The sequence below is a fragment of the Puccinia triticina genome, chromosome 16A, assembly GCF_026914185.1.
Source record: "Puccinia triticina chromosome 16A, complete sequence".
NCBI classification, from domain to species: domain Eukaryota; kingdom Fungi; phylum Basidiomycota; class Pucciniomycetes; order Pucciniales; family Pucciniaceae; genus Puccinia; species Puccinia triticina.
The window spans coordinates 2,690,250-2,761,346 of NC_070573.1; the positions used below are offsets into that span (position 1 = coordinate 2,690,250).

General features: G+C 46.5%; 7 protein-coding genes across 7 annotated transcripts; 4 read left to right on the plus strand and 3 right to left on the minus strand.

The window, feature by feature from the left end:
* Positions 1-1,308: 1,308 nt before the first annotated feature.
* Positions 1,309-5,453, minus strand: PtA15_16A260 (uncharacterized protein; the record flags this gene model as incomplete). Its single annotated transcript, XM_053163934.1, has 5 exons — positions 1,309-1,829; positions 1,909-1,958; positions 2,040-2,708; positions 2,773-5,205; positions 5,275-5,453. The coding sequence occupies 5 exons, from the start codon at positions 5,451-5,453 to the stop codon at positions 1,309-1,311; spliced, it is 3,852 nt and encodes a 1,283-aa protein (XP_053027909.1).
* A 2,227-nt stretch (positions 5,454-7,680) lies between these two features.
* On the plus strand, positions 7,681-8,447 carry PtA15_16A261 (uncharacterized protein; the record flags this gene model as incomplete). Its single annotated transcript, XM_053163935.1, has 5 exons — positions 7,681-7,719; positions 7,779-7,886; positions 7,964-8,030; positions 8,117-8,169; positions 8,250-8,447. The coding sequence occupies 5 exons, from the start codon at positions 7,681-7,683 to the stop codon at positions 8,445-8,447; spliced, it is 465 nt and encodes a 154-aa protein (XP_053027910.1).
* Positions 8,448-8,998: 551 nt separating this feature from the next.
* PtA15_16A262 (uncharacterized protein) lies at positions 8,999-9,513 on the minus strand (the record flags this gene model as incomplete). Its single annotated transcript, XM_053163936.1, has 2 exons — positions 8,999-9,332; positions 9,389-9,513. 2 exons carry the CDS (start codon positions 9,511-9,513, stop codon positions 8,999-9,001), a joined length of 459 nt encoding a protein of 152 aa, XP_053027911.1.
* Positions 9,514-9,896: 383 nt separating this feature from the next.
* Positions 9,897-10,757, plus strand: PtA15_16A263 (uncharacterized protein; the record flags this gene model as incomplete). Its single annotated transcript, XM_053163937.1, has 4 exons — positions 9,897-10,161; positions 10,240-10,373; positions 10,470-10,629; positions 10,726-10,757. The coding sequence occupies 4 exons, from the start codon at positions 9,897-9,899 to the stop codon at positions 10,755-10,757; spliced, it is 591 nt and encodes a 196-aa protein (XP_053027912.1).
* A 1,491-nt stretch (positions 10,758-12,248) lies between these two features.
* Positions 12,249-15,754, plus strand: PtA15_16A264 (uncharacterized protein; the record flags this gene model as incomplete). The annotated part of the gene is made up of 14 exons (XM_053163938.1): positions 12,249-13,064; positions 13,152-13,198; positions 13,329-13,368; positions 13,447-13,567; positions 13,647-13,785; positions 13,911-14,022; positions 14,106-14,229; positions 14,292-14,323; positions 14,386-14,646; positions 14,741-14,855; positions 14,931-15,018; positions 15,103-15,165; positions 15,247-15,363; positions 15,463-15,754. The coding sequence occupies 14 exons, from the start codon at positions 12,249-12,251 to the stop codon at positions 15,752-15,754; spliced, it is 2,367 nt and encodes a 788-aa protein (XP_053027913.1).
* Positions 15,755-17,018: 1,264 nt separating this feature from the next.
* On the plus strand, positions 17,019-20,661 carry PtA15_16A265 (uncharacterized protein; the record flags this gene model as incomplete). Its single annotated transcript, XM_053163939.1, has 15 exons — positions 17,019-17,053; positions 17,116-18,004; positions 18,086-18,132; positions 18,304-18,343; positions 18,415-18,538; positions 18,615-18,753; positions 18,838-18,949; positions 19,030-19,153; positions 19,226-19,257; positions 19,335-19,595; positions 19,673-19,787; positions 19,862-19,949; positions 20,017-20,079; positions 20,164-20,280; positions 20,373-20,661. 15 exons carry the CDS (start codon positions 17,019-17,021, stop codon positions 20,659-20,661), a joined length of 2,475 nt encoding a protein of 824 aa, XP_053027914.1.
* A 44,223-nt stretch (positions 20,662-64,884) lies between these two features.
* On the minus strand, positions 64,885-65,860 carry PtA15_16A267 (uncharacterized protein; the record flags this gene model as incomplete). The annotated part of the gene is made up of 5 exons (XM_053163940.1): positions 64,885-64,916; positions 65,027-65,138; positions 65,221-65,454; positions 65,551-65,683; positions 65,757-65,860. 5 exons carry the CDS (start codon positions 65,858-65,860, stop codon positions 64,885-64,887), a joined length of 615 nt encoding a protein of 204 aa, XP_053027915.1.
* Positions 65,861-71,097: the final 5,237 nt, after the last annotated feature.

Consider the following 71,097-nt stretch of genomic DNA (forward strand, 5'->3'; position numbering starts at 1 on the left):
TTCCTTTTCTTCTGATCTTCCAAATCACCTCCCCAACCAACTCAAATCAATGTGCATTTTTTTTTGCTCAAGGTCTTGCATTCTTGGCAATCACTTCATTTTGTGTTAGAATGATGTCATGAGAAGTGAACCCAGTAATCATCTCTTCCTTGACTGTCTTTCCATTATTTTCTTTCATCAAACTAATCCTTATGTTCTTATCTTCAATCCTGATTGTCTGGCAGAGATAATAAAATTCTGTTTGGGTATGCCTCTGTTTCTCAAAGGTAAATAATCTTTATTGTTGTTTCCTTGTCTCTAATCTTTGTCTCTATAGATCTGGTTTTAGTTCTTTAGCAATCAAAACTCTTGGGTCCTTCAAACTTGAATAAATTTTCAACCAATTCAGTTATAGTGGCATAGAAAACAACAATGGTGTTCATCTTTCCTTTCTCCTCACCAAATTTTGGCGACCATCATTGCACACCTTCCTTCAAAAATGGGCATCCCAACCCCAGCATTTAAGATTTTTTTCTGGCTGGGCAGGGCCACAAAATGCCTGCCTCCGCATGAGGAAAGAACCATCTTGCAGAAGTCTCTCTATAGGAGGGGGGAATCCTCCCCGCAGGGACCCTCCAAAGGAGGGATATGTTATGTCAACCCTGCGGCCTGAGACAATTAGGAAACAACCCTTTTTCAATCCTCCTTAATGGCCCCATTTCTCCTTTGGTGGCTAAGGCTTGGGGGAACAAAATGTGTGCAAGATGTTGGAGAACCCTTGGCCCATAGATTGCTTGTTTTTCTTGGGGCTTGAGCAGCACTCAGCATCCTTTTTTATGACTTGTGTCTGCTTCCTCCCATATTACACAGCTTGCACTGTACAGAAACTAGAACTCACAATGTTGCAAAGATAAATTTTGAGGAAATGATTTGAGGATGCATGAAAATATTGCAGAGATAGACACAGATTGGGCCGTCATGGAATTGAAAACAAGAGGAAAAAATGTTCCAGACCCGATGAATGAGAGTGATTGTGAACAATTGCCCACCAAAATCCTTAGGAGCCCACTTAGCCCACTCCAAGCGTACTAAAAAGAGCTGGTAATTCATCAACACACTTGTTTCTGATTAAATACACTTCACGGCAAAGAGGTGAAGAGAATAGAACGACTCAAAGAGAGTGATGATGGACAACAACGCAGTGTACTACTGACTATATAGCAACAAATAATAAAAAAGGAAGCGTGATATATATATATGTATCTCAACGATGAAAACACCAACAAAAAAAGAGGGAGGTTAAAAAATCTAGTGAGGGGGGAGGGGGGATTAATTAGAGAGATGACGATCACGCGAGGGAGTGCGTTGTTTGGAGAGCTCGAGGATGCTGCCGCTACGCGAGGTAGGAAGCTGCGAAGGGGCAGCAGAGGACGACGAAGAGGCGGCAGCGAAGGGCTTAAAGAGGCCGAGGACGAAGCCGGAGGAGGACCGTCTGGGGACGATCTTGACGCCGAAGAGCCTGATCCTCAACGGCCCGACCGGCGTCTCCGAGGCCGCAGCCATCGACGGCGTCGACCCGGGGTTCGAGGTGGAGGGGCTCGAGAAGAAGTTGCCGGCGAGCGCATTCGAGTCTTTGATGAACACCATCGACCATACTAGCGACCCCATCCAGTTCATCCCGCCCCCCGCCTGTCCATTCGTCAGCTCGAACCGCCGCGCGCGCCGGCCCCGCTTGCTCGCAGGCGGCAACATCCCGAGTAACGTCGCTGACTTTAGTAGGTTCAGGGCCTGGGCACTCGGACCCTTAGGGTCAGATTTGGCCTGCCCACTTTCTCCGCGTTCTCGCATCACTGCAAGAACGGGTTGGGTCGTCCAACCATTAACATTTTGTTTGTAAACAAAAGGGGGGACAGGGTGAAAAACGCTTACCTTTGGGCTTCAGTTCACTCAACATGATCTGGATAGTATCCAACGGTAAACTACAAAAAAAAAAAAAAACACGAAAGGTTAATAACCGAGCGCTGCTTGGGGAGTAGCGATGAGCGAGAGAAAGAGCGGACCTATCTCTCCACGAAGCGACCCAAGCCTCAGACGGCACGAACCCGTTCCTGCCAACGGCGGCGGGCGACAAAGAAGGCTGAGGAGGAGGAGCGTTTGTGGGCTCGTGTTGTCGATCAGAGGGGGGAAGGCGGACATGGGCCCAATTGTCGTCGTTGGGTGCGGAGGAGGCGCGGTCGAAGCTAGCGGTGCTCGAGCCGGCGTGGCCTCCGCCGACGACCGAGCCCACGAGATGGAAGCGGTCGTCGGAGTCGGAGAGGGCGGAGGAGGAGGAGCCGATGGGCGGGGCGAGGAGCGGGTCTTGCATCCTGCCCTTGCCCTTATCCGGCAGCCGTCGTCCTCCTCCACCTACAGCGTCCCTCGTCCCTCCCTCCTCTTCCTCCACATCCTCGTCCACATCGAAGATCTTCGAGCCCGTCACGGACCCCTCGTCCATTCCTTCCCCACTCATCCCGCCCACCGAGCTACCCCCACGAGCAAGCTCCCCCGACATCCGCCGCCCGTCCCGCGTCGGCTTCCGCTGGCTCGCCTGGCGCCGCCGTTGCTTCACCCGCTCGATCTCCTTCATCCCTTCCTTCAACGTAAACGTTGCTAGGCTTTCGAAGCGTTGGTGGACTTTGATGATCGAATAGATCAGATGGGGGTTATCCGGCATCTGGTAATGAATAATACTATAAAAACAAAGTCGATTAGTCTACACAGGTCGGGGAATATGGATGGGGAAAAGCACCCAACTTGTTGAAGATTTCGAGCACGTAATAGAGTAGCTTGACGTTTCCGTCCTCCCTCAGCAGGAATCCGGGGGAGGAGAAGAACAAGAAGAGCTGACCGAGTCGTGACGACGCCGCGGGGCTAAGGTCTTTAAGGAAGGGGCTCAGGTTAGTGATTACCAAGACGAGGGAGGAGTAAGTAGCGTTGAGATGAGCATCTGCGCCGCCGTCGACGTCGAGGGGAGTGCTAGTATTGGAGGAAGCGAGCTGGGCGGTGGAGAAGATGAAGGAGCAGATGGAGACGATGAGGAAGTCGGCGAGGGTGCCGGGGACGGAGTATTGGGCGCGGATTGCAACGGGGAGGTCGACCTTAGAGTTGACGACCAGGCTGAGTTCCTTACGGTCATGGGCGGAAAGGAGCTGGAGGGTGATTGCACAAAGCTTGACGAGCCCGGGCTTGGGCTTAGGGCTGTCCTTCTGCTCGAGACAGATAAACGTGAGCGCGACGAAGAGCTGGGCGATCTTTCCCGAGCTGACGAGGTGGCTGATCAGTCGAGGATTGCAGTCCAGGGCCAGATGGAGAAGTACCATGGCCTCGGTGAGCCCGCAGTCGTAGCTCACGAACGGGCCGCCCAGTAACGCGCTCGAGCCGATCACCGAGTCGGCACTCAGAAGCTGCGAGGTCATCGTCATCGGCTTCATCAGGATGACCATCAGGTTGTCGGCCAGGAAACTCAGGTCGGCTGGCCGATGGATCTTCGAGAGATAGACCCGGAACCCGTTCGTCTCCGCCGATGAGCCCGCCGGCTTCTCTGCGGCTTCCTTGGCCGCCGTCTCTGTCCGACCCGTCGTCGTCGTCGTCGTCGTCGAGTTGTTTGCGGCCGGCTCGGGCAGGAGAAGCACGCTCAATACGGCCGCACACCATCCCGGAAGGTCGTGGGAGATCCCGGCGGAGCTTGCGCCGCCATAGTGGCTCGCAGCACTGCTTCCGCCGCCACTATTCTGAGGGGTCAAGCTGGGTCTGCGGGTGGGGGTTGAAGCGGAGGATTCGGGGGGAGGAGCAGAGTCGGAGCTCCGGTCGGGGCCGATGCCGATCTTGCCCTGTGTGATCCTGCCGAGCCCGGTAGCGAGGGTGTTGAAGGCGCTTGCGGGGCTGCTAAAGTTGTTCTTAGCGGGGGCAAGGGCGGTGTTGAGGAGGCTGCAGAGGAGGGCGAGGAGGAGAGGCTTAGCGGGGCTGGTGCAGAGGTAAGTGAGGGCGGGGTTGGGCGCGTCGAGACAGACGGCCCGGACCCGGTCGAGCGGCGCGTCGGACGGGTGGCCCAGGAGCTCCCGGACCGTCATCCCGCCTCCCGTCGAGTACAGATGGGGCGGCGAGTAGAGCGGCTTGGAGAGCACCGAGAGCAGCAGCCTCAGCACCTCCACCTTCGCCGCGTTGTGCGCCTGCGAATGGTCCAGTGGCATCTGCGACGAGCCGATCCCCCCCGTCCAGATCGGATACCGACTCGCCCCCGCCGCACCCTGGCTCGTGCCCGCTGGCACACAGACTCCCGGGAGGAAGAGTAGGTCGAGGATGGTGTCGATGAGGGTGACGAGCAGGGGAGGGTGAGCTGTTGAGGCACGCTGGTGGTTCGGTGGTGGTGGTGGTGGTGGTGGTTTATTTTCGGGGACCAGCTTCACGGTTTCTGACGAGTCCTGGTCCTCCTCTTCGTCTTCGTCGAGCACAAACTGGGCAGCCTGATTCTGGATGTTGACCAGATCATCCTCCTCCTTTGTGGCTGAGTCTGCTTGGACGGTGCCCCAGAGGAGATTATTGATCCAATAAAGCTTATCACTATGTGATTTTGTTGCCGGGTTGGTTGGAGAGTCGCCGGGAGGAGAGAAGGATGTTGTGGTGGGCGTGGTGGAGTCGATTGTCGAGGCTTCCTCGATCAGCAGGGGCAAGATCCTGGTCAGGACTCTGACGCAGTTGAGGATCTCCCTGAGCGGGCCCTTGGGAAGCTTGTTATTCGAGCCCCCGACGCCGACGATATCTGCGGCGCCGTTGAGGAGCGTGCTGGGTACTTTCTGGCTGAATCCTTTGAGTTGATTAGTGAATGAGTTGTTATTGTTGGATGGATGCTGGTTGTTGTTGTTGTTGTTGTTGTGGGTTTTATGGTCGGCTCGGGTGCGTTCGTCGGGGGCTTCTCGCTCGGCGAGTGTTTTGCGGGTTGCCTCTGAGTGGACAAGAGTGTCGAGCTTGGTGATGAGCAGGCTGGTGAGGGTGACGATGTTCTGGGGCTGCTGTCTGATCGCCTTGCGCAGTTCGCCGAGCGAGATGAGCGTGGGGACGTCTGAGGGGAAGTCGAAGAGGGTGTAGTAGTTTGCCCAGTATGTGCTGTCGCTGGCTGGGATCGGTCTTCCGGCGCCATGCAGCTGGGCCAGGGTGGTGGCACGGAAGTTGAGTTTGGGGTCGGGAGCACTGATGATGGAGTCAGGTTCTCAGTTCTCTTTCTTTCTTTTCTTTCTTCTTCTTCTTCTTCTTACTCACAGTCCGAGGTTTTTCCGAGCAAAGTCCAGGACGGAAGCCATGCTGCTGCTGCTGCTGATGGTCGTGGTTGGTCGTCGTCGTCGTGGTTTTTGGTCGTTTGCCCTCGAGAGCTCTTTGCTGGGGACACTCCCCGGGGGGACACTCCCCGGGGGACACTGCCGAGCCCAAGTCCTGAACATCTATTGCTTATCATAAGACCTTCATACAGCATGCTTGTATTTAAGTGAAGCAATGCCGCACCAAAATTGTCATCATAAGCATCAGTAAGCTTAAACAAAAACCAACAATCAGCAAGTCAAAAGGAGAGAAAATTCCTGTGGTTCCTCTTCAACTGGGGGTTCCTAAATTTAAGGCCTTTGTGAACAAAATTTTGAAATTTTGGTAGAATGCACAGCAGTAAGTTATACTGATCACTCATCCCAAATTATCAATTTTTGAAACAAAATGTTCATAAACGCCTTAAAATGTGTCCTAAGGTTTTGTTAATATCAATTTTGAACCCCCCTGATAAGACACAGAACTTCAATTAGCCCCTACAGTACATTGAGAACTAAATAACCACATTGTGTTTTTGGGCTTTGTAACAATCATAGCTCCTTTTTAACAGGAAAATTATCACAAACATTATCTCCTGTTGTTTCTTATGGCTTTATTTTCTGAAATCAGCAGACAAACTTTGCCAACATCATTAACCTGTGCTGATGTTGCAGCAAGTGTAAGATTTGCCAGCTGGGTATAGTCCAGGGTAGCTGTCTCTCTGTGATGACTGTTGACTGATAATAGTTTCAAAATCATGAATTTAAATGCATGGAGTTAATTAGAGCATTAGGGGGGCTCACTTGGGGAAAATCCACTGCTGATTTTGCCTGATCACGCAGCCTTCAGTAAAGTTTATGTATGGTGAATGGCTTCCAAAGGGGAGCATCCCACCCAAACCTTGTATCTTTTTCAGGATAAGCAAAAGCTTTAAGTGATGGTTTTGATGACCAATTTCAAAATCAGCCTTACATGAACCCCCTTCTTCACATCCATTTGCCCCTAACTTAACACAAGTCCCCCCTGGTGGGAGGCTCGCTGTGGCTGGCCGCGAAGCGGCCCCTCCCGCAGGGAGGGACTTGCGCGTAATGTCAAAATTTTGGCTGGGAAAGAAATCACAAATGGCTGGAGGGAAAATATTAACCCTCAGCCGGCCTTCCCCTCAGGTCCTGTGGACCTGTCCCAGAGCCAAAAGACACTTCCCGGTCTCATCTCCTCAATCCAAACCATTTGCACTGTACTAATGTTTTAAAAATAAACAAACATGAAGAAATGTAAACTAAGGATGCACAACCATCATGCCTAGTGGATCCTGGATCGACAAACCCGCAGATCCTACACATGTAGTGTTGCATTTTGTGGCAGATAGGAAATTCAATTGTGCATATTATCAGAAAATCCAAAAATGGATCTTCAGAGCAATGTAATATCCTTCAGGATTCCTTTGACCTTCAAAACGGATTCCTTCAATCAGTTTTGGAAATTTTTGCTCAAAATTTTGGGTGAGGGTGCGCATCAGCACTGCCAATGACTCTGTCTATGCAGTTTTTTTTGTACATATTTTGCTGATTTTTAAATAAATATTTAGTGGTTTTGGGGTTGAATATCCTTCCTTTCCCTGCCAGACTTCAGACATTAGGTGTAAGCCTCTCCTGCGGAGAGCCCTCCGGGCGGGGTCCCCCGGACCCTCCGTTTGAGAGGCTTAGTTAAGCTAGCATTTGCCCTATTTCCAGGTCAAGTGAGCCCGGGTTTGCGGGCAGGTTATCTGAAAAAGCCAATCTCAGGTGGGAAAACACATTTTTTGGGTCAGCTTCAGGCTAGCTGACAGCAGTTTTGCCCCAGCTTGAGGCTAAATTTCAGGTTTAGGCTTGCTAAAGTTAGCAAGCTTAAACCTGAAATCAAGCCTGAGGTTTGTTGACCCGGGGATAGCCCAAACCAGTGTGATTGCCGGCAAGTTTAAGTTGGTCAAAATTGTCAACTTGAACTAACAAATGTGAATGCTCTCAGAAAATAACTAGGTTTTGGCTGGAACATGAGCTGCCCTATGTTTGCTTTCTTTTGCAAGATCTGCTATGTATCTATGGCCACATGAGCCAGCCAAATATGCTCCAAACCTGGGCCACTGGATTGCATGACAAGTAGCACCACCATCATCGAATCATTGGATGGATTTTCCTGCAACAATTCCATTTCGAGCATCACCCACCAGTTTTCTGCTCGATTTAATTGGAAACAATCTGACCCAAAGATCGTGCAGATGTCTGGTACGCTCCCCAGGCCATCATCATGCGCAGAATTTGCTTGTCGAGCAGGGAACCGACTCATCGATGAAGAAGCTGTTACATAAATAATTATGGTTGGCTTTTGCCAATGCAGCTGGCCAGTCTCTCCAAGGCGATGCGAGTGACGGTCGGTTGACTTGGAGGTAGTCGATGTATGCGCGCGGCTTACATAATCCGGATTCGCAGCCCGCCAAGTTGCCAACTCGTGCGGTGCTGGCCCAACTCTTCGCCCCCAAAACCCAGCACAATCCACCCACCACCACCACGCCCGCCCTTATCACCCAACCGAGTGCTGCATAGGATGGTAAGCGAGCACACGAGCCACCGGAGCGGCCCGCAGAGACTGACCTTGCTCGGCTCTCTCCTCACAGTGCTTCTTCATCCCTCTCCAATTCGGCTGTCCCACCAAAATCGCTCAGGTCGACTCCGAGAAAGACGGTCAGTACTCTCGCGCCCACCGCCCCCTCTTCTTGCGCTCGCATCTAACCCGATCTGCAATCGCCCCCGTCTTCTATCCTCTGCAGATATCCGAATCTGTCCTCAATGCCATAACGCAGCTGTGACGAGCTGCAAGAGTGTCAGTCCGCCGACCTCTCTTCCCTTCACTTTACTAAGAGTTTATCGTTCTGATGGATGTGTGTCTGTTTGTGTGTATAGCGGATGTGGTTCGAGTTCTGTTTCCTGCCGATAATCCCGTTCAAGTCGAAGAAAGTCTGGATCTGCAGTATCTGTCGATGGCAGGCTATCAACGACGGCACCGGGCCCCAGGCCATCAGTAATATCCCGCCCCCTGGTGGAGGCTACGCCGCTCAACCCCCAATGACTGCGCCGAACGTCGCCCATACTAAAGTCTAACCTATCTTATACCACCACCCTTTCCTCTGCCGTTCTGATCAATCGCTTTTACCTCTACCCCTCTCAACATAAAACATCATACTTCTCTCTCTCTCGTTGACGCTTCCTCTTACACAAGCCTTGCTATCTCCCTCGTACTCCGCTTTTGTTTGAACTGTATTACAATCGTATATTTTCAGATTGCAATTCATCATTCTCTCTAATTATAACTATTCACCAACTGAGTCACAGGCCAAAGGTTGATATGCTTTGTTGCAGAAGACAGCCCGGTCAAGCACTCATAATTACTGAGCACTGGTCAATATTTCAAATAAGACAATTGTGGTAACTCGCCACATCCGAGTAGCAGAGGATAAGAATATTTTTTCCGGTACGTTTGATTTCCAAGAGCAGGGCGATGAATATGATTACATGGTCGATTGTTTACCACACAATGAAAGTTGTTATATTCCCAACACCCACTTGACACAATGATCTGCCCGGCTGTCATGACTATACACACCCCTAACTTAAACAAATTCCCTCGCGGCCCTCGAGCGACTTGTGTCAAGTTAGCACGACACCGAGCTCCGTAGCCAGCGGTCGTAACCGGGACTGGACGGTCTTAAACTAGTCGGAGCGACGGGTCGCCGTCGGCCGGCCGCTGCCATCGAAAGCTGCTGGGCTATTTCCCAAGCCCTCCTCAGGCCTTCTTTTGGCCGGGCCTTTCGGTCGGACCTTCTGGCATATTTGGGTGCGGATAAACTGATCCTGCGAAGTGTGTCCGCGATTATTCCGGAAAACAGTGCCAGAAGTAAGTTGCTGGTCAAAAAGCCCAGAGCCTCGTGGTGATCGGGTGACTTCCGAAGATTCTGCTCGGTGGTGATGGGGCATCCTCCCTTTCCACTGGCAGGTGGAGCCAATAGTCATCGCCTGTCGCAGTGGCTTGAAACGGGCCGAACCTTATCTCAGGGGGCCTATCCTTGGCAGTGTGACGCTTGGATGTATCCAGAGGAATGGCAGTCTTGAACCATACCCAGAACCCAGAACCCGGCCGATGATGGTCGTCGCACAGGAGAACTTCCATGCAGTGTTCTTTTCTGCCGCTATCGCCTTGACATCGGCTCAGAAAACTTGTTTACTGCCCGCGCCACATGCGACCGGGCCGAAGCGGCCTCATCATAATCCTTAGACACGGCCGGAATAGCTTGCTGAACAAGGAAGAGGACCAATGTTCGCCGTCAAGCGCCGCCCACAACGAGTGCTCAAGCTCTAGGCCGGACAACACTATAAAGTCGAGTGGTTTGGTCTCCAAAATCCTATTCTCATCATCCCAACTCAGCGAGTTAACTGGTATATAGATTGTACATACAAAGCTAGTCATCACTTTTCCACTCAGCAACTTCCTCCACGCAGATATAAAAAGCCATTTTACGTTCAAATATCATTCCAACTATTTCGACATTAAAGATGTTATTCCAGATTCTTGTTGTTTCTGCCATCGCTCTTACGTCCATCCTTGCCGACAACACGCACCCAGTCAAGAACCGATTCCCAGATACGGCCACAGTTAAAATCGATAATGGTGCGGGGGTCGTGGCCACGATTGATTTCGTCAAAATGAAGAAAGAAAACCGTCCCGCAGACGCCTCTAAGTTCAAAGCTGACAGAGCTTTAACCAGTGTTGCGGTCAAGTATTCTGGATTGGAGGCTGGCAAAGAGTTTACCTACATCAGTCAGTCAACATATCATCCTTGTTGGACCTTTCAATTGGAAAACTGATCATCTCCAACAATCCTTGTCGCGTTCACAGTTCATGAGAAGGCGATTCAAGGGAATAACTGTGACACAGCAGGCGACCATTTCGATCCAAGGAATGTGAACCCAGCCAACGCTCCAGATTTCGTTTGCGATCGCCACAAACAAGTTTCCCATTGTGAAGCCGGGGTAATTCATAAATTGTCCAACTTATACATTTCCTTGGTGTGGTTCGGCCTCATGATCTAGTGCATGTCTGACGCCGTCCGTGTTTTACACCAACAGGACTTGTCCGGAAAGCATGATAAACTGAAAGGAAATGGTGCAACAGAAACAGTCTTACCGGTCTACTACGACGGTAATCTCCGAATGTCATATTCTATACATGGGATCCTCGGGAAAAGCCTTGTGATTAAGGATGCAGATGGCAAGACGGTTGGTTGTGGTAAGCCTTTCAACAATCTGATTCGCTCACATATTTCTTGCAAATCTTGTGCAAATGACGCCATGATTTTAATCGTCTCTCTTCGAATTCAAATAGGTAACATAGTCGATCCAGCGCCTGCTACCTGATGAGCTCGACTGCAAAGCCAGAGTTCCAACTCAACTTCCCTTGCAAAATTCCCAGCATTCAAAATATCATCTTGTAAATATACAGCTTGTAGACATGGACAACAAAGTGGACCTTTTTTCTTTCTTTCTCGTCAGGAACAACAACCAATCATTCTACTGTGTACCTTGAAAATTTAAATGAAACCATTTCCCCTGGAATCATCAGTTTCTATTTGAGTACTCTCTTGCGAAAGTGACTGGAAAACCTATGTCTGAGTACCAGTTTATTTCAGAAACCAGGGCTTTTAATCAAAAGAGAACGAATGGAATTATGGATGCTTGTCTCCAGTGCTAGAGGAGTTTGATACATAATGAGGGAGTGTAGAAAGGGAGGAAGAACTGTTAGGAATTCTGCATTGATGGTGAACTAAAATGGGAAAGTGTTGAATAATGAGATCAAATTAAGATTGATAGGAACAGGTGTGTTCTAAAAGTCCTGGGCACTGAGTACCAGTATCAACAGTGAGTGAATTGAGCTTGGTAAGATCTACTGACCCCCAAGAGAGTCAACATTTTCTTCCAAATATTAAATTTTTGAGATCTGAACATATTACTACTCAGAACATTATATACAGTTTTTGCGGGTACCTAATCACCGGAGAACCCTCTCAAAGCGGGTGTTTTCTCCGGGAATACCCAGAAAACACAAGGCTTGAGGCCTACATTTTGACTTTCAACAGCTTTTTGTGATACATTTTGCAAGGAATCCAAAATAAAACTTGGTCTTACCATCCGGCGGTATCCATTGGAGGGCCCAAAATCCGTAACCCGGCTTCGAGGCACCAGATCGGAACACTGAGCGCACCGTTACTGGGTTGTGTTGCCAAGGGAGGTACCGAAATAAGCCGAGAATGTGCTGCTGAGGAGGGGAGTGGACTCTCAAAAAATCCATACATTTTAGTTACTGCCCTCCCTTCCCCAGGAGAACAAATACATTTGCGCCAAAAAAGGCCATTAATCATCCCATTTTCGTGCCCACCATAAATTCATCCATTTTGATTACCCCCATTTAGAGGTTTCTAGGGTCCTGTACCCACTCGTCGTCAATCATAATCAGAGTGACCACGGTGACTGTATGTATAGGGCCATGCTGGGCCGTCACCCAGTCCTAGGCAGGGGAATGTTTTGATTTGGCGTTCACTTCTGCTGGGTCTTTCCCCGCAAGTATAAAGGAAGTGTCAACAGAACTTGCGAGCCATCAGTAAACCAAGGACGACTATATCGAACTTGTCAGGATTCTTGTACATAAATACATATTGTGATTATCAACCAGAACGATTCTGGTGAGATTTGGATATAAGGTATGCACATATCTAAGACCCAAATTTATTTTGAACGCTTGTACGCCTTTCAAGGCAGGTTTGGCTAACCACTCATTTCCCTAACTCAATTCCAATCATCCAGTTTCATCGCGTTTTCTGCTCCCTTTACTGGAAGCCTAGCTTGCTCGACATGCCTTTGAAATCTGGAAAAGAGCCCTACGCGTTTGGTGCCTACCCTGCCGCGGACCGGTCCAGATTCCGGATATTCCTAGCGCTCGCATTCACTTCGGGGCTGGGCTTATACCTTTATTCTTATTCACATCGACCCATTCCTCATGAGATGGTGCGCCGACCTGTTGAGGGCGCTAAGCAGTCCCTGAACTGGACTGATGATCTGAGTCAAGCAGACAGTTCGCGTTTGCCCCACACCGGTGCATCCACAACGGAAGATGCCGTTGAAGCCGGCATGTCCAACGTGAACAACACATACACCCCTGAAGAATTGATGAGTCTGCCTATACTGCATCACACTTTCAAAGACCCATTCGATCGGCGGAACGGGTTCAAACCTCTCCGGGATTCCCACACCCCATGGCAAGCAACTTCCCCCACTGGCGCCATCCTGACCAATAAACTTAGCAGAAGTCGGTTCCCTCCCGCCAACTCAATTGATTCATCCCGGGGAAGCTCACCACCACCAATACCGATTTGGCCACCGCGCAACCTTTTGCGAGAGAAGGAAGAATCACTTAAAACTCCCATTCCTAAATCCTTGATTTCCGGCTTGAATACTAGCTACGTCTGGGAGGGCAGAGAAAGGATTAAAGAAGGGAATGTGCCAAAGATCCAATGGTCAGGATTCGATAAGACGCATTGGGAGACGGATTCGGATCGCACCAATCGCTTGGAGCGGCAGGGCTGGGTCAGACGTGGATTCCAACACGTCTGGGAGGGTTACAAAGACAGAGCATGGGGGCATGACGAATTGAAACCAGTGTCAGGATCCGTGAGCCAACTATCAATCAGCTCTCAGAGATCAAAATATATTAGAGGACTCGATTCTGACTTGATTTTATGTGCAAAACTTCACCAGTTCGAAGATCCATTCGGGGGCTGGGGTGCAACAATCGTTGATTGTATGTGAGTGTTGATCTCTCTTTTTTTCCACTGGAATGGCCTCATTCCAGTTCCCAAACAAGAGATGTTTCATGAAACAAGGTGTAAAATGACCCTTCCCAAATTAAACTAACGAAGGATGATTTTTTTCCAGTGATACCCTACTTATAATGAACTTGACGGTTGAATACAACGTGAGTGCTTCATATTTGAAAGTTCACGAATTGAACATTGATCTTATTTTTTTGAACGTTTCACAAACCCATTTGAAGTATGCAAGAACTCATGTCAAGGCCATCGATTGGGCACAAACAGTTGGCCTGCGGGAGGTCAAAAGTTCGGGTTCATTGTCAAGCAATCCCAAAGTCTCTCTCTTTGAGACTGTGATCCGCTGTGAGTCCAGCAAAAGATGGCCGTTACCCTTGAGATCCCGATGATTTATAGGCAACTGATATAAATTGCTATGATGTAGATTTGGGTGGTCTTCTCTCTGCTTATGACTTATCCGGGGACAAGTTGATGCTTGAACGGGCAGAAGAATTGGCAGAGTGGCTTTTACCTGCGTTTGGGACATCTTCCGGAGTTCCGGAAACCCATTACAAAATAGGCTCGTCAGTCATTTTACTTCTTCTAATAAAGTGGTTGTGTTGCCTTAATTATGACTCAAACAGCATGTCGAATTCCAAAATTCTAATTCTCTGCACTTCAAATTTTCTTACCTCGTCAAAAATTGTAGAAATCCCCTCGGGGCAAAGTCTGGAAGGGTTATGACTGCAGACGTTGGATCATTCACTTTGGAATTCACTAGATTAAGCCAACTAACATCAAAGGGATTTTACTATGATGTGGTGAGCTTTTCAGATCTTGATTTATCTTCTCTACTGGAATACTTGAATACGCCGAGTCTCAAATCAAGCCGTTTTTTCATCAGGCACACAAGATAATTGATCTATTGGATGGGGATCAGTGGGTCTCTCCCAGCCGGCTGGGCACATTGTTTCCCACCGTCATTGATCCTGACTCTCCCGGATCACTGAACGCGCAGTACACGTTTGGTTAGTTCATTTTACTCCTGAAATTTCCAATGGATATTTACAAAGGGTTCTTGTCCTTCTAGGCGCGATGGTTGACAGCTACTACGAATATCTAGTTGAGCACATGTTCAATTTCATTCACGATGGCTATCAATGTACTAATCAATGGTCAAATAGATAAAGCAGCATCAGTTGTTACGTGGGATAGACTCGCAGTACAGTAAGATGTACACTTCTGCATTGAAGTCTGCTCGCACATACCTCATACAAACCTACGAGATCGAGTCAGCTGGTGGCAAAAACCTGACCGTGATTGGTGATTCTCAGTGGGGAAATTTTGTGCCTTCCCTCAACCACCTCACCTGCTTTTCTGGCGCAACAATTGGACTAGGAGCTCGACTTTTGGGCAAGAAAGAAGACCTGGATCTAGCCCTGAAGGTTTGCTCTTCCCAGTTTTATTTATTTTGCCTCGTTAATTAATCACGCTCCATAGTTATGAGGCTGAATTTTATATTTACTCTCCGCTTGCTAGCACGCAGATGCTTGCGTCTGGGCGTATGAATCGACCAAAACTGGACTTGGCGCAGAGGAGATGACACTTGTTGACACGAATGATTCCTGGAGATGGCAACCAGTCCTCTACAAAGGTCTGTTTCAAGACGAGATTTTTGGCTGTTTGGGTTGGCATTCGGAGCTAATACTTGCGTAAAAATGGTCATCAGGCAAGATTTTTCGCGAGTTGAAACCAGAACCAGTACGGGGTGCCACACTCCGCGATCCTTCCTATCTTGGCCGACCAGAGACAATCGAGTGAGGGCTGATTTCCTCTAAAATTTTTAAGCTCTACAGCTTGCAGATGTATTCCAAGGCTAACACTCTTGAATGATTCCGCAGGTCGGTATACTACATGTGGCGGATAACTGGTGACCAACAATGGCAAGACAGGGGATGGAGGATGTGAGCTTTAACTATCAATTTGCAAAGAGAACAGCTTCCTGCTTTTCGAGCTAAACACAACTTTGTAATCATTTTGCCCAGGTTTACGAGTTGGATGGAAGCCTGTGTGACTGATTTTGGTTTCGCGAACTTGGAAAATGTTAATGTTTGGCCACCCAGAAAGCTCGATAAGCAAGAGAGCTTCGTCCTAGCTGAGACGTAAGCAAATCTCTTGTATATCATTTACTTGAACGTGTTCAGAGTAAATATGTTTTGAAAGGATGATAGCTCACTCTTCTGTTGTATGAACAACAACAGATTCAAATACTACTATCTTCTATTTTCCGATCCGGACTTGATATCGTTGGACGATTACGTGTTCAACACCGAGGCACATCCATTGCGAATTGACATTCCTGAAAAACCAGTGAAGAGGTATTGGAACCAACCTGATGAATCCCTTGACAAGATATTTGATCCACCAGGGCTAAAAAATGGCGAACATGGATATGGGACATTCCTTCAACAATGGGCTCGGGTTGATTTGGATAAACTCAGTCAGGCAGAGCGTCAGGTGTACAGCAGAGTTTTTGGGATACTAGGAAAATAGAACAGATTCAACTCAGCGGAATACCATGTAATTGCAATATTTTAGTTCATGACTTTTTGTATTTACACAGAAAAACAAATGAAACCTTCACTGTACATACTTTAGCCTGACATAGGAACACACCCAATGGGGGACTTCCCTTTGGTTTAGAAGAGCAGCTAAATGCTATTTTCTATTTTCAAAGGGGAGCAAAAGCAGTTTAGAAATAGAAACTAGGAAATAGCCAGCTTTCTAAACCGGCGGGAAATCCTTGACTAGACACTTTTTTCTAATAGATCATCCCCCAGCAGCCTGATGATTGAGGTATCATTCATGGTTTTTGGTGGTGTAAAATAAGTGCAATACAAAAATGCCTACTGTAGGCAGAACTTTCTCTTTAATCTTATTTTCTGTTTGATCCTCTTATTTCTAAGGTATTAATGAAAATTTTGGCGTAGTTGTGATTTGCTATAGTGAATAGATAGTTCTAGTCTTGCTCATGGCTTTCATCTTTTCATTAGTGTTTTAATGTACATATGGCTTCATAAAGAGTGATCCAATAACATCATGCCTGTCAAAATCACAACTTGAGTGCCAAAAAATGATGATCCTGAGGATGTGTCTGTTGGAAGTTGGTGGAGAGGGTTCTCAAAGTTGGGTGACATAAAACTTTGACAAATGTCAAAAAGCTGACAAGGAATTCTGTGTAATGTGAGCTGCTGAGTGCTCTCACCCCTAGCCTAACTAAGCCTCTCAAACGGAGGAGGGGGGACCCCCACGTCCTGAAGGGACTCTCCGCAGGAGGGAGGTCGCGCTTCGCGCGAGGGCGCTTCGCGCCAGCCCAGGCTGTACCACTGCCAGGGCCCTCCGAAGTGGGGGACTTGGGTTAAGTTAGCTCTCACCCCTAGATGCTGATGTTTGTGACCTCGGCGAGCAAGCTGAACAATCCCGCTGTGCCGTGCGTGGGTTTACATACAGAAGAAAAACCCCTGGCAGCCCTGGCTGGACCACATCAACAAACCAGGGTTGAGGAATGTCCAAGCTTTGTCCAAGAATAATGGATGCCAATCACTCTGGGTTTGGAATCTGGATGATAAAGCTTGAATCTCGCCATGGGATCTGACGTAATGAGGGCCATGAAGATCCCACCAAAGACTTTTTAATAATTCGGCTGGAGGGGCAGGTGCTGGCCATAAATGTGCTAGAGCCGTGCGCATGGTTCTCGCCCACTCCCTGGATCCCCATCTCCACCCATCAGCAAGCCCCAGCACTGTGCCTCCGTCGAATGCCCTCCAGGATATCTGCCAGCTCCACAGCTTCGTAAGCAATCACCTTCGCCCATCTATCCTGCTCCAATATCACGGCTGCCAGTGCTAGTGCAGCAACCCTCCAACTTGCGCTCGATCGAAGGCGTGTATATCGGCTCCGAGGGGCATGTCAACGAGGCCTGGCGACAATATGGCCGGGTTTGCCGATCTGCTTCGATCCCGCCTCCGGGCGCTCCTGCCGCTAGGCCTGATTTCGATGTTCGGGCTGTCGATCTATTTCTTCTTCTGCTCTCTCACGGCCAACGACCCGGAGCTCGATCTCGAGAAGCTGCAGCACCCCCACTTCAAGTTCCGGGTGGACGGGCTGGGGCGCGTCGGCGCGCCGGACTTCGGCCGGGCCGGCGGCCTTATATTCGAGACCGACTTCCCGCCCGCCGCGGCGCCCGACCTCAAGGTGTACGAGCCGGAGCAACTCATGCGTCTCCCGATCCTACATCGCACCTCCCAGGATCCTTTCGACGCCAGGAACGGGTTCAAGCCGCTCCGTGATTCCAAGTCCCCTTGGCTGGCGAGCAATCCCGCCGGCGTGATGCTCATCAACCGCCTCAGCAGGAATCGCTTCCCTCCCGCCGGCTCGACCGACCCATCTCGTGGAAGCGCACCCCCACCGTCCCCGCCCTGGCCGCCCCGCACATCGCTCAAGGAGAAAGACCATTCCCTCAAAACGCCTATCCCCAAACACTTGATTGCCGGCTTGAATACCAGCTATGTCTGGGAGGACAGAGACCGAGTCAAAGACGGCAATCTGCCTCAGATACAATGGGCTGGGTTCGATAAACCTGATTGGGAGTCCGATTCTGATCGCACCAATCGCTTGGAACGCCAGGGATGGGTCAGACGTGGATTCCAGCACGTCTGGGAGGGCTACAAAGCCAAAGCATGGGGGCATGACGAACTAAAACCAATCTCAGGGTCGGTGAGTGATCAAGCGCTACCCAAACATGTGATATGTAAATACATTTGACCTGACTGACCCCGCCCTCTTTGTCCTCCATCCACATTGGCGCCATCGTCTGCGAATCAGTTCCAGGATCCGTTTGCCGGATGGGGGGCCACCTTGGTTGACTGTCTGTGAGTGCTGGTATTATTTGTTCGGCCTCATTCCAGTCTGCAGAGACAGATGATTCGGAAGGGCCCAACCACCAACCTTATTGAGCCAAAGATTTGGAATATCCTGCTACTGAGTGGCAGAGCACTGAGAGGCCCATGAGAGCTGATTTCTAGTGGACTCTGATTGTGTAGTGATACCCTGTTAATCATGAACTTGACACATGAATACAATGTGAGTCTTTTGAGCGAGGAAACAGGTGGCTTGGAAGTTAAATTGACTGAGAGATGGCTTGGAAAACCAAGTATGCAAGGACTCATGTGAAAGCTATCGATTGGGCATACACCATAGACATTCACAGGATGGGCCGGTTCGGGTCCTACTCGACATCCCAGCCCATGATCTCGTTCTTTGAGACCGTCATTCGCTGTAAGCAATCCAGAACTAATATCCATCCCATCCTGCGCAGCCCTGTGACTGATTAAAGGCATCCGTCTTTTATTAGATATGGGTGGACTGATCTCTGCGTATGATTTATCGGGCGACGATCTGATGCTTGAAAGGGCAGAAGAGCTGGCAGAGTGGCTTGTACCTGCGTTTGGAACGTCTTCTGGCCTGCCGGCTTCCCGCTATCAAATCGGATCGTCAGTCCCTTTTCCATCTCTCCACCGATGACCTGGCTCTTCGCCGCAGTGCTCTAACCCAGAAGGATCTTCTGACATCAACAGAAACCCCCTCGGGGAGCAAACTGGCCGCGTCTGTATCGCAGAAATCGGCTCATTAACCCTCGAATTCACACGGCTAAGTCAGCTAACCCGCAAAGGGTTTTACTTCGAAGTGGTTGGTCTTCGGATGCTTTCTTTTTTGTCATGTCAGCCCAAAGCAGAAGAAAAATAAGTTTATTGGACTCTTGCTACCAGGTGCAAAAAATAACCGATCTGCTCGATGGAGACCAGTGGGCCTCTTCTAGTCGCCCAGGCACCCTGTTTCCCACCCATGTAAATCCACAGGCTCCTCAGTTACTTTCCGGACAATACACTTTTGGTTAGTTGGCCATTGTTTGACATCTTTGTTCGATGCAAAGAGTGACGAGAAGGTCTGTATCCTACTTACCAGGCGCCATGGCCGACAGCTACTACGAATATCTAGTTGAGCGCGTATTTCTTTCTCCAATTGATGCTCTGATCACCCGTCATGGTCTCTGATAGTTACCAACTGGATACAGATAAAACAGCATCAGTTACTACGCGGGACAAACGTGCAGTACAGTAAAATGTACACGTCTGCTATCGAGTCTGCACGCACACATCTGATCAGAACCTATGACCTCGAATCGTCTGGGGGCAAGAATCTTACGGTGATTGGTGATATTTCTTGGGGGATGTTTAAGCCTTCTCTCGACCATCTCACCTGCTTTTCAGGCGCAATGATTGGATTAGGATCTCAGCTGTTGGGCCGGAAGCAAGATCTGGATCTAGCGCTTGGAGTATATCTTATGAATGCCTTTCTCACAGTCCCACGAGTGGAAAAGTGCCTGACATCTCTTCGATCGGTGTTGAACAGCACGCGGACGCTTGCGTCTGGGCATACGAATCAACCAAAACTGGCGTCGGGCCAGAACGAATCTCGATCGTAGAAGGCGACGAGCACGCACGATGGCAACCGGTTTTTTACGAAGGTAACTCTTGGAAAGCTTCTATTTCTCCCATTGGAACCGGAGGTAACAGTGGCACATCGCATTGAATTCCATAGGCCAGAAGTTTCGCGAGTTGAAGTCGAACCCGTTACCCGGCGCATCCATTCAGGATGGTCGCTATCTTGGTCGGCCAGAGACAATCGAGTGAGGATGAGATGATTACTTGGATGATTATTCCGGGCTAGGGCCCTGAAATGAAACTACTTGACAGGTCTGTATATTACATGTGGAGGATCACAGGCGATCGTCAATGGCAAGATCGGGGATGGAGGATGTAAGGCAATTCTCGAGTCTGTAGATGCTTGGACACCGCTGCATCGGGAGACAAGCTCACACCGGCACTCCTCTTTTCTCTCAGGTTTACCAGCTGGATGGAGGCATGTGCGACAAACTTTGGATTTGCAGATTTGGCGCAAGTAAACCGTTGGCCACCGGAGCTGTCAGATAAGCAAGAGAGTTTTGTTTTGGCGGAGACGTAAGCGGATTTCCAAGATGCCGGTTCTCACTTAGCCATGGGAGTGAATGACTGAGCCGATTCTTTTCTGTGTTACGGATGATGGATGGCAGGTTCAAATACTACTACCTCCTGTTTTCCGACCCCGACTTGATTTCGCTGGACGACTTTGTGCTCAACACCGAGGCGCATCCGTTCCGCCTGGAGACCCCCGACAAACCTGCGAAACGATTCTGGACCGGGCCAGACCCTGCACTCGATAAACGGTACGATCCGCCGGGGACCAAGAAAGGTGACCGCGGATTCGGGACGTTCTTGCAGCAATGGTCGAGGGTCGATCTCGACAAACTCAGCGAGGCGGATCGCCAGGTCTACAACAGAGTCATGGGGGTCCACGCCTAGATATCAATCTTAGCATTCTAATAATTTGGGCCCCTATTTATATTACAGATCAAGTAAGGTACATTCGATTTGCTTGTTTCATGGTCCACTTCTTCCATCAAGGTTCCAATCAACTATTCAAAAAACGGCTGTAGCATATCTTCATGCCCCCCCTCCCAACATTAGTACTTGATTATGTATGTATCTCTCGCCTGTCGTATTCGTATTTATAGAGACACTCGTTTAGAACCCAAACACTATGATAGCAGTATGTAGAACCAGTTCCCTGCGTTCCTCAAAGCTTTTTTAATCAGTATGGCTCAATTATTCAAGTATATTTTTCCTTGCTTAGATGCTTTTAAAAACTTACCTATTCTCATGTATATGTACACATGATAGCGGTTCAACTTGTATCCTTTTATCTATTTAGCAGCTCTTCTCCCGTGTTTGTTTACTTCGCAATAACCATAGATCTGAAGCTTCTCTAGGATGAGTCACCACTGGGACGGCGGCAGAGAACAGTAGCAGCAGTCAACTTTTTCTGCTGTGAAGCGTGTGAGCAAGACGAGGAATCTTGGTTGCAGACCGCAGAAGCGTGAACTGGTGCTCTATGCGCGGATCTCGCATTTAAGCCCGGTGCCTTCCTGAGCTCCGCTGCGCCGGGCCCAGTTGGACTGCATATTCACGGCCACTAGCTGATGACGATCATCAGTGCTGCTGAAGTTCTCTGACCAGCTTGCCCATGAAAGGTTACCGGGTGTGCCGGCTTGTGTTCACATGGTCTGACTTTTCATCGGTCCGCACGAGCAGCAGGTCATCGCCCATTATACATATCTCTTTTCGGCCGCGATCCTGAGGTCAGGAGGTCGCTGTCAAGAAGACGGTGCGAGTCCGGGCCGTGTGTTGCCTGATTGATGCCAACGGTGTAACCAATACAATACATGTATCTGTATTGGGCATGTATTGTATTGGATAAGCACCAAAAGTATTGTAACTGTAATGTATCTGTCAAAGCAATACATTACACTTTGTATTGGATTTTTGTATTGGCATTTCAGATACACCACGGGTGAAGTTCTTCGAAATGATTTCGGTTGGTAACCGAAATCATTTCGAGGTGTCTGCCTGCAAGGGGGGACCGTCGTCAGACCGTCGGCGTTTCCACTGGAATCTTCCTGGAATTCTACTGGAGGGCAATCCGAAAATACTACGGATTGCCAACGCCATTCCGAATTTCTTTCGAAAGTTTTTCGGAATGGTTCCGGGCTGTGGCGGGGTGTTCTTGGCTCAAAATGGGGACCAAACAAATCCCCCAGCCAAAACGGAGGATTGAACCAGCAACATGTTGCTGATCTACCTCCACAGGAGCCCCTTGACCACTACGCTAGACAGGCCATGCAGGGCAAAGTGTGATTTGTGTTTGTGAGCCTGCATATGCAAGGCTTGATCACTCATATACAGAATTTTTCCGGCAAAAATACCGGAAAAATACCGGAAACAGATCCCAGTCTGTATTTCCTGGAATGAAGTCAAAACTTTTTCGACTTCGTTCCGATGCAAACCTTTTTTTTTGGGTTTGGTTTTAACCCGAATTGCATTCGGAATGATTCCGGTCCTTTGACCATACCGGAAGCATTCCGATTGGTTTTTGGTCCTTCGACCATACCGGAATGATTCCGAGTGGTTTTCGGTTTTTTGTACCATCCAGTAAATTTACTGGATGGAAACTTTAAAACCTCACCCATGGTGTACATTACACATTATCACATATTATGTATCAGAGATATTGATACAATACAGATAAAATACAGATACATTAACACATGTATTGAAATACCTGACATGTCCCCTGGCAGTCACAGCCTGCCCACACCTGAGGCTTGACTGGTCCACCTTGACTCCAAGTTATAGTAAGGGGGGGTCGAATTTTACAATGCTTCTTTTACAAGGCTTATGCTTTGTAAGATTGAAGCCTTGTAAAATTACGTTAAGCTGCGAGTGAGTTGTAATTTTACGGAGATTGTTCCATTTTTTCCAACTTTGTAAAACAAACATTGTAAAACATACCTTGTCAATTTTCCACGCGGTGGGCCAAAATAGAATTTTAAAAGTGTTTTTGTCGCAAGGATTTCCTTTGCAAAGGAAAATCTGCGCAAAAAATAATGTGCAGCCCAATAAATTCAAATTTCCAAAGAATTACTTACAAGGGATCATTTTTTGCGTTGAAAAGGCTTGTAAATCTCTGACCAGAGGGACAAAGATGAGAATTTTACAAGGCAATTGACTGACTAATTACAAGGAATAATTGCCGACCAAAAAAAACACACAAAAAAGAAAGTAACACAAAATTTTCGGAGAGCACAATATCTAAAAAAGGGAGACTTGAGCCTCTCAACATTGGGAAACCTTGCGGGTGCTTGATCGAGTGCCCAAGCGCTTGGGCTTGATGGTCTTCTGTTGTTGGTGGCTAGTCTTCTTGACTTTGCCTGAGGTCTTTTGATCTTCAATTAGTTGCGGATTGTCAGGCTTAAAGATTTTCAATTGTATCTTGAACTCGCCGGACACTTTTTGTTTAAAATCACTTGGTTTTTCCTCTCCAGGGGGAGCGCTAATGCTCGTTTGGGCCGCAATAGATGGAGAGGTGACGGCATCTTGAATTTGTGTGACCTTTTTAGGATGCCATTTATTTGTTGGCTTTGTTGGAGCGGTGGCGTCCTCCTTTGCATCAGACGGTGTTACCTTGGGTACATGCTTATCTGAGACCGCCGTGATTTCTTGATCTTCAATTGGTGAACGGTCTTCATTAATTGCTGGAACGGGTTGATTAGGCAAAGTGTTGAGGAGCATGCTCAGATGGGCAAAATGCATCACTCCAGGCGCCCCTTTGTGGTCACGCTTGATCTTTCCAATGCTATCCAAGACAAAATTCTCCTCGCTCGAGTCCCACGGTCGTGAGTAGAACACCCAGCTCGTGTGGGGTGCGCGTCCACCAATCGAGTCGTGATCTGGACTGATCAGATGAGCAATCCCACCGTTCTCCCTGTCGTCATGCATCCATATACCCGCAATGCCACCGATGTTCTTGAGCATCTTGCACCAATAATGTGTCCCGTTCCAGAAGCCGCAAACAAACAGAGTGTATGTGACACCGTTGAAATCCAACTTGGCCGGGAAATCGAGGCCCCCCATGAATTCTAGCTGTTCGGCCTCCTCAAAGATCGTAGACACTTGGACCAACATGTACAAGTGTTGGGGTGCCCCCCCGCCCTCAACAGACAAGACCGATTTTTCAATGAGGTGGTGGGGTGCTTGGTTCTTCTTCTTAGGGCAAACCTTGCAGACAAGGCCTGAGATTGAGGCGATTCCGTGTGTTGACCACGTCGTCAACAGTGTTTGGACCAAAGAGGGATCCAAAGCGGCAGTTTCGAATGTATCCCGTTGGATTTGGATGGCAGTTATGTCTTGGTTTCCACGGGGATGGGGCTGTTGGACTTGCATTTGACCTTCACACAAGGCCATACGGACTTCGGTAAGTGTAAACAGTTCTTGAGGAGGGTACAGCTTTGTTGAATTCTTCCTGAAGGATGGGTCAATGAGCAGATTGATGAAAAGATCTGTTGAGCAGAATACACCGGCCTCAAAACTACCCGGTGATAACTTATTGGCAGCTGCATGCAGCAAGTTTTGACCATTGGTGAGTGTGGACCGGATTTGACCGGTTAGAATCAGTTCCCAGGTGCTCCTCGCGTTGAAATGCTTGAGGAGGGTGGTGAATATGTCATTCTTGAGTCCATTAGTTCCACGAAGCCAGAGCGGGTTGAAGAGAGCATGTAGGCTCTCGAGTGCGGCTGCCAACCAGCATCAAAACTTCCTTGCCAAAGCATCTGATGCCGAGTAAGAAATATAAGTTGTCATTGAGTCCTTGATCAAGTTGCGGGATCCCGGTGGCCGGCCTCCAGAATTCTTTGGGAGCAAGGCGGCGGTGGTGTCGGGAGCTCAACCATTGTTAATATCGGGTTTCTTGCGGTTAGCTGGATTGCGTTTTGGTGGTTTTTGCCAACCAATCGATAAGGCTAGGTCTTGCTGAGTTTTATTTTTTGCACCGTATTTGATAGAAACTCCCCTCATGACAGCGTGCCAGTCGTCTTCGAGGGTCTTTACGAAGGCATAGAGCTGGGCCATGCCAATTATCAGGCACTTCTTACCTTCACTTTAGACTCAAACAAATGCGAATAATCAGTAGATGGCCAAAGCTGAAATCAAAAAAGCAACACAATACATACCTGATCATGTAATACAGCCAATGCATACTCTCCTGTGCGTTAGTAGTATCAGGGAGGCCGTCTTTACTGTTTGCTGAATTGGTGATCATGGCCTGTTTAGATGGAAAGAGCATGGCCTCAACGTCCACCATAGTCCACCAATCTAGCCATCGTTTGGTCTTCGGGAACAGCCGACGGAGCTCATCAATCTTCTGCTCATGACTTGGCTTCCCTGCCTCGGGTAATACTAATAGATCCAGGCATAGTTTCTGAAATTGTGCCTGAAAAAAAATGAGAAGTCAGACCACCAGCGAAACATTAAGCTAAAAAAACAAGACAATCATACCTCTTGTTCAGGTGGGACTACTGCCCGATTGCGTTTGATGCGGGTGACTTGAGCTCGAAAATGCTCATGGCATCCCTTCAACTTGGAGAGGGCCTGTTGGCGGTCAGTGACGCCAAATACCTTCATGTAAGCCGCAATAAATACCTCCCGCTGAGCCAGGGAGAAGTCAACAACCTGCCGGACAAGAGTCTCGCAATCGGAAGCCGTGAATGAAGACCGAATGAATTGCTCGAAGAGAGTAGTAAAGTGAGCCTGGTAGTATTCCGCGCTGAGCCCGCGGATCCAGGATAGTTGGACAGGAATCCACCGAGCTGTCTCCTCGCAGAACATTGAGGTAGATAGAAGATAACGAGTCTGAAATAGCCTGTAAGTAACATCCAAAAGCAGCCCCCTGCTGTATACCTCATTGTTCTGATCGCGGGTGACCAAACGTTCAGCCATCCATTTTGTTTGAAATGAGAAATGTTCAATGCCTGGCGTGAATGATACCGAGATGATAAGGAGGCCCACACTAGAACCCAGGGATCAGCCCTCAAACCATTGTACAGAATGTTTTAAACCAGACTTACTGGTTCCATTGAAACATGTTGTGCAGGAACTTATTGCCGACCCCATCACCACATTTGTCCGGGTTGATTCCAAGCTCAATAAGGATACGCCGCCGGTGGTAACGCAGTCTATCGCTATTTACAAACAATTCATGGATCTTGGTGACTCTTTTGAAGGGGTTCAACGGAGCGGTTGGCTTGCCCAACTAATTTGATCATCCACATCAATCAGCTTTAATGGATATCTGGCAAAGGCAAGGATTGATGTACTTACTTTGAGTTTGAAAGCACCGGCACTGGGATTTTTCATTATCTCATTCTTAAGCTTGTGTTTTGAAAGCGGGTCGGGCTTCTTTGGAGCTGGCCATGGATGTCTGTGGGTGCCGTGATGACGGAGGATGGCCCAACCAGTTATCTTATTTTTGTCGAAGCGGGTGATCGTATTTTTGCAGGATTGGTGACCAATTTTCCCGGGACATTTCCCTGCTGAGCCCGGGCATTTTGGGTTCCTGATGGACACATTCTCTTCAGCACTGAATATAGATCATCTGGAAGCGAGCAAATAATTGAGATGACTCACGTTTCCAAATATTCAGAAATTGCATTCTTGCCGGTTGGCGGAGGCCCAACCCACTGGCATCCGGGCTGATTACAAATCAAGGCCCCAAGGCAGTACATGCGCACCGTTTTCCATGATTGATCGGTGTTCCATTCAGTACTGTTTGTCTTTGGATAACCTACATAACCAAAGTTGTGGACAATCATGTCAGGGGTTTTGACAAAGACAGTCCGCCGATTAGGATATAGCGGATATCCTTTGTCATCAAGAGTACAGTCGTGATCAATGAAGGTCTGTTCATTTCCGGTAGCAGCAAAGAAAATTTTTTTGCCATTGATTGGCTCGTCGTCGGGATGTTTGGGAGAGTCGGGCTGGGGTGAATCATTGTTGTTACTGCTTTTGTCCAACATATTGAGCAGAATTGCAGACCAGTAAGGGGAGTGCGGGGAGGGGACTGCTGGTATTGCTTCAGTCTGAATGAATAATCTGCCAATGGGGGGATGGGGAGAAGAAGGAAGGAGGAAGGACATACCATTGAGTGCTGGACATCCATCGTGATCAAGCCTTTGAGGAGTGTAAAATTCAAGTATCATCGTGTGGTAGGAGGTTTTTCCGGTGGAATACAGCTTTTTAAACAAGCATTGTATTCTGTAAGCCGGAAAAATACTGTTTGCTGTTCAAATATTGAAATTACATAGGTGGTGTTACAAGGTTTGCAAAACATTCAATGTAATATTACATAAAGGCCCTGTCCACAGTATATTTCTGGTGCATGTTTTACGGTGATTTATTTACATGGGCTGAGAAAAGTCAGAAACCCATGGAAAATTATGTATTGCCCCGTACATGTAATAAATTCACAAGGTACCGCTTTTACAAAGGTTATGCCTTGTAAAATATGTCTTGTAAAACTCACGCACCCGTTATAGTAATACAACTTGTCCAATACTAGGATCACATCCTCCGAGTCCAACTCGAGTCCGGCCCGGTTATCACTTATTCCCTCAATGCCGCCCCGCCGTCGATCATCCCCATCCCCAGCCTCCAATCGGCCTCCCTCCCGTCAATCCAGCCGCGCTATCACTCCTGCTCGCTCTGATCCTAATTTCATCAGACCAAGCCAAGATGGCCAAAAATCAGTTGCTCCAACTCCAACTTCAGTTGCAAAACGGACCAAAAATAAAACCGGCTCACATTCAAAGAGGAAGAGAAAAGATGTTGAATCCGATCTAGATATTAGCTCCGATCATCCCCAAACAGCGATTGACATACGACAAGACTCTGAGGACGAGAACTCAAAGGTGAAAGGCGGCCGAAAGAAGCGAAAGAAACGAGACGACGATCTTGACCTCAATGACATTGAGGCGTACTTCCACAATCCAAAGTTAGCCGATGGCCAGGTATTAATTTTTTCATCTTGTCTTCCTTCCCATATGCGAGCTCATCTTCCTTCAAGATATCCATATGCTGATATTTCCTTGTTTGTTTCAAAAAGGAATCAGGCCCTCCGGTGTTATACAAATGTCGATGGTGTGGAAACAGCTACAAACAGATACCAGGAACACACGCTAACCTTTACAAGCATCGAGACGGCGATAAAACCCGCAGACCATGTCCGTCACAAGCAGATGCAATCAAAAACAGGGCAAAGCTACCGTTAACACCAAAAGAGATTGAGACTAAACTAAATGAGAAAGATAAAGATCCAATTAAGATGATGCTCGACTCCGGAAGCTGCGACACAACGGTCTTTAACCACTTGATGCTATTTTGGCTAGTTCACCACTCGCTTCCCTGGAATCGCTTTGAGGACTTCGCACTCGGTGTCGCTTTAAACTACCATCGAAAAGGTAGTGGTCTTTTCTCTCGCGCATGGGTTGCAAAGGAAGCCCACAAGCTTTATGTGAACTTGCAGAATAAGGCCATCGACCGACTCAAGGTGCCAGCACAATCTTTTTGTTTCTAAATTTTATTATTTATGATTTCAACTAAACTGATTTAATTTATTTATTTATTTAGAACTTGGATTCGAAGATAACTCTTATACACGACGTCTGGACTACTAAGGGAAACCGCCAGGCTTTCATGGGGATCTCGGCAGCTTATGTTTTGGAACGATGGAATTTCCGTATCATCCATTTAGCGTTGAAGTATATATCATGGACACATGCAGGGAAGTATTTAGCCGTTCCTTTTTCAAACATTGTGAAAAAGTCAGGCCTTCATAACAAGATAAGTTTTTCTAGTCCTGTCCAATTTTATTTTTCATTTCATTACTTTGAGAGCCTCAAGCGATGATCACTTATGTGTTTTGGAATAAATACATATTAGCTCATACCACAGATTCTGGCTCAAACAATCGAACACTTGCTGCGGAGGTCGATTGGATAATCCTCAAGGAGACCGCCACCTATCTCAACTTATCTGATAGTCACATACGGTGCTTTTGCCACAAGGTCGCCCTGATTGTCAATGCTGGTCTCCGGGCGCTCTCGCTTTCAAGTACCGGACTCAACAAAACCAAGAAAGCCACTCTTGGCTATGTACCGGAGCTCGATGCCATTGAAGAAGACAACAAGACAATAAATCCACCTTCGGACGGCCTAGAGATTCAAGTTGGTCCGTTCAACAAGCGAGCCCCAATCATTGAAGAGTCGGATAGCGATGTCAAATTTGACGACAAACAAGCAGATGCTTCTGACCAGAGCAACATTGTCATGGTATTCAATAAGGTTTGTAAAATTCTTCTTCCTTAATCATGTGATTGACTTGGTTTTGAGAATCTAACCTACTCTCTGCGGTGCTTTAGGTTGATTTTGTTATCCAAAAAATCACTTCTTTGGCGGCAAGACAATCAGAGTTCAACCATTGGTGCAAGAAGCTCGACTACTTGGGGCCGCGCCTGATTGCGGGATATGGGATTTGATGGAATATTGAATTCCAAAGTCGGGAGCGGGCCTACCAAGCTTGTCATGTCATAAACAAGCTAATTGAGAACAAAAAAGACCAACAAGAGCAAGACAACAACAAACGAGGCCCAAATTTTTTTGACAATGTAGAAATTGGTCGAAATGATTGGGAACTTGTGAGAAAGCTAAACGATACACTTGCGGTTTGTTTATTTCCTTTTTTAATAATTTAATTGCGCTACAGTCATTTTCTGATTCTGATTTGATTTGTCAGGAGTTTTATTTTATCACCAAAAAGATGGAAGGCAATACATCATCTGGAAGTATGATGCTGGGTGAATACTGGGGGATCACCTCATTCCTCAAGAAGAAACTCTGCCGCCAGCGAAGAGGAATTTCATCCTATGTTTGTCAAGATGATCGATCAAACGGAAAAGTATGTTAACAAAGCGTTGAAGTGCGACACAATCATCCTTGCAACAATCTTGAATCCAACTTACTGGCTTTTGATTTTCCGAACGTGGTACCCGGCTCATCAATCCATTGCCAAGTCCTTAATTACCCGCGAATTTGACTTGAGAAGGATTGAGTATGAAGCAAATTTAACAGTTTCACAGCCACCGGCCTCGCAGGAACAGTCCGAATCAGAAAAACAAGGCCGTTAAAAGCGTGATCTTGAAGATGTCGACTTGTTTCCTGAGATCATTGAAACCACTCCAACCGACGAGCTATCAATATACCTTTCTGGGAAATTCAAGCAGTCTACTTCTCAAGCACACAAAGCCTTACAATTGTGGAAGGTTTGTCAATTCCGATTATTTTTTTTCATGTAAATTTCATACTGACTTCTATCATAATAGGCCCATAGCCCGGATTTTCCAATCTTGGCACTCCTTGCACGGGATTATTTAGCCACGTGCTCAACCTCGGCCAGCGTGGAGAGGTGTTTCTCGGCTGCGGCGGACACATGCGGCCATGATCGAGGTAGCTTATCTGTCCGAACTATTGAGAGGTGTGTGAGCTCCCATCAATGGTTGCTTCAAGGATTCGATCCGGATGGTGAATTTGAGCTGCCTCATAGTATATTTGTACATGCTATGCAAGAGCAAGATTGCATGAGAAAAAAACGTGTTGCAGAAGATGATGAAGACTTGTAGTTTTTCATATTTTTTATATTTTATATTTAACTCTTAACTGTTTATTTATCTCATTTCTTCCATGCAGACCGCAGATCAAAAATGATGCAAATAGCCGAAAATTTTATTTTTATCTCTTTTCTGTTTTCAGCAGGTGTGACAGATAAAGTATCAATAATGTATTGGTATTGTATTGGCTAAGAAATACATTACATGGTATTGCTCATCTATGTATTGGCTTTCCAATGCATTGTATCTGTATTGTATTTGTAACGGATGCCGTGAAGTTTTATGGCTTTCTGGGCATTATTATACTAACTTATAGCTTAAGATTTGTCTAATTCGGTAGTTTCAATCAAGCATCGGAGTTCCTGTTAGATTGGAATGATGTAATGCGATTGTCATAGCTATGACGTGTTCATTTTATGACGTCACTCGAATTGTGATTTCTCTTTGAGTTATCTTTGTCTCCTTCTCAAATCTTGTTGCTCTCTTTTCTCTCTTTCCCATCGCGATATTCTTTGTCAAATAAAGTTCTTCAAAAGTGTTACATACTATAAATCCGAGAAAATCATTCTCAATACAAACAAAAGCTTTATTATCATTCTTAAGTTGATCAAACATCCCGATAAACTTAAAAGATTGACTTACTATTCAAGCACCGGCGAGTTGTCCTCTTGGATAAACTTCATAGCCAATATATAGCTAACTGAATAGTAGGCCGGGCCTCACAATTATATCGCGATCATCAACAAATAACTACAAAACTTAGTAAATTACAATTTTTTTCGCTTAAACAATCATTCTATGTCTCAATCTTTGGTAGCGGTTTCCCCTATAACACCAATTCGAAATTCTCCTCGATTCACTCCATCTCCACCCACCAACACTCATCTCCCGATCCCGATGGCGATTCCTCCTCAACCAAATCCTTTCTTCTTGGTCAACTCTCCATCCCCAATTGATCACAATTCACCCTCGTTCATAAATTTTTCACCTCGTCAAATTCCTACTCCGGATACTCAAAACATTCCTCCGGTTGCGGGTCCAAGCGGTAGTCATCTTGACAACGATTTATCGAATTTGTTGTCCACCTTACGAGTCGATAATTCTCTCCAATCTGATTTGATTCAAACTCAAGCGGCGGACATTGCGGTTTTGAATGCTCAAGCTCGTCAAGACAAGAAGGCGATTAAGGATCTGCAAGACGACGCCGCAAACATAAAATCGATTTTTCATTCTCAGCTTCAAAAATTTCAATTGGAGAATCAACAGACCATTGCGCATCTTCGTGGTATTTTGGATGGCTACAATGAAGGTTTAACGGGTCGTTTGGGTCGTTTGGAGTTTTCGTCCGTGCAACCTGCGACTGTTGAGCGCCCTCGAGTTTTTATTGAACCTCCTCATGATGCCCATATTTATTTCACTGGTATGCCGCGCGAAACTAATAATTTTTGTTTCTATATAAGAAACACTTTTGAACGCATTGGCAATCAGTTTAACACAGAGAAACAGAGGATATTGTGGATCTCGGGTTTTTTTCGCCCAGCTTTGGGGCGAATGGATGAGGAAGTACCGTCGTATACTTGGTGGTGTGGATTGTTATCTAAGAACGCTTCAGCTTTGGATCTTCCGGCGTTGCAAGCATCGGCAAAAATGGAGTATGTGATTAAAGAGCTGTTAAATTCCGATTCCTTCATTCATACCATCGAGACGACTTTTGCTAACCGTCATGAATTAGAACAAGCGGAGGCAGCTTTCAACGCTGCGCGACAGGGCAACAAATCAATAGAAGAATTCAATATCATCTTCAACGCCTTACTCCGACCCCTCAAATTGGCTGAACGTACCAAGTGTATGGCGTACGACAGGGCCATAGATCCCAATATAATCAAATTGGCTCTTTTCCGGGGAACGTGGGATGAAACGGTCGATCTTGAATCTAGACAGGAAATTGCTACTCTTGTTGCTCGAAATGTGGCGGGTGTTAGCAAAATACTCGACCCTCAAACTCATCAAAAGATTCAACCGTTATCTTCTCATTTGGTTCCAGTTAAATCGCACGCGCCACAGCCATCAGTCCCTCGACCTGCTGCTCCGCCAACTAAGCTTTCGGAAGGTGATCCAATGGACATCGATGAGATGACGGCGGCAATGAAAGAAGCAGGATTTTCGTATGCAGCGTTTCGAAGAGGGTGTGTAGATCGAGGAATTTGTATTCGTTGCGGTGGGGAATACGATACGGCACATTATAACGCTTGAGGTTGTGTGCTGGGGGAGGACATGGAAATGGATATGACGGAAATGATGAATTTATGGAAGGAATGGGGCGGTCGTTTGGCCAGAAAGAAGAAATCGGGTGGGAAACGAAGCGAGTCGATGTGGGCGCCGGAAAATCGCCGCGATCAACGTTCGATTCCAACTCGCCAAAAGGAGAGTAGCCCTCTACCGGGTGCGGATGGTTCGGCTTCGTCTGCGGCTCGTCCAGATAAGGGGAAAAAGCGTCAATCTTTGGCGGAAGTCGACGGCTTACCCTTCAAGAAAAGAGTTGCTGAAGCTTTGGAGAAGGAAGACGACCATTCTTTGGTAGCGGATGCGGTGGACATGACTTCTATGTCGGCGGTTGAAATTTATTTCAACACCTGCATGGCGGAGAAGATGAGTGGTGAAAATAGTAAGCGTTCGTATTTAATCAACAAATCCAATCGGCCAGATCATCGACCCTTCTTTAAAGGCTCTTTATTTGCTAATGATGGAGTTTGGGCTGATGTCTCTGTTTTGGTTGACTCCGGGGCAACTGCTTTGTTCATTGATATTGACTTCGCACAACAGATTAACATCGACATTTTTTCGTTGGCCAATCCATTACAGTGCAATTCGTTTGACGGATCAGCGGCTTCATCCGGAAAAATATCTCACTATGTAAAAGGGAAAATTTCTATTCCCATGATTTCCGGTTCTTTTCTTTTGTCTCGTGTAAAATTACATTTAACTAAATTGGCTTCAGCTGATATTATACTAGGAAATTCGTGGCTAAAGGATTCTGGTACTTTTGTGGGCGGGTCCAACGGTGATATTGTAATGTATGAGTGTATACAAGAAATTTGTCAAAGTTCAAGCAATGAATCGAATGAGCTTATCTCAAGATTTTCAGATGTTTTTGTGTCTGAGTCTTTAGCCAAATTGCCTCCGCACCGGGGTCAGTTTAATTGTATGGTGAACCTGAAGCCAGGAGCGATTCCTCCATTCGGGAAGATGTATAATTTGAGCAAGGAAGAGAGAGAAGAATTGAAGACGTATGTAGATGAAAACCTGGCTAAAGGTTTCATACGTGTTTCTTCGTCTTCAGCGGCGGCACCTATATTCTATGTTAAGGTACCGGGGAAGGCTAATCAACCTTGTGTAGATTATCGAGTTCTTAACAGTCTGACGGTTCGGGACTCTTACCCATTACCGGTGATCGCTCACTTGCTTAATAACTTACAGGGATGCAAGTTTTTGTCTAAAATCGACCTTAAATCGGCATTCAATTTGTTGCGCGTGGCTGAGGGACACGAGTGGAAAACGGCGTTCCAGACCGCTTGGGGATTATACGAGTATCAAGTTATGCCTTTTGGCTTAGCTAATTCTCCGGCGACTTTCCAGCGATTTATTCAACATGTTCTTCGAGAGTTTTTGGATGTATGTTGCTTTGTTTACATTGATGACATACTGATTTACTCACGCTCTCATGAACAACATTGTGTGGATTTGTCTAACATTTTACAGAAGCTACGAGAATTTTCTTTAAAGGCGTCTTTGAGCAAGTGTGAGTGTTTTTGCTCTAAGGTGACGTTTTTGGGGTTTGACATTACGGATACTGGTCTTAGGATGAATGAGTCAAAGCTGAAGATGATTAGTGATTGGCCTTTTCCGGTCACAGTGCGAGGCCTTCGTAAATTTTTGGGGTTTACAAATTTTTACAGGCGATTTATTCCGCACTTCTCGACAGTGGCTGGTCCTTTGACTACCTTAACGCAAGAGAAGTACAGTGATGCTACTTGTTTAGATTCTACAATTGCTTTGCAGGCATTTGAGCGATTAAAGCAATTGTTTGTTGACAAGCCGTTACTTTTACATTTTGACTTCGAGCGAGATAGGATAGTTCATGTCAATTCGTTGGGTTATGCTATTGCTGCGGTTCTCAGTCAGCCTAACGCACAGGGAGATCTTTTGCCGGTTAGCTATTTCTCGCGGAAACTTTCGGAACAAGAACGGTCATGGAAAATTTTTGACCTTGAATTATTGGCCATTGTCTCAGCCTGTGAGGAATGGAGAGCGTGGTTGATGGGTACCGTAAACCCTGTTAAGATGTTTTCGGATCATTCTAACTTGCTTTATTTCAAGACGGCTAAATACTTGTCTCCTAAGCAAGCCCGGTGGGCTTTGTTTTTAGACAATTTTAATATGCTTATTTATCATGTAAGTGGATTGAAAAACCCAGCAGATGGCCCGAGTCGTAGAGAAGATTATTATGATGGGAGGCGGTTGAGTTCTGACGTTGATTTAATTGTAAAAAGAATGGTTGATTGCAGTGCAATTGATGATTCTACTTCGAAGACGAGTGCTGAACCTTTCTCTTCACATGACTTATTTTTTCAAAGGCCTTCTCGGGAGGTGTTGGCCTTCTTCAACAACAAATATACCGCTGAAGACAAGCTGACGCCTGGAATTCGGTTGGCTGATACTTTTTATTGGCACCAGGGGAGGATATTTGTTCCGGCAGCGTTGCGAGGAAGACTGGTGGCCCTTTATCACGACTCACCCACTGTGGGACACCCAGGTATTGCGCGAACGTTAGCAACCTTAACCCGCACCTTTTCATGGCCGGGCGTGAGGAGTTTTGTGATAAAATATGTAAAGGGATGTGACTCATGTCAGCGGGTTAAAGCTCAAAGACGAGCGCCGGATGGGAAGCTGGTTTCTATAGTAGCAAACTCCAAACCTTGGAGTGTCATAGGTATGGACATGATTGTAAAGTTACCTTCTTCGGGTGGTTTTGATTCTATTTTGGTCGTAGTGGACTTGTTGAGTAAGCTAACGCACTTTATTCCTTGTAAGGAATCTTCTTCGTCAGGGGTGTTGGCGGCGCTTTTCAGGAAGCATATTTTTAGGTATCACGGTTTGCCGGATAAAATAGTATTGGACAGGGGAAGCACTTTTGTTAGTGACTTTTGGAAGGCGCTTATGAAATCTCTTAATATTGGTTTGGCGCTGTCTACGGCTTATCACCCTCAGACGGATGGTCAGACGGAGCGTATGAACCAAGTTTTGGAAGATTATCTCCGGCACTTTTGTTCCTACTACCAGGACAACTGGGATAAATGCTTGGAGATGGCGGAATTTTCCCTTAATAACGCTGATTCGGCAAGTCTACAAATTTCTCCTTTTTTCTTTACGTTTGGTTTTCACCCGAGGTTTAACATTATAACCGAGAATACTGGTTGGAAGGAGTTGGATGAGTTTCTCATTGATTTACAGGTGACTCAAGAAACCGCGATTGAGTGTTTGCGTCAAGCAAGAATAAAACAAGCCAATTATTATAATCAAGGAAGGCGAAACGCTCCGGATTACAAGGAAGGTGATCGGGTATTACTCTTACGGAAGTTTATTCAGTCACGACGGATTAATTCAAAGTTAGATTATAGGTACATTGGTCCTTTTCGGGTAGTGAAGATGATCGGTTTGAACGCGGTAAAGTTGGATTTATCAAATGATTACCCAAAGTTACACCCTGTCTTCAACGTTTCTTTGTTGACGCGTTATATTGATCCTAATGATATACAGGGGCGGTCTGCCAACTTAGGAATAAAAGAAAAGTATTATGCTGACAAGGAGATTGTCGACTGGACTCGGATTAGGGCGGTTTTATATGTCCGCACCGTAAAGAAGGGTAAGTATGATTATTTGATTTCATGGCAATCTTCGACTCCTGGAGAGGACACGTGGGTTTCACAGAATCATATACCGGTTTCGGCTAACAAATATTTGGAGCAATTTAGGAAGACGGCGGAATTGAAGGAAAAGAAAGGTAATAAGAAAGGTAAGACTGTCAAGTAATTAGACTATTTGGGATATAGTAGGCAAGGCTAATTTTGTAACGGATGCCGTGAAGTTTTATGGCTTTCTGGGCATTATTATACTAACTTATGGCTTAAGATTTGTCTAATTCGGTAGTTTCAATTGAGCATCGGAGTTCCTGTTAGATTGGAATGATGTAATGCGATCGTCATAGCTATGACGTGTTCATTTTATGACGTCACTCGAATTGTGATTTCTCTTTGAGTTATCTTTGTCTCCTTCTCAAATCTTGTTGCTCTCTTTTCTCTCTTTCCCATCGCGATATTCTTTGTCAAATAAAGTTCTTCAAAAGTGTTACATACTATAAATCCGAGAAAATCATTCTCAATACAAACAAAAGCTTTATTATCATTCTTAAGTTGATTGAACATCCCGATAAACTTAAAAGATCGACTTACTATTCAAGCACCGGCGAGTTGTCCTCTTGGATAAACTTCATAGCCAATATATAGCTAACTGAATAGTAGGCCGGGCCTCACAGTATTGGTTCGCCAATACAAGGCCAATGTATTGTATTGCTATGTATTGGATAAACATTACAATACAGATACATTGGCCATTACTGTAATGTATCGTATTGGTTTCACCGTTGTGTTGGAATCTCGGCGTCTGGAGAGGGGATATTGGAGGCCGATGGCCTGGCGGCGGCCTCGTTGAGCTCAATGAACCACGTAAGGCCAGCCCAAAAATGCTCCGCGTGAGTATTGTCTTCTTCCTCTGGAGGGGGATAAGGTCGGGCGGGCTCGTCCTCCTTATAGTATCGCGCCGATTAATATTTAGGATGTGTGGAAGGGAGCGAACATGATGTCGCCGGTTCTTCGTCCCGGTCGCCAGAGGACACACCTTGCAGTAATTCAGCCAGCGGGGTTGATGTCGGTAATAACAGAGAGCACCAGAACTTACGAACTATCTCGATATCGAAAACCGTGATCTCGGCGTGATGGAATATCGTTGATGTGGTGGATCCGCTGGCCGGCTGCAAGGAATATAGCCGCGTTCTCTGGGAGCACTCGGGCGGGCGGGCGGGATTTTGGCCTACTTCCATTGAAAGTCATCTATGTTGTCGCCAACGGTGTCTGGCTCTATGGACGTTTTGTGCAGCGTCGACAATATTGTGGCATTTATTGGTGCCAATGGGTGCCTGAGACATCGGTGTCTGAGTGCGAGAGACACGAGTGGAGTAGCCCGGTCGGCCTCCGCATGTGGGTACTGGCCGGCTAGACGGCATACCATCGTGCTCCCCCACAGCTCCACGGCGCCGAAACGGCGACATAGGCAGGTGAGCAACTTTGGAGCGCCACCGGGACCGTAGCATCCCTCGGCGCCATGATTATGGTGCGACAGGACTACAGGTTGGCTGATAACCCCTTTGGCCGCCTGCCTGCCTGACCATAATCTTGGGTGGCATCACCCTGGCGTCCTGTACATACCGTCCACCTGGCGCACGTACGGCAGCGTACGGCCCATATTAAGGTGGGCACACGTGCTTTTTCCAATTCGGCGGGCTGTGTAATTGTATTCATCAGTAGGGAATCAGAAATTTCAACTCTCAAGCTGGCCCAACTTCGCTAGGAACTATTCATCGAACTCCCAAATCTCTACTTGGATCGCAAACCAACGTGCCACGATGTTCTCTCGGTTGATTGCAATTGCATACTTCGCTGGCCTCTTCTCTCTTGGTGAGTCGACGCGGATGTTTTACTGTTTGCTGCTATCCGGTTCCATCAATTTTCTAATCGACCGTCCTTCACTCAAGTTTCAAGCGTCTCGCTATCAAAACTTCCCGGCAGAACTGTGTGAGTCAAGTCACGCATCTGAATGAGTGCGAGAAACCAGTTTGACCATTGCATCTCTTTCACTAATTCTAGGTTTCCTCGATCGACCTCCACGAAAGACATGGGAAAAACGTAGGGTACACTTCACCCTTAAATTACTTTCGTAATGGTGAGGAGCACAATCATAAAATGCAAGACACTGACATATGATTCAACCCTATGTTAAAGCCCGGTTCGGCAAGCTTTATGGTTTATGGGCGGATCAAGTCCAGAGCCTTTCAACGATTATTATTATAACGGACCGCTGAATGGAGCCAAAAAGCCGCCCAAAGGATCCAAACGAAAAGGTGGTCCACGAATGCACCTTTGACCCCTCAAGACTGCTTATCTTGACACCTTAACGTCAACTGGCCATCCCCAGCATTTCAGTTCGAAAAAATTCCACCATTACTCCTGACCATGAGCCAGCATATCTTCATTGAACAATACATATGTTCTTAAATTTCGCATTACAACTCTGCCCGGGCTCGAACAGAAATGTATGTATAAAATACGAATTCTTGGACTTGACCTTGCTGGCGGAAATGAGATCGTGTTCGTTCGATAGTAGGTGGCCGGACTGCAAGGGGAGGTCACCAGAGTCAGTGAAGCGCTCCAATTTGCTACAGAAACCGCTGCGCTTGTGAGAGCGATTCCCGCCTTTGTCTCAGAGGCGCAAGCGCAGTGGATCCGCGTTGCGCGTGCGTTAAAAAGGCAGCATTCCTCCCGAACTTAGAGCATCCACCACCGTCTACACGGCGGACGCACTTTGAGGGTTTTTCGCCGAAAAACCTTCGAAGTGAGGGTTTTCACTTGGAGGACCTCCGAAGTCGCGGTCCTTCGGATGATCTTTGAAGAAAATCCGAAGATTTTCCGAAGGTGGGGCAAAAACTTCGAATGACATTTGAAGGTGACAGAAATATCCGTCCGACCACCGGGTTGGACCGGATAAAACCTTATTTTCTGACATCTCACTCTACTCCAAAGTCCATTGGGAGGAAGGACCCTCCCCTCCCAATATTCTTTGGAGGACCTCCGGAGGACCTTTGAATGCCGGTGACTTCAATGGATCTTTGGAGGCGGAGCCCTCCCCTCCGATTATTCTTCGGAGGACCTTTGAATGCCGGTGACTTCAATGGATCTTTGGAGGCGGAGCCCTCCCCTCCGATTATTCTTTGGAGGACCTCCGGAGGACCTTTGAATGCCGGTGACTTCAATGGATCCTCGGAGGCGGAGCCCTCCCCTCCGATTATTTTTTGGAGGACCTTTGAATGTCAACCCGTTCAATGGAGGCGAGTGGTGCCAACATGCATGGCAAAGGGCATTGCTCACCTGGACAGTCTCCTCAACATCCCCCACCAGCTCCTCTCCGCCAACAAAGCCACCGATGTCGTCTCAGCAGGAGGGCACCCACCCAACGGTAAGCGGGTAGTTTTTTCTTCCCTCCTTGCTGACAAGAAAGAACACACATTGACCACACGATTTGACCCAATAGGCTCGCAAGGAGTCCTGCGACGGGTTGCAGCCTATCAGCCCCCAACAAGACAATGTGGTGTCGCAAGAAGACGACCCCAACCCCCCCCCCCCCCCGGCGAACTGCGAAACGCAAGTCGTTCTTGGAGACGTTTGTCAAACAGACAAACCAGTTCTTCTCCGGTGACTTTGGTGACCACAACAATCAAGACCAAAACGCCCACTCACCAAAGGAGGAGCGGTTGTCACAGGTCGATCAACTAGCTTTGTCCGGTTTGTCGGCTCATTTGACTCAATCTCCCCCAACACCAAAGCGAGTGAAGACCGACAGTCAACCCAAACCTGCGACCCCAACCCCTCCAACCTCACCACGTGACCTTTCAATGGACCAGTATCTCAAATTGTGCCACATCAAGGCCGGGGACAAGGTGACTTGAGCTGCGATTGAGAATCATTTGCTCTACCACTGGTCTATCTTCAAGACCACTTCTGTCAAGACCCTCTGCGACCTCGGGATCCGCTACGGGCCTGCGGTTTTTCTCACAGACGGCGTCCCCGAGGCCATGAAACGACTCAACCAGACCTGACGTTTTCCCTCCCGCACCCGCCACCTCCCCCACTCCTCACTTGTTTGTTTAAAATGCCATGTTACCCCTACCCCTGTGACCCACCCCCTCCACCTCCCCCACTCCTCACTTGTTTGTTTAAAATGCCCTGTTACCCCTACCCCTGTGACCCACCCCCTGCAATTCCTCTTTGGTCCCATAAGCTCATGCCCCTACCAATCCTGCTTCCCTCTGAAGAATACTTATCCAAATTACCTCTGAAGAAAAATAAAGAAGTCAACCAAAAAAACTAAGTTCAGCAGACTTGCTTGCACAACAATGATGGAGAGAAATTCCCAAGCTAGCTTCATAAATAATGATTGACATAAAACATGCTACACCCATTAATGAAATGTATGTGGCAAACAGCGACATCCTTTGGATGAAATGGTTGGGGTCCCTTTTATGAAATGGATGGGGTGAAAAATTCAGGAGCAACAAGGTATAAATTGTGCTACATAGTAGAGGAACATCCATTCAAATAAACAAAGACATTTTAATCACTGAGATCATCAGGCTCATTTTCTCCGCGCCACTTCTGGAGTCTCTCATGCAATGCGTTCATCATGAGTGATTCAGGAATGTATTGTGGTTGCAAAGAATATTCATGGCGGTGGATCTGACCCTCATGATGTGCAAAGGAATTCAGCAGATAATTGTTATAGTTTGTGTGTTGGATGTGATGACACACAGATGTCCCCTCCTGTCGCTTGTTGACTGGCACTGCACCTTCAAACACATTGCAGCCTCCATCAAAGCATTTATGCTGTACATTGAGACAACACTTGACCATCTGTTTGTAATTGTCAGGAATCAGCTTTCTCTTGAACTTCTTGATTATTTTCAGTGGATCCTCATGTGTTTTTTATATCAGAGCAGAGATGGCATCAGGTACCTGCTGTCTGATTTTACTGATTTTAATGAATCTGCTTCCAAGTACTTGTGAGTAACTAAAATCAATATGTAACAGCTTCAGTCCATGAAGTACCACTAAAACACTCAGCTAGCCGGATAGGCCAGAACAAGTAAGATTAAAGAAGTCAAATAATGTTGTATAGGTACCTGCCAACAGGTATACCTGTTGACAGGTACCTGTGCGCAGGTATTTGGCATCTGTACTTTTATGTGTGCCTTCCTAGACATTTAGCTGAGTGTCTTCCTCAAGTCCAAATTGTACTTCATGAGATGAAAGTGTTACCTATTGATGTTCTTTAATCACAAGCACTTGGAAGCAGTTTTATCAAAATCAGACAACAGGTACCTGCTGCCATCTCTATATCAGAGGGACTTACAGGGACAGGTACAATGGTTGATGTGGAACTTTTGGCCAGTGTCCACATTCATGTATGATGATTTATCTGCCCACGTGTGCATTCCACTCGACGCAAATAGAATTGATTCCCTGGAGTGACCTCCCAAACTGATTGAACACACACTATCACATGGCTATTTTGGGAACCTTGCTCCTATTAGCCACATAAAATGGATAGTGTTGTCATTACTGGTTATCAGTGGTAGTATTTTATGAGTGTTTTGCATCTTTGCTCACCAAATAAAACATTCCCTTGTAAATGGTTACCTTTGAATTAAGTTTGATTGAAGAAACTTGCCTGATTCTACTGTTTGGGAAGTTTAACCTCAGTGCGGATGGGATTTGCTCTTCATCATACAGATTCACTTTGGGATTGTGTAAGTAGGGGTATGAAATTAGAGATGGCCCCTGTGAACCCGGGTACCTGTTCGGATGCGGGTACCCGCACGCTTTTTTGCCAAAAGTTCGACACCCGCACCCGCACCCGCACCGCCTGGGGCAGTCAGAGCGGGTACCTGCAGGTACCCGCGCGGGTACCGGCGGGTACCTGCCCCTCAAAATCGACCGGAAGGAATATTCCTTCCAGTCGAAGAGGTTGCAAAACCTCCTTGACTGGAAGGAATCCTTCCGCTCGAAGAGGTTTTGTAACCTCTTCAACTGGAGGGCCTTCGAAGAGGTTAAAAAACCTCTTCGACTGGAAAGGCCTTCCAGTCAAAGAGGTTCTGTAACCCCTTTGACCGGAAGGATTCCTTCCAGTCGAAGAGGTTTAGTTGAAGAGGTGAGGTTTAACCTCTTCGACTGGAAGGAATCCTTCCGGTCGAAGTGGTTTTGTAACCTCTTCAACCGGAAGGCCTTTCCAGTCGAAGAGGTTTTGTAACCTCTTCAACTGGAAGGCCTTCCTTCCAGTCGAAGAGGTTACAGAACCACTTCGACCGGAAGGAATCCTTCCGGTCAAAGGGGTTACAGAACCTCTTCGACCGGAAGGAAGACTTCCCCAGTCCTTCCGGTCGTCGTGGCAGCCGCCACCTGCCCAAACAAGAGCGGGTACCCGCTAGAATACCCGGGTACCCGCTCGATTTCTCTCAGAAATCCAGCATCCGCACCCGAACACGCACACGCTGGCGGGTACCCGCCAACCATGGGCGGGTACCCGCCAGCGGATAGCAGGTACCCGCGACGGGTTTGTCGGGGCCATCTCTATATGAAATCATGGGGTTCACTGATTTTGAGTTGTAACCAAAAGAGCGTTGAATATGTTCATTCTGTGCAAATATGTTTGTAATTTCCAATGATGCTTGGAAGTATTCTCCTGTTTGACAATCATAAATATAGGCACCAGAGAATAAGAGCCTCTCTACATGATAATTGCTGAATGTGAGAGCCAGATCATGACTGGTAGCTTTTCTGTTGGAATGAATAGACGCAGTGCGGACTATGCCATTGTAACTCTCAAATTTCTCTGTGGCAAACAGAATTGGTAGTCCAAATCGCCTGATTGATTGAGGGAGGTGTAGCAGCATGTGAATCTTTGGTTTATTTGACCATCTGCCTGACATTTTAGATGTGTGATACATAAACTGCCAAATAACAGCTGTCAGTTCTTGTAAATACTCTTCCATATCTTGGATGGTGGTCTGAAACATTATACTTGCTATGTAGCACATTGAGAACCATAGATCCTTCATGTCTTCTGTCATATATGGGAAAAAGACAAATGAGGCCACCTGCAATATTATTCAAAAATCTTTCCCAATGAAGGATGCATGGTGAGCCATCATGTAAGTGGCCTGAAGAGGTGGGAAATTGAGTGCATCAGTATTGAATGATTGTAATCTGGCTTCCACTTCTTTGAGGTGCCTCTTGCTTAGCTGATTTTTCATGAAGTCCGCCAAAAGGTATTTCACACAACCAAGTAGGACTACATGTAGTATTTCCACTGGTGTGTAATTACAACCATCAAAGGAGGCAAGTTCTAGGTATGAATTGAATATTCGTGGTTGTGCATTTGTTGCAAGTTCATTGATTCTTATCCTTTCATGTACCTTCTGTGTGTGCAATTCAATCAATCTATGGTTGATTTGGTCTTTCAACCCATACTGTGCAGTTTTGGTTAGGAATTCATTCTTGGTATTTGTATAATATGTTTCCCAAAGATCATGAGATCAAGATCTAGTTTCATGCCACTGTCTGGAAACTGGTAATTCTGGGAGGCCAAAGAAAGATCGTAGAAATTCCAATGTGCACCTCTGGCTTTTGGATTGCACACTCAGATGGCACATTCTGCAAGGATTATTTGCTTGGCCAGGATTGGGTGTGCTGGTAATTTCAGCTGCCATTGGTGAGTCCGCCAGGAATGCCAGAGGGACAATCATATACATCACCTCCTGTTTCATACCGGCGTCATATGCAATGCCACCTGCATTTGACAATGTGCTATGTGCATTTGATATAATTTCAGATTCAGATGTCCTTCCTGAAAAGCCTTCAACATTTCAACATATATTGGACTTACTTTATTTCTGCTACAATTGGCTCCCCAATTTCCAAGGCTGATGCAACATTAGAGGTGGCAACAAAATGATAATTATACTCCATATTGGTCATTCCTGGAGGCAGTCCACCTAATTTGAAGTAGTATGAAACATGCTTGTTCCATCGTTTGGACTGGTTACCTGAGGTGTCATCCAAATATAGGGTGATGGGAACATGGCGGATGACCCTGTGGTCAGCCCTATCTCTCCATTCATTGGGAACTGGGATTGGTTTGGAATAAGTTGGCATTCCATGTTCTGTCATTAGATACAGATTCAAATGAGGTGATTAGTGAACATGAACAACCATGTGAAGCATGATATGTGAAAGGCAGCTTACCCCATATCACATTGCCACACTTGGACATCAACAATTCTCCATCAATATGAAAGATCTCCTGGTAAGTCTTTTTGAATATTCTGACAGGTATCTCCTGTAAATCTTGGTCATGATACCCAATGTCTGGCCGTATGTAGCAATGGAATTTTCCTTCTTCATCTGGATCAGTGAATTTGGGCCTAATACACTTTGCGTATAAATCATTTTCTACCTCAGTGACCTTCTGGTAGAAAAATATTGGCACCAAGATGTAACTATCTGGTGATCCAATCAAAGTGATGGGCTCAAAAATATAGTAGTGTTGGCTGCCTACTGCAGCCATCTGCACACGGTGTTGTTGGGGGAGGTGTTCACGCCATTTTGCACTTTGGTACAATGCTCTGATTTTCTTACCATTGGTGTCATGTGGGTAGAATTGTAAATGTGTGAGCCTGAGTCTCTTTAGTGACAGCAGGACACAAGATAGAAGGGGGATAATAATTGGATTTCTTTGGATAAAGAAAATACAATTAATAGAGAGAGAGAGAAAGAGAAAGAGAAACAGAGCAGAGTCAGGATAAGAAGATATTCAAGGTTATTATGGTGGGAATGCACGTCCACAGGCAAAGCTACCTCTTCAGAAGAGTGCTGCCAAGCTGTGCTAGAAAGTGCTACAGCCTCCTCACACCAAAGAAACGTGGAGGGATCCTGACAGATATGAGGGACAGCCCTGTGACCAAGAATGAGGCAAAGGCCAGTGATTATGAAGGGACAGCCCTTTGGTCAATTAAGAGGCAAAGGCCAATGATTATGAAGGGACAGCCCTGTGATCAAAGAAGACAAAGACCAGCAAAAAAGAACAGATCAAGCAAGACACAGACTTGTACCTCTGAGATAAACAAGGTTCAGTGAAAGAGGTTACTTACTGTCAATATCCTAGGTGCCTGTGACGGTAGGTATACTGGGAGTGTAATAATCTCTTTGGTGGTGATCCTGGGGTTATCTGGGGTGTGGTTCTGGTGTGTTGAAGTCTGTAGATCCGCCTCAGGCAAGGGGGATCCTGACTACAAAAATTTTCACAGTTTGCTTATGTAATTTACATATGTACATGTGGTTTGGCGCGCCTGGTAGTGCTGACACGTCACAACTGCGCATGCGCGCCACAACTCAATAACTCAGGGAAGGAGCATAGTTACAAAGAATTGGTAAGTTGTAACTAGGGTTAAAATTGCATGAGGAAACAGAATATGAAGTCTAAATAAGTTTATCTGTTGAGATGAAAAAGATATGAAGTAATTCATATGTAAAAGGTAGAAAAAGGCAGCCTTTAGGTCAGCTGAGTTGACTCTAAGGCTGAAATTCCCTACCACCAAAAGGGTTGGATTTCTGTAAGAAATTAAACCACAGGGGTAGACCTTTTCTCACTCCTGAATTTCCTGAGAAGGATAGCAGAGTCTGGAATGTCTTTCTCAAGGAGCCATTCATCATGATCAGCACTCATGCCTTTGTATCTAGCCAAGTACATCATAACATCTCTGTTCTCCACTCTTAATCTTTTCTCTCTGAGAATCTTTTGTATTACTTTACTCTGAGGGGTCTTTTCCATGGGGGGAATGACAACTTTGACCTTCTGTCTTAGGGGGAACTTATCTGGATTGGGATCTTTCCATGGTTTCACTAGGCTGACTGGGAATGTAGGATGTTTCCTGCTGAACTCTTCAGTCAGTATTACTTCTACAGCATTCTTTCCATGTAAAGCTTTCACCAGGAATGGTCCAGCAAAGGAATCTCTCATCTTCTTGGGGCCAGATAAGTTATTGAAGTTTGCTGTTGATATCAGGACTTTGTCACCTACTTTGAAGGATGGTTCTTTATGGGTCTTGTCCCATCTCTCTTTGTTGTAAGAGGTAGCTTTTTTTATGCATTGCTCAGCATGTTTCCTTGCTTTCTCAAAGATCTTTCCATAGGCAAGGGCAGTAGGATGAATGTCTACAGAGTCTTGCTTCAAGAACTTTCTGGTAAGGTTTGGGATCCAGCCTTTCTCCAGGATTGCAGGAGGTTTTCCAGTGGTTGAGTGTATACTGGTGCAGTAAGCTAGCTCAAGAATTGGTAGGAGTGAGACCCAGTCATGAGTGTATCCATCATTGTCTTTGAATTCTAGTCCATAGGCACAAAATCTCCTGATCATATCCTCAAGTGTTTGTATCATCCTTTCAGCTAGACCATCAGTCTGGGGGTGGTAAGAAGTAGAAAAGGAGAGTTTTTTTCCTAGCATACTATGCAAGCCAGTCCAGAATTCAGATGTGAATTTGGGATCTCTGTCAGATATGATGATTCTTGGGATGCCAGTTCTAGGCATCACTCTGTTCCAAAACAGTATGGCAGTGTCCATTGTAGAGTCATCCTTGAAGCAGGGCACAAATATTGGAGTCTTGGAGTATCTGTCTACTATTACCAGACAAGCATTGAAACTAGCAGCTCCTCCAGGGGATAAGGAAGTTACCCAATCCATTTTGATCACATCCCATGGTTTAGAAGGTTCTTCAATCTTCATGAGCAGTCCAAATCTCTTGCCTGTGGCTTTGTTTGCTTTCTGGAATCTATCACAAGAAGAGCAGTATTCACCAGTGTCTTGTCTCCAATTAGCCCACCAGGCAGTATCAGCTACTTTCTCCAAAGTCCTGTCTTCAGAAAAATGGCCAGAGTAGACACTGTCATGGCATTCATGCAAGATGGTGTTAATGCTGTCTTTGTCAGCTAGAACTAGCACAGAATTGTGTTTTTCTCTGAAGTAGATGAGGCCATCAAATAGTGAGAATCTTCCTTCATCATATAACTTTCTCCAAGGTTCCTGTAGAGAGTTTTTCAGTTGGGAATCCTTGGCATCTTTCAGCAAAAGCTCAGACAAGATAGTAGTGTTCTTATCTTGTTGGTAACCTTCTCTTACAGAGTCAAAGAATTCATTCTTGAAGGTAGATACATGTATACCCATGATGGGGAATCTATCATCATCTTTGTCTTCTGGGTCATAAGCAGGGTTACTTGGATCATTTGGCAAAGCCCATCTACTGAGTCCATCAGCATTCTTGTGAATATTCCCATCTCTGTGGATTATGGTCATATTGCCTCTGTATTCTTGAATAGCTATCTGCCACCTGAGCATGTGTCTGTTGGGAGTCTTCATGTTCAGTAGTGATCTCAAAGCTGTGCAATCTGTTACAACATGAAATACACTGCCATCCAAGTAATAATGGAGTTTTTCTAGGGCCCAAACCAAGCATAAGCATTCAAGTTGGCTGGCACCATATCTTGTTTCACTGTCCTTCAGTTGGCTGGATATGAAAAAAATAGGTCCCTCTTTTCTTACTCCATCAATGACTTGGACTTGATGTAAAGCAGCACCTAAACCAGTCATACTAGCATCTACATATAGTGTGAAAGGATGGGCCCAGTCAGGAAACAGTAGCAATGGAGCTGTGGTCAGTTTCTCTCTTAACAAGTTGTAGGCTACTATCCTATGATGAGTCATCTCATATATGACATCAATCCTTGTAAGCTCAGTTAGAGGTTTTGCTATCTCTGCAAACTTCTCAATGTGCTGTCTGTAGTAACCAGCAAAACCAAGAAAGGATTGCATTTCTTTCCTACTACTAGGCACAGGCTTTTGGAGGACAGCAGCTACTTTGTTCTGGTCTATTCCTATGGCAATTCCAGAGACAAGATGGCCTAGAGCTTTGATCTGATCAAATCCAAAGTTACACTTCTTCAGGGAGATCTTCATGTTCATATTGATGACAACTTTCAGTATCCTGTCTATCCTATTAAGGTGTTCATCCCAAGTGTTGGACATAATGATGATATCATCAATGTAGATAATGACCCACTTCTCATCAATTTCTTTTCTGAACTCAATATCCATCATTCTCTGGAAATGAGAGGGGGCATTCTTGATCCCAAAGGGCATTCTCAGGTATTCATAGATTCCCTTATGCATAATAATCCTGAGTAGGTGTCTGGAATCTTCTGCAATGACATTCTGGTGAAAACCTTTGAGTACATCCATACTAGTCAGATACTTAGCTTTGGCTAGGTTGTTCAGAGTCTCACTAATCTTGGGAATGGGATATCTGTCTGAAGCAGTATAGGAGTTCAAAGCTCTGAAGTCTCCTACCATTCTGGACTTTCCATTATGCCAGGCAATGATTACAGGAGTAGTGATCTCAACTACTTCATTATGGCCAACTTTCCTCAGAACATTCAGGTTTACTAGCTCTTCAATATGTTGCTCAAGAGCTTCTCTGCTTTTGGGGCTGGCAGGGTAAGGAGGTCTTCTGAGGAGAGGAGGATATGGTCTCTCAGTTGTCAGCTTGAGATGAACTTCATGACCCTTAATGGCACCAAGGGGCTGGTTGGTGTTAGAGAAAGCAAGGTTGTTATTGTAGAGGACTTCAAACAACTTTTCCTTTTGCTCAATGGTTAGCTTATCACTGAACTTAGCTTCACACAGTTCTTCTGCAATAAATTGTTGCAGTTGGGGATTAGATATCTTTACAGCAGAGATTTCATTTGAAGGACTCATCTTTTCCAGATGATGGGATTTAAAACTGAATTTCTTCCTCTTATTCTCATTCCCAATGGTGAAGAATCTCTCTTTACTGTTTGTGATATCAAAACCATACAGAGACATGTAATCATTTCCAAGTATGAGGTAGTTGATTCTGGCATTTTTCATCACCACAAATTCTGCTAGAATTCTTACTGAACCTTTAGTGCCGCCCAAGGGGAAGTCGTCCTTATGAGTGTTCCGTTTTCCAGTCCCTCCCAAATCAGCACATCAAGTGCCGTGTTTTTGGCCTGCAACAGTGGGATTATGCGGCTGGCCTGCGGCAGTGCACCCGGGACAAGATCCACCCAAAAGTCGTACTTCCTTCGGGGGGGTAGCTTCTGGGCTCCGGAATTTTGGAACATGTCAAGGTATTGGTGGTACCGTTGTGGAACTAGCTTGCTGGCAGACAGTTCTGGGTCACTCTTCTTTGCCTCTGCGGCCAGTTTTGCGGATGTAGACCAAGAAACCTTAGCGGCGTTGACGGATAGCCGTACTCCTGCGCTTTTCAGAAGGGGTAACCGCTTGCCAGATGCTCCTAACCAATATCAACAATGGGCCTATACTATACTCTACGATAACCAGGCCTTTCTGTTATAGTATAGGTCTGGTTGTACCAACCTATACTAATAACTGTACTAGTATTGGCCATTGGTCCACGTGGCCTGTATATTATTCTGTTTTTTTTTCTGAAACAAAAAATACAGGTATAGTAACTTTTTTTGCCCCTGGTTACCGCAAAAATGCACTTAACCAGGTGTAAACATAAGGCAATGAAATGTGGGCTCCTGATGATTGTGCAGGCAAACCATTCCACTTACCTGGTCCCTGTGGTAATAGCACAGGCTTATTTAGGAACACTGGGTAGCTCTTGTTCTATGCGGCTGCAGATGTGTGTGGCTCCAGATGTGGTGGTTTGTTCCCTTCAACTATTTCACAATTGGTCAGCAGCCTTATGTGGCTTTGTGAGGATTTTTCCCTCTCAGGGGACTTTGCTGAGGCCGCAAAGGATTTGGTGCTCTGATCCCCAAGCCCAATAAATAGATAAATTTTCATCTCTACAAAGTAGTGGTACTGGCCACATCTGGCCAGTAGAGTATTGAGATTTTTTAGGTTTCTTCCTTCATTTGGATATAGTATTCTCCAAAAAGAAAAAATACTCATGTAATTGGATATAGTATTAAAAATCCATTACTGAAAATGGAAATAACAGTACTGTTATTGGACCAAAAAAAATACAATAACAATACTATACCAATATCTGTATAGTAAAGGCCCATTGTTGCCAATATGACGGAGAAGAGGGGGTTGTGGACTCACATTGCAGGGGTGTTATCTCACACAATGTGTGCACCCCCTCGTCATATACATAACCTCTTTGCCCGGGGACTGACTAAGTTCGACTCCCAAGTCCCTCTTTGGAGGCTCGCGCTTCGCGCGAGAGGCGCCAGCCCGCCAACTCACTGACTTAAGTTTGAGCGCCCCCAGGACCATAGCCATTCCCAGGTGCCAGCCTAGCTTAACACAAGTCCCTCGCTTCGGAGCCCTGGTAAAGCCTGGGCTAGCGCAAAGCACCCCTTGCGCTAGGGTGCCAGCATGACTGGTGCGTCAGGTTGGCGGTCATCGCTGATGACCCTTGATGACCTCTGCCCGTACATACATAATACTGGGTGGCATCACGCTGGCGTTGTGTACCGCCCACCTGGTGCATGAATGGCCGATGCGCCAGGTGGGGCCACGTGCCTTTCACAATTCGCCGGGGTCTCTATTCATCCTTGTCCATCAGTGCAAAGTAGAAATTCCAACCTTCTGCTAACCCAACTTCGCTAGGAACTGTTTATTGAACTCGCAAGTCTCAAATAAAATCAAGAACCAACGTGCCACAATGTTCTCTCAGTTGATAATAATTGTGTACTTGAATGTCCTCTTCTCTCTTGGTGAGTCGACGTTTACGGCTGGCTGCTATTTAGTTCCACTGATTTTAATTTCTAATTGACCATCCTTCACTCAAGTTTCAAGCGTCTCGTTATCAAACGTTTGCAGCAGACCTTTGTAAGTCAATTTGCGTATTTTGAGGAGTGTGAGGAACCAGTTTGACCATTGCATCTCCTTCACTCATCCTATGTTTCCTCAATTGACCTCCACAAAAGAAGTAGGCAAAAGGTAGGTTATACTTCAATCTTAATTAAAAATTGGAAGTAGAATCATAAAACGCAAGACACTGACGTATTATTCAACCTCATTTTCAAGCCCTGTTGGGCAAAAGTTATGGATCATGGGCGGATCAAGTCCAGAGCCTTTCAACAATACATATAACAGGCCGATCAATGGACTCAAAAAGCCGCCCAAAGGATCCAAAAAGAAGCACACAGGATCCAAAAAGACACTCCATGAATCCACAAAAAGAACTGATTCATCTTGAATTCATCATTGACCCCCCCGCCCTTGAAACTGCTTATGTTCACATTGTAAAATCAGTTAGCCGTCTATAGAATTTCAAGCTGAAATATGCCACCATTAGCACTGTTCACGTAAGCTAAACATCAGCAAGATTGAAATAAAGTTTATCCCATTGTGCCAGCCAATTCGGCTGGGAAAGTATGCTGATGTATATCTCTCACATGGTCATAGATTTCTTACGTGAACAGTGCTATTATTTCTGACCATGAGCCAGCCAATCTTGATTAACTAGTATGTTTCTAAGTTTTGAATTAATACTCTGGCCAAAATCAAGTAGAAAATATGAACATGCATGTCTACAAATACAGATTTGTGGACTTGACCTTAGCTGGCAAACGTGAGATAGAGTTTTTTAGGGGGACATAGATTTTTACAAAGTGCCTTTTACAGGGTGCAAGGCCCTGTAAAAGTTGCACAGCGTAAAATTATCAAAACATGGGGGTTATGTGTAGTTTCAAAAAGTGCCGGCCCCATTTTGCACCTTGCAAAGGGATGCCCTGCAAAAAACACTTTGCATTATGCTACCCTCATTGTTTCAACTACAGTATTACACTACCAAGTTTACGGTGCGGCCAGGTGTACTGTTTAAATCTCTAAATTGGAGGTCCCACGTGGAATTTTACTATCATACAGCCAAAATAATCAATAACAGGGCTTGCAAAAATACAGCTTCTGCGGCTTTCCATTCAAAAATACAAGCACAGATGGAACTGTGTGCATGTGTGTATCAAGCAGATGAGGACGTGGTCGGAGCCGACCATATGTAACAGCCCAATTGATCCACCCCAATATAAGCGCTTGTCCCCTCTTCCGTGGCTCATTTCCCCCTATCCCGGACCACAAACCTGTCCGGCTAGTCCAATGTCCACCTCTCCCTCAATAGACCATGACCCACCCGGGTCCAACCCATCAGATGAAGTTCTCTCGAATAACCCATCCGATCTAGTCCTCTCAAATCCGTTGAGTGTAGTTACCAAGTGGGAGTTGCCACTTGATTTTGCAAGCTTCCGGACGTTCATAGATCATGGATGTACCTTGGACCGTGAAAACTACCCAATCTACCCAAATGGCGCCACCACGTTTGTCAAGGAGGCCAATCAGATAATCGTAAATTTTGGATCCGTTGGATTTACAAAAACCACCGGAGTGGAGAAGCGAGCCAAAGGCATCTGGAAAGTCCAGAGGGTCTATTGCCTTGGGGCCCTGGTTTGTGATATGGACACTTGTCAGTGGGTCGGCTCACCCCCAACTGCCAGAGGTGCCATCCAGGAGTACATTGATAGGTGAGTTTTTTGAGTTTTATCGGTCACTCTGCTGTTGATTCCCCAAAAAAATTAAAATCATCATGCTCTTTTTCATCTTTAGGGAGCCGCAGTGCCCAGGAGCCGCCGGCCAATGCCCAGGAAAAGTCATCTGGGTTTCTTGCAACGAGACAGCAACACGATTTGATTTTCATGTCCCGTCCGGGTGGGCATTACTCCGACATCGAGGTGTGCATGATCATCCATGGCCTGAATCCAAAAAACCCGGCCCCCTCTCACGTGCGGATCGTCAAGAACCCAACCAAGGGTGCTTTGAAATTAAAGGTATGGCTTTATTTTTTGGTCTTCCACACATAGATTCAGATCATCCATCCTGAATTTTGTTATTGCCAGATGGGTCAATCCGAAAGCCTTGATGATCCCCTCACCAGTGTCACAGATATCCACAGCTTGCTGGTGAATGCCGATCGTTTGAGATACTACCGTCGCCTCATGCTTTGTGAGCTCAACATTGTTCCTGACAAGTTAGGAGCTGGTGTTGGCGATAAATTTATGATGGACATGTTCCAATGGAACAAGTAAGTCACATCACATCTGTTCCTGCTGTTTCAATTAAATTCTTCCCCCTGTTGATTTATCATTCTCTGTTAGGCGCGGTCTGCTGGTGACCTCATCGGGATTTCAGACCGAGTCTGAACATTTCACCTTCCAAACTAAGTGGATGGCCAACCGGCTGATGGCCCAAGACCAAAACAACGAGGTCTACCAGGGAGGCCTTATATCCGATGTGACATTTTGCTTTTTTGAGAATGACTATCTCCTTACAACATCAATGTTTTGCAAGCAAACGGCAAGGTGGATTTGGGGCCTCAGCACAAACTATTACAAGCTCCACTTCACAGCGCTGTTGAGACAGATTGTTCGGCCAGACCTGACACCTGCCAAGCGGGACTTGATGGTTCGCCAAGTTGTTGATTTCTCGCTTGCACAATTGGAAGGCTTCAAAGCGGCGTACATGGACGTCTTCGCATGTACAGACCCTACTCGAGCAGCTAAGATGATCAAGGGTTGCACCAGCACTTTCGTGCCCAGGTGACAAGGGTCAGGCGCAATCGCTCAATCCTTGCAGCCGATCAAGATGTAAGTTTTAATTGACCTTTCATCATGTTCTCCTTAGCTTCAAGAGATCTGACAAGCTTGTTTCAGGCTGACTTCCAAAAGAAGTGCATGGCCTTGCTTGATCCGATTGAAGAAGGTGGACCTACACATGAGGAAAAGATTGACGAAATACGCCGCCTTTTCCCCAAAACCAAACGTTGGCTTGACTGGTGGACAATGTCCGATGTCCAAGCCATGCTTTTTCCGTCTCGTTGGCCTATGCTAGATGATCATCCTGATGGCGACGACGGACTTCCTGATACAACCAATGCCATCGAAAGCATGCATCGGGTCTATTACATGATTAGGTGAGTCTTTTTGGCCTGCTATGTTGCGCCAAGCTTGATGCTGATTCTTATGATATCTTCAGCTCGGGCAAGAAATGCCTAATGGTAGGCATGGTTGAGCTCTTTAGTTAAATCAACATCTTAGAGGAAGAATTTAATGCTGTCATGTGTGGCATCTTGGTCGAGTATGGATCTCAGACTAAAATGCAAGTCAACATTTCGCATTTGATGGGGTGGGCCAAACCCACCAAGCGCAAATTTATCAATGATGGTCGACCCCCCGACACCACTGCTGCTCTTTTGGACAGACCAGATCCATCAACCAAGAAAAAGAATCTTGGCCGACCAAAAAACTCTCCAAACGTTGACCGAAGCGAGTGGTCAACCTACCAATTGTATGCGGCCTCCTCTGAGGAACACTTACGAAACTGTTGTTGGATGGCCACAGCCATGGAGTCCTTGTTTGCACTGTACAACCCCCTCTGGCTTCGCAACAGCAAGGGGAAAGGGGCGACCCTCTTTTATCATCTTGTTCTCCACTTTGGTTCCCAAACGACCTTCAACATCACCAAGATTGGCCGCATAAAAACAGTCTTGACCAACGGACAGTCAAAATTGTTCAAGATCTGCAACAAACAGCACCAAGCCAACTTTCGGCCTGGCGCGTTTGCTTTGTGTGACTTCTTCTTGGAGCTCCTATTGGACCCCAAGTTCAATCCAACCAAGGCTTTGAACGGACTTTTCGAGCTTGTTGAGCACCGGAAGTTTGTGTGTAACTCGGCCAAGCCATGCCTGGACGAACAAGTCCGATCGGTGACAACCGTCAAAATAGAACGGAAGATGTTTCAGGAGAACAACGTTGCCGAATCCGATTTACAGGGACTGATCGATGTTTGGACAACTACTGGGCTTTCCAAATCACCCGGACTGGTGTATTGGTGCAAATCTGTCTTGGCTTCAAAAAACAAGAAGCCCAAATCAAGGGGCAGACCCCCAAAGGTCAAGAAGGACGATCTCACGAACAAAGTCAAGGTGCTCTCTCAAACCACGAGAGATACAAATCACTCGGTCCAGTATGTTTGGGAGAACTCTTGGCTAGCCTTCAAAGAAGAACTGCCTCCTCAACATATATACTTTTTTGCCAAAGTCACCTCAATCACAGATCCAATTGAGCAGCAACAATACATGCGTTCAATGGATTGGCCATACCAACTAAAGGTTTCCGGCGAGAAATACACTCTCTTCTCTCGCGGCTTCTGGAACGGACACCACTCCTGGTGCAAGGTGGTCCGGAGCGGTCGTGGCAGCACCACCGGTGTATGGTTACACGATGATCAGCAAAACGAAGGTATTGCTCGACTCGTGAACACTGATGCCTCGTCCATTGGGGGCTGTCATCCATTTACAAGTTGGCTCTTTTACTCCCGTCGCTGGACTGCTTCAGAGGAGAAATATGTACAGGATTCAATCAGCAAGATAAGCGCTGACCACCCAGATGCCAATGGCAACACCCCCTTTGTGAACTTGGGCAATCTGATCAATCCACAAGTTAATTCCAGCCCGGTTAGTCGCAAACAGGAAAGACCTTTCAAGGATGACAAGTACATTGTGGATAACTTTGAAGATTTGGAAGCTAGCAAGCCTGATGACAACTCGGACGACGATTCCAGCAAGACCAAATCCAAATCGGGTGAAGAAGACAATGCTATACCTGACTTGAGCGATGAAGAGACTTCTGTGGTGTCAAATACAACCAAACCCCTCGCCAAGAAAACGATCAAGTTGAAACTGAAGCTCCCTGCACACCCTGCGCAAGAATCTCCGCAGAAACGAGTCGCCGATCCAGCCAAACAGCCCAAATCACCCAACTCCAACTCTCCCCCTTTGGAACAAGCCGATCAACCTGAATCGTCTGCCAATGAAGTCAAGGCAATCCAAAGAAGGAGTAAGAGGTCCTCTAGGAAGTAATTCCTTGATCTTTCCTCTTTTTTATTGCTTGGTTTCTTTTTTCTTAGTGTTTTGTAAGTAGTCAAGCACCTTGTGAATTTCATTGGGCAGCCTGTAAATTTACTTTTGCAACGCCCAAAATGATTTTTTACAACCTAAATTTTGCTCGGTAGTCCTCACCACTTGTTAAAATCGAGTTTGGAGGTCAAAACTTGAGATTTGCAGGGTGTTCAGTTTACAAAGTGCCACCCTGCAAAAGCGGGGCTTGTAGAAGTCTGCATAGGTAATCTCATTGTTACTTTTATGGGGCACTTTTTACATGGCCTCCCTTTGCAAGGTGACAAATCAGGCCACCCCACTGTAAAACTACACATAGCCCCCCCAAATGTACACTTTTACAGGGCCCTTGCTTTACAGGGCCTTGTACCCCGTAAAAAGGACTTTGTAAAAATCATCTGCCCTGGTTTTTTAGTAGGTGGTAGGACTGCAAGGGGATGTAACCACGATTTTAACAAAGCCTCTCTGAGGAGGCGCGAAGCGTGTCTAAAAGCTCTAATGTCACATCATTGGCCCTACAGACTCGAGTTTTTCTTGTAAAGAATGGTACATTCTTTTGCAAAAATGATTTAAAAACTGTGGTTTGGGGTTTAAAAAAACTGAGTAGACAGACTTGTAAGTTGTAGCCTGCTATCTCAGCTTTGATTACCTTTTTTTTTATAGCTTACTGCCCCTTATAATTACCAGCCCAATCCACCTACTGTGGACTGGTTCTGAAGGGGTCTGCCAGGCATTAGGGGGTTTCAAAGTTGAAATCAAGGTTGTGCAGGACCTTGTGCAGGTCCAATTTCCAGGAAAAAATTTGACTACCAAAAATAGCAATCTGGGGGCTCTAGTTTGAACACCCCCAAAGTGCAAAAACCTCCTGATCTTGCATCAGGAGTTTCCAACCTGGAGAATCTTAGGCAGAAACATTTTTTCCATAACAAGTTACCTCCCGGAGTCTGGGCCGGTCCTTCAGTGTGCACATACAACTCAATGACCAGTATGTACTGGTAATTGAGTGGGTACAGATAGCACTCAATAATCATTCAATGAAAGGTCTGTACTGGTCATTGAGTGTTGTGAGTACCCACTTGATGACCAGGACAAACCTGACCAGCCTGCCATTGAGTGACACAACCTACAGACAACCAGCCATCCAGTTTTGTGAGTACCACCCACTAAATGGCCTGTACATACCTGACCAGCCATTGAGTGTTGTGTCACTGGATGGACAGTACAAAACCAACCAGCCATTGAGTGTTGTGTCACTTGATGTCTGGTACAGACCCAAACAGCCATTGAGTATTGTGTCACTTGATGGCTGGTGTTAGAATTGGAGTAACTAGGATTGATTTCCTTATTAGTTAATCATATAAATATATACAAGACACAGCAATGATACAAGACTAATGGGAATAGGTTGTGTACCTAGGAGCAAGTCGTTATCCAGCTCCTTATAGTTTAAGAGTAGAACGTTGGAGGGAGTTGGCAAACAGCTGTTGAGCAGCTGTGCTGATTGTTGAGGTGAATATGGAAAAGGGAAGAGATAGAGTGCTGGTGAATAACAGTTGTAGGAGTTAGCATCCAACAAGCCGAGGGAGGTTCTGGTCGGGGCGCTCTTGCTCTCACTTTTAGCTTGGTCTTTTATTCAGACATGCGGTTTGGCTATGCGCTGGGACAGGGAGCTGATCGTGCTTTGTCCTGAGAGGAAACAAGCTACAGTATCAGCATCCTCAGTCTGGATTGGCTCTGCAGCAGGCGCACTTACCTCCAGTCATTGCTGGGGTAATGCGTCCTCTGAGGCTGGAGCCGGTATGGCCTAGGTGCACTTCGGATCTGTTTGTGCTGTGGAAGAAAGCAATCTCTCAGCCAACGGTCCTTTGCTTGGGTAGGGATAAGCCAACACTAACCTTGAAGGTAAGTTGTTGAGATTGATCTGGTTATGCTCTGCGTCGTATGCTGACGTGGCTGGTTGGGGTGGAGAAGTCAGCTTGAAGCTTCTTCATCCACCTGGGACAAATGCATATGCATTGTCTGAAGGAGCGGTCACTGACCTTTCTCCTTTATTGGTTTAGGGTTAAACCCAGGCCCTCTTTGGCGCTTTAGCGCGGTTCCAGAGCTCAAATCCTCACAGCTGGTACAGACACAACCGGCCATCAAGTGTTGTGTCACTCAATGGCTGGTATAGACCCAACTGGCCATCAGGTGGTATGCGTAATCACGGACCAGTTGAGTGTGTGCCGTCTCACAACTGATGACTGGTATGCGGGTGTGATTGGGGATAGGTGAAAACACCCTTGAGGGAGTGTTTCTGACCTTTTTCCTGCTCTTGGAGCCTTTTTCAAAGAAGGAAATCAGGTCCACAGGAGAGGTTCCAGGTCCATTTTTTCCTGATTCCTGGGACCTGCACAACCTGATTTTCAACTTTGAAACCCCCTATTTTTGAGATCAAATTTTGAAATTACCCAAGCTTGCATGGGCTCAAAGGGGGCGGATTGTCTACAGAAATCCACCATGTAACAACATTTACAGGATTTTTCTTGCCAGAGGGTAAGGATAGAGAGGAGTTCGAAATGGGTGAAATTTAGCCAAGATCCTGGTGATTCTAATGGTGCCAGAGGTACAATGAGAATTGGAATTCTAGAGGGAGATATTGGAGAAAATGGGGGAGTGTGACATCTTCCCTGCCATTTGTCTCAATCCTGTAGGGTGAGACATGCCGCTTTAGAGGCAAGTCAATCCTTGAGAGGTCAGAAGGGTACACTTGTGTTAAGTTTGATGTAACCAAGGAATTCAAGGATGATGTGGTATGCTTTGCTATAGAAAGATGGCAATTAACCAAAACCCGCAGCCAGCCGGTCCCCACTCAATCTCAGACCAATTTGCACAAGCCCAAGCGGCCTCCCACTGCGCTTCTGCTCCCTGGTTTCTTCTAGCTTATCACAATCCCTTCACTTCAGAGACCAGGAGCAATCTTAGCTAAGTCCTTTGATTGGAGGCGCGAAAGGCAACCCTCTGAAGGAGGGACTTAGACCCAACCTCGCGACAGAGTAGGCAGCAGAAGCTCTTTGAAACCAGCTCTTGGTATTCTCCTCAGCACCTCATTTCTAACTCACCTTTCTTCCACTTCAGTGGTTCACTGGTACATTTACATTATTTTCCTGAGTTATGTAGCAGTCACAGCACCAAAGATCAATCAACACAGTTTTACTCACTATAGTCTTGCTCACTCAAAGATTACCAGCAACCATTGTACCCTAACAAGTACTGCTCCTTTCAAAGAACTGCCAAATCCTTAATCTCTACTGTCTTCCAGATCTTTGTGTAGCAGACTCCCATTTTCATTTCTTCTTAAACCAAACCTTCAAACAACACCTACCATGGCTGATTCAAATGCCAACCAAGCCCTTTCTAAGAAAATCAAACCTGCAACTTCAGGAAAAGACCAAGTGGATGATGATACAATCTTGCAGACTTTAATCCCCAAAGTTTCAATGGCAAATGTGAGCAGAAGCAATAAACCAGGGGTGAGCGGCAGTGCAAACGGTAAGTCAAACCCCACACATGGTGATAAGTATAAAGGGTGCTACAGATTAGAGAGAGAGATTACATAGGACACATAATATTTTATGGAGTTTCACAGCTTATGAGCCCAGCGCTACCGCGTGATACCTAGGATATTATGGAGTCTTGGTATGATAAACCCCTTTCATAGCACGGGGGGCTGTCAGGTTGTGGTTCTGCTACTCTTAGCTTTATCATACCTGCTGGTGTCACTCATTCATGACCTGTCATTTACAGGTCTTACCCTCAATTAGGGATCTTCATGTGACACCAGTGGATGTTCTTTCACCCACCTGCAGCCATTCATATCCAAGCGTCCTTAGTACAGTGGTTAGTACACTTGACATGGATATAAGAGACATGGGTTCAACTCCCATAGGACACATAATATTTTATGGAGTTTCACAGAAACTACATATCAAAAATTGCTCAATTGTGTGTAGGGCCACAAGCCGTGATGGCAGATACTAGCGGAATTAACGCAGGCCCACCACAACAGCTGCTGTCAGATACAAGCACAAAAGTTGCAGTTAATGCCAAAGAGTCCAACTGTGACACTCTGAGGCAGGCAGAAGGAGGAAGGGGAGAAAAAGAAAGGTCCCCGGAGTTTGTCCAATAATACCATGCTTGTCATGATGACCAAGAAAATTGACACATCAATCCATTTAATCACACTGTGAAAAAAACTCAAGAAACTGCTGCCAGTTGAAATATCAAAGGGAATTCTGCTACATCTCAGTATAGAGAAGAGCACAAACGCATCTGGGACCAAGCGCTAGTGGTGCAAGCAGCAGGTGACATTTTCATGTCTGATGTCTACTTCAAAGCCAATGCTGTGATGGACCTGCCTGCAGAAGATCAACATAAAGAATTCAGCCAGCCGGTAAACCAATTCACTCAGATTTCCCAACCAACAAAGGGTAGTTACGCTACGCGTAACGCATAGATAACGGTAATGTAACGGAATTTTTGCTGTTATCTACGCGTTACGCGCAACAGCGGTGCGATTACGTTAGCGCACCATATTAAGCCCTTTTCTTTATGCTTGTTGCGTTATCCGGGAGCGCGGAGCCCCTGAGAACGGGCAAAAAATGAGGCTAAAAAAGCCTTAAATGGTCCGTTATTGCGTTATCCAGGGGATAACGCAATAACGGGCCTCAAAAATGAGGCCCGTTATGTTACGCGCGGGGCCTAAAATGTCCCCATCACTAGTAAAGTAACAGGGGGGCCTGGATAACAGGGGTAGTTATGTTACCAAAATTGCGCGGATAACGCAACGTAACATAACTACCCTTTGTTGCCCCAACCCAAGACAAACCCTAACCACAGTCACCATGTGATCATGAGTCAAGGCAGGAATCCCCCCACAAGAGTACTCAGCCCTCTGGAAAGCTCTAACCATTATTTCATGAATGAGGGCAAAATATTACATGCAATTGGTTCAGGCACCAACCACAACCATATTGGCTTTACACCCTTTCTAGACAAAAACATCAGGAACCCCTCCCATTCACCATCTTCAACTGGTAATGGCTACAACAATCCATGCTGCAGCACTTAGACCACCCCCACAAATCAGATGAAAACTCCTCTGATTGAGAAAGAAGGCTACCTTATAAAGGGTACACATTCTTGTTGGAATGCTCCCAAACTTTTTCTCAATGGACCAGAAACCACAGATATTTTGCAAGAAATCTCCACAATTTCTACCATATTTTCAAATTTGCCATACTCCTGCTGGCACATAAGTCAAACTCTGACAAAATTGTGGAGGAAGTTTGTTGCATCATGATAGCCTTTCAATACAACATTGAGATCAGAAGCAACATATTCTCGCATCTAATCACTGATTCTGGAGGAGAAGTGTCATCCCCAACACCTCTCTACGGAAGAATTCAGTAATTGAAAAATGTTACATTTGAGCTAGATTGGGAGGAGAATCTACACGCAAACCGTTTTCCAAACTCAGGCATAGACCCCCTGACCGGGTACCCAAAGCAAATACAGATTCATAAACTCTATTCCGGGAACCATAACATGATCCTGAACCATCTTGCTCAAAACCCAAACTGGCTAAAGCACTTGGGAATCCCCTTCAACAATCAGAAACATCAGCAAAACCAGTACATGTCAGTGTTAGAGTCAGCGCAGCTGACCTCAAGTCTGCCTTTATTGTTATTTCTACCTCAACTCTCTTATACCTTTTTGTTTTCAAGGTTTAACCTTGTTTTGACTTCAGATTATTTTTTCTCATTCAATTTTAACCCTAGTTGCCACTGGCCATGTGAAGCCCCGCATGTCTTGCGGGTTTCATTAGGTGTCACATTGCCTATCACATGACCCACACAGCCAGGGATACAGTCCCAGCCTCTCCCCCTCCTTCCTAGCCCGGCAGAGACCTCCGGACCCCTTTGACATCTCTCTGCTGAGCTAGGTGAGTTTTTCCATTTCTCCTTTTCCCTTCTTCCTTCTGATCCTCAAGACATTGTACATAGACTTACTGAGAGACCTCCGGACCCCTTCGACATCTCTCTGCTGAGCTAGCCACGTAATCCAAGCTCCCCGAACGTTGGTTCTAGAACCGCTAGGCCTTTGAGCCTGTCCCACCGTGCCTCTCCAGCCTCTGCTCAGTGAAGGGTCTCCCGACCCTTACAGGCCACTTTCGAATATCTCAAATCCTTCATAGAGTTCCTTATTTGTGACCCACTTGGACAGCAGCGCCTTGTAGGCGCAACAGAGCGCTCCAACAACATGTACATGCGTGATTATTTCAACCAAAATTGAAAATTGTTTAATTCAGGATTACCCATGCAGCTGGAGGATACAAAGACTTCAGAAAACCAAGCTGAGACTGCAAAATAACTAGGAGCAATTCGTAGTCTGCCTCCTCGTTTAAGAGATAAGAGAGTATAAATTTGAGTGTGCTTTGGCACACTCCTATTACGGAATTGAGGCACACTCCTACAAACAGAGTGTGCTTTGGCACAGCACCGTAACTGGCCCAGCCACTACAACAGTACATACATGGATTGACTGGAGGGCAACGGCACCAGGGTAATGTATGACGTGAGGTGCGACAAGTACTGGCTGCGGAGCTGAGCTGGTGTGCAAGGGCCTTGCAGAGGTTGCGTAGGGACCATGCGCAATGATGAGTAAGATGTGGGGTTTCTGCGTGGAGGGAAGTTGCTTTTTGGCTTGGTAGGCTGCAGGGTCCGGTGCAACGGCCATCTTGTTGCCAAGGATGCAGAGTTGGTGGACAGGGCGGCAGGGTGCAGTGATAGGGTGGTGGTGGTGGTGTTGGTGGTTGCAAAGATGAACAGTGCAACATTGCGGCGATGGGGAGACTGAGAGTAAAGGAGCGCAGTCTATAAATACTGGACCTGAGGATGAGTGATTTCCTCAGGCAACTCCTTGGGCTGGTTTCCAGCCGGGGGGTTGTCTCACCCCCGTCCGCTGTTGCACTTGCGCAGTTTGGCGGGGGAATATTTGTTGCCCCCCCCTTTTGCTTAACTGCTGGGGGTCATCCTCTCATTGTTTTTTGACCCTGCTAGACAGGGATGGACAATGGGCCAGGGTACATCAGCTTGCTGATGTTAGGTGGTAGGGTGTGGGTTCTTTTTTGTTGTCTTTTTTGATTGTTGTGTTTTTTTGTTGTTTTTGGGAATTGTAGAGGGGAAACCCTGGATGTTATTTTTCCTGGCACTTGTAGAGGGGAAACCCTTGATTTTTTTTGTGTATTTTATAAACTTGTAGGGGAAAACCTTGAAGTTTATTTTCATGATTCAGAGGCTTTAATATACTTGGATTGGTTGATAACCCATCCACCCAAAAAATCATTGAAAATGGTTTCAAAATTTTTCATTTTTTATCAATCTTGTTGTATGCCATACTTTGCTCTCCAATTTTCCCTCCTTGGTTTGAACAGTAATGAACATTCTGAGAAATTTGCAAGGAATTAAAAAAAATCCATATTTTTCATTTTTTTTATTTTTACACTTTTTTATTTCATAATCATTGCTAGAAACTTATTTTCCACCCCTGTAGCCAATCTCATGACTTAAACGCTGTGGCCTGAGCTTCTGCATTCAAAAATGTGGTGCCAAAAACATTAGATGACCCACTGTACATGAAAGTTTCAAAAGTACATGAATATGCTTATTGTTTGAATTGGAAAATGAACTACATTTGGTATGCAGGCCACACATAAAATGTGTACAGGAGTTGAAAAAAACATGCTCTGCTTGCTGGGACAAGCTCGGCATGGTTTTTGCAAGCATGTCCAGCAGCTCTACAAGGGGCTTGATGGATGGGGGATGGCTGGCTGGCTGCGCAAGAAGCTAGGCTTCAAGGCCGTGCCACTCATGAGCCAATCCTGGCAGAGGTTGATGTGTAATAAAGGACTTAATGAAATTTGGGGGTTGGCCAAGCCTTTGGTGCGTCAGGATTCATGCCACGCTTGGGGGCAAGCCTCTCTGTGAGACAGAGACCCTCCTCCAGAGAGGCTTTGTTAAGCTCGCAAAATTGCCTGCATAAACCTTTGGAAGATTGGAATCTCTCAGGCCAAAATGTGGACATTAGTCCAAGTCCCTCCTTCGGAGGTCGCGCTTTGCGCCACCCCAGGCTGTACCAGGGACCTCCGAAGTGGGGGACTTGTGTCAAGTTAGGTCCTACATGGCCCACCCCACTGTAAATGAGGGCGTCTTTGATAAGTCAGGGCGCGTATGGCGTGATCACCTCTCAAGGCATAAATGCCCGTGTACTACAGGACAATGTGGGGCCTGCTGTCGGTGGGCCCCAGTTTGAAACGAATCAAAAGGTGGGAAATGCACATCGAATCGCCCGCTGTCTCAACACGTATCAATGATTCATTGGGCTGGGGGACGAATGTCTTGATGAGGGAACCATAGCCCAACTTCTCGTGAATGATTTGCAGCAACAAAGGGCACGCGGTGTGGTGGATGACAAGAGGATTTTCTTTATTAATTTCTCAACGGTTAGATTTGGCAACCCGTTCCAACTCTACAATTATCGGAGGAAAGGATTAGCGCATGAAGGGAGGAGGAAAAACCAGGATGGTTCAGCTAATCGACATCAATAGTAGCGTCGAGATAAAGGGGATGGGTGCTGACCGTCCTTTTTCTTGATGGCGTATGAGTTGGACGAGCCCTTGGCGGCGTTGATCAACTCGTCGGCAAGACATTCGGAGATCGACTTGACGTTACGGAAGGCGGATTCGCGGACCTAGATGCATGTGGAAAGTTGCAATTTGGTTTAGCTTCACATCAGCTGACAAAAGGGAGATCTGAGCAGATGGAAAGCTTACACCGATAGTCAATAGGGCGATGGCTTGGTTGACTCGTCGTAAGGGGGAGACATCGACGGCCTGTCGACGGACAGTTCCCTGGGAGCCGATACGGGTGGAGTCTTCACGGGGACCGGTGTTGACGATCGCATCGACCAAGATTTGGATGGGGTTCTGGTCGGTGAGTAGGTGGATGATCTCGAAGGCGTGGGCAACGATCCGGACAGCCATCTGCTTCTTTCCGTTGTTTCGTCCCTAGAAAAATTGATGTTAGCCAGGTTTGTGAGTTGCATGTTTGACACTTTGAATCTCTGGCTGAAGGTTGGAGGCGTTGGATGAAGTGATAATCACCTTCATCATCAAGCTGTTGACGAGTCGCTCGACGATTGGCATCTGAGCCTTTCGGAATTGCTTGGCGGCATAACGACCAGCGGTGTGGGGGACGAAGACGGCGTTCCGGATCTGAATGTAATCAGTCAAACAGCTAGAAAATAAATCAAGAATATTTCAATCAACACCCGATTGCTTGATCTTGTCTGATGTTGTTGTGAACGAACATGTCCTTGACTTCGACATCGGCCGAGTCCCAACGACCAAAGAGGTTGATTCCGGATTCGTTGGCGGCATGGACCTCGGGAGGGAGAACGGTGCAGTTGGCCATCTTGAGTCTTCGGGTGCTTTTCTTCCGCTGGAAATTCCTGGCGGTCTTAGGCGCGGCTGGGGGTGGGGAAACCTAAGTGTGGGGAGAAGTGGTGAGACTGACAACCGATCTCGCCCTGGGCCTCATCCCCCGCGCGCCCCCCGACGGCCGCAGGACAGGCGCGCCTGCGCCAGCTTCACAGGATATGGAGCATCCGCATCGGTTCAGCTAAAAGCTAAGCTAAATTACCGCTTGCTAAGAGCAAAATTTAGCGACGCGGAGGGCACTCCACACCGGTTGAGCCAAATCGAATGGTAAACTCACCTGACTGCGCTATCAGCACCCACCACCGGCCATCGAGGTTTGTATGTACTCTCGATGACCGGTACATATGTACCCTTGATGACCGGTACAAACCGGTCATCGTCCAGCCAGCTTGAGTCTACTCGATGACCGGTACAAATCTGCGATCGAGGGGAATCACACTCGATGGCTGGTGCAAAACAGTACAAAACACTCATCACATGGGTGGATCCCTAACTTAACACAAGTCCCCCCTGGTGGGAGCGCTGTGGCTGGCGGCGAAGCCGCCCCTCCCGCAGGGAGGGACTTGCACATTATCCCAAATTTTACGCGGGAGCAGAAAGTTCATTTGGCTGAGAGGTTTTTAAAATTTTTATAGCTCCTCCCCCAGCCTCTCCACCAATATGCCCTATCTGTACCCTATGCTACTTTTCTTTCTCTACATTTTGGTCTACTCAGATTTTTTCTATCTCAATCTGTTGACCTTTTCAAAAGATCAAAAATGCACAAGTCTTCCAAATGAGGCTCCACTTGTTTGGGACTCCAGGAGTTGTTTTTCTGGCTACAAGATAGATAAGTGGCTCAAATTGATTGCAAGAACAGAACCTACAGCTCTGTGTATTCAGTTTTTCCATATTGGTTGGGATTTTTAGTGTAGCAGATCCTTTCTGCTCCTGCTTAAATCAAGACATAACTCATAAGCCTCTCCTGCGGAGAGCCCTCCGGGCGGGGTCCCCCGGACCCTCCGTTCAAGAGGCTTAGTTAAGCTAGGGTGGATCCCTCTTGATGACCGTTTGTACCGGGCATCGAGAGGATCGAGTAGCGTTGATTCCTCTCAATGACCGCTCGGACTGGTCATCAAGAGGTTGTATGTCCTCTGGATGAACAGTCTAACCGGTCATCAAGAGGTTGTATGTCCTCTCGATGACCGGTCAGACTGGTCAACGGACAGCTTGAGTCCTCTCAATGATTGGTTTATACCTGTCATTGAGAGGCTTGACTATGTAGCGTCGAGTCCTCTCGATGACCGGTCTGTCCGGTCATCGAGAGGTTGTATATCCTCTTGATGACCGGTCAGACCCAAGCTTAACCAAGCCTCTCTGGAGGAGAGCCCTGCAGGGTCTCTGTCTCACAGAGAGGCTTGTCCCCAAGCCACCGATTTTGGCATGAGAGCTGACAAGCCTGGGGCCCAACCAACCCCCATTTTTCCTTTTATCCATGATCTCACACCCATTTTTTGCCCAATGGGGACATGAGTGGTGCGGCCTTGTAGGCTCGCTTCTTGCGCAGGCAGCCATCCACGAATCAGCTTTTTATCCCCCCAGCTGGCCGCTGGGCATCCTTGCAAATTCACTGCTGAGCTTGGTCCAACAAATCAAGGTTTTTTTCCAACTTCTGTACATCAAGCATATCAATGTAAATATTATGCATTGATCATGAATTGAGGCTCTGTTTGGAGCCGATATAATTGCGTGATATAATCTGGAATTTTGTGACATCTGATCAAGTTTTGGCGGACCTGATCAGATTTCACATAGGATGTCAGGCAAAAAAACTCATATATTGCCTGGATTATATTGGCTCCAAACGGGGCCTGAGAATTGAACTTGTTCAAAAATATGCATTTTCATTAATTAATTAGAAGCAGAAAATACTGCTTCCATGCACTTACTAAAGATACAGAAGTGTACAATCATTGCCAGAATCTTGGAAGCATGATTTTAAAAGCTTTGTAACTTCAAGACCGTTCAAGATAAAAATATATGGCCTATGTAGGTTTGAAGGCCAGATGCAGGGCTTCAATTTGGCACCTGGGCGGCTCATTTGGCTCACAGGATGCTATGGTGGTGTGGTGTTGAAGTTTGACACCAGCCAAATGGGTTGAGGCGGTCCTCAGCGCTCACGCCAAATTTCCCCGCTTACTCCCAAGTCCCTCCTTCAGAGGCTCGCGCTTCGCGCGAGGGGCGCCAGCCTGCCAACTCAGAAGGAAGGACTGACTAAGTTTGGGTCAGACCGGTCATTGAAAACGTGACTACCACACACCCGTTATATTTCATGTTCTGAGGTAGAATATTGCCAAAAGTTTCAGAGCGCAGAGAATATGCATCATTATATAACCCCTTAAGTCTTTAGACTTCTGGGAAATTTATCAAAAACAATATTCAATTAGCCAGATTGTTCCTATTAAGGCTTCCCGGCCCCCTATATCTCATGTTTGGAGTTTACCCCATTGCTATAAATTTAATGGCGCACAGAATATACACCATAGAAACATTTCTGAAATTTTTAGACTCTTTAAATGTGTAACAAAAAAGTTATACAGGTAGCAGTCATTTTTCTACTAAGCAAACCACATACCCGCCACGTAACTATTTTTTCTCTCAAAAAATCTCAAGGGAGGCTTCAAATGCATGTTTAATTGTTCCCTCAATTTTTTGCAACCCTGGTACATGTAACAAAAAAGATATTCCCTTAGTACACACTTGGGAAAAGGGGGTATGCAAAAAATTAATTAAATCATTTAAAGTTGCTTTTTTGGAATTTTGATTGCATGATAATTCTTTTCAGGATTTTACATGAATTTTAAGCCTATTTGCGCTGTGTAGAAATGAGTAGAAAAAAACCGGGTACGTACGCGGAAAAGGGGGTACGCAAAAACCGGGTACAAACGTGGAAATACCCGGATACGTTTATTAACCCCCTTTTCAAATTATTTCTGTATGTTTTTGGGTAAAATTGGGTGGGTTTGTTGCAGGGGCCCTTTCAAACCACCTCCAGGAAGCCGTCCAGTTCCAACTTTCCAGGAAAGAAATCCCCTTCAGAAAAAAACTTCCTGGGTCCTTGAGTTTGAGTTCCCTCACTTTAGAGAATAATGATTTGGACCCGTTGCTAGGTACCCGGCACCGCCTGGCGGGTACTGCCGGCACCCGCGGCGCACCCGCCGGGCCGTGCCGGGTGCCTGTTTTTTTGTGAAAGGTGGGGGGGTACCCGGGTACCGCTTGAGGTACCCACTCAAGTGCCTCCCAATGCGGCAGGGGCTGGAGCCCTTGCCTAATACATCACACCCGGCGAGCTGGACTTTGATCATCTTGCCGAGAGAAATTCACACCTCTTGGTGAGATGGATTTGTACCAGCTCGCCAAGAGGAATGCATCCGGGTACCGCTTGAGGTACCCACTCAAGTGCCTCCCAATGCGGCAGGGGCTGGAGCCTGTGCCTAATACATCACACCCGGCAAGCTGGACTTTGACCATCTTGCCGAGAGAAATTCACACCTCTTGGCGAGATGGATTTGTACCAGCTCGCCAAGAGGAATGCATCCCTCCCGGCGAGCTGGACTTTGGCCAGCTCTCCAAGAGACACACTGATTTCTTGCCAAGAGAGGTGTAGATTTCTCTTGGAGAGCTGTTCAAAGTCCATCTCGCCAAGAGGAATACACACCTCCTGGCGAGCTGAATTGTTATACCAGCTCGCCGAGGGTTTTCTTCCCGGTGAGCTGGTCAAAGCCCAGTCCGCCAAGAGGTGTGTATTCATCTAGGCGAGCTGGACTTGACCAGCTCGCCAAGAGACATACCTCTTGGCAAGCTGGACTTTGGGGAATTGGTGTCCCCAGTCCCGTACGCCAAGTATGTGAAAAAAAGGCACAAAGTACCGCCGGTACCCGCCCCATGTACCGCTGGTACCCGCAAGGCGGTGCCCGGTGCGGTACTTGGTCCCTGCTTTGGGAAAAAAACGTACCCGGTACCCTGGTCCAAATCGTTATTCTCTACCTCACTTGGTCAATTACAGGAAACTTAACCCAGGAAATGAAGGAGTTTTTGTTTGAGTATAGTCATGTTGCAGACGGGGTCCCGAAGTGCCAACAGCTAAAGTTTCCACCTTATGTAAGCCAGTATGAACCTGGATGCCCCTAGACGTGCATGGCCATTACAGTACACTTGCTCCCTTGTTGAAGGCCTGTAGCAGCCTGTAGCTCAATGATACAAGCTGTTCCAGCAATCAAGACTGTGTACATAGTCTTGAAGACTGGAAGGCAATGCCTCCAGTCATCAAGTCTTAATGGCCAAGAAGATACCCTGATCTGGTCATTGAGACCGTACAAGTCTTGATGGTTGAGGTTAGGGGTGTAAACGGGGCGGGTTCGGGTCGGAAAATGGTGCCCAAACCCAACCCAACGTGAACCCCGGGTCAGGTTGGGTTGGGAAAAAAGTGCCCATACGCTGCCCAAACCCAACCCAATTTTCAAGGTGTCGGGTTTGGGTCGGGTCGGGTTGGGTCTTGGGTCAACCCGACATTTTTTGCTCAGCAGATCTTAGAAATGAGTGCCTTTTTTAAAAGCACAAGAAAAGAAAAGAACAGCTTTGTGTATTGCTTTAAAATAGACAAAAAAGAAAACATGGAACTCCTTAATCTATGAGTTCATCTGTTTCCAAAGGTTCCGGGTATAGGCCTTCGTGGCTGCGGATCCAGTCTTGCCCACATGTGAGAGCCTCAAGTGTTTCTGGCTTCATCCTGGTTCGGTAGTCACTGAGCACTCTCCCGCTGGTTGAGAAGGCAGATTCCGAAGCAATTGAGGTCATCGGAACCATCAGTATGGTTTTTGCCAGCTTGGAAAGGTTCGGAAATCTTCCCTGGTGGGTGCTCCACCAGGCAAGAACTGAAAAATTTTGAGATTGAGTTGCGACCGGTGGTTCTTGAAGGTACAGATCAAGCTCGGCAGTGGTTGATACAGCTTGGGTGGAGTGGATGGCTGTGATGTATTTCTTGAAGCGCACATCAACATTGTTGTTGTCTTGAGTCAATTTTGGTTGGTCTGATGGTGCTTGACTAGCTGAAGATTCTTCATCCACATGCGAGGTGGTTTGCTTTGACAAGAGCTCGTTAAACCAGGTAGCAAGGGTTTTTTGTATAGCAGTGACACTAGTTGCTGCTTCGTCCGTACCAAGATTGTCGGC